The 72,089-nt window shown below is 36.4% G+C and overlaps 2 protein-coding genes across 7 annotated transcripts; one reads left to right on the top strand and one right to left on the bottom strand.

Moving 5' to 3' along the window:
• The first annotated feature begins 40,091 nt into the window (after window positions 1–40,091).
• On the top strand, window positions 40,092–44,263 carry LOC126695026 (beta-glucuronosyltransferase GlcAT14B-like). Of its 3 annotated transcripts, XM_050391629.1 has the most exons (6): window positions 40,092–40,278; window positions 40,467–40,486; window positions 41,074–41,818; window positions 41,943–42,018; window positions 42,155–42,270; window positions 43,311–44,263. In XM_050391629.1, exons 3-6 carry the CDS (start codon window positions 41,245–41,247, stop codon window positions 43,808–43,810), a joined length of 1,266 nt encoding a protein of 421 aa, XP_050247586.1. In that variant the 5' UTR covers window positions 40,092–40,278; window positions 40,467–40,486; window positions 41,074–41,244; the 3' UTR covers window positions 43,811–44,263. The 3 variants fall into 3 exon arrangements, with proteins under 3 accessions (XP_050247586.1, XP_050247584.1, XP_050247587.1); XM_050391627.1 differs by lacking the exon at window positions 40,467–40,486; XM_050391630.1 differs by lacking the exon at window positions 40,092–40,278 and having other exon boundaries at window positions 40,285–40,486.
• Window positions 44,264–47,546: 3,283 nt separating this feature from the next.
• Window positions 47,547–71,058, bottom strand: LOC126695024 (protein SPA1-RELATED 3-like). 4 transcript variants are annotated; one of them, XM_050391623.1, is made up of 8 exons: window positions 70,825–71,045; window positions 69,424–70,491; window positions 69,098–69,255; window positions 67,102–68,074; window positions 66,886–67,032; window positions 66,443–66,754; window positions 63,923–63,982; window positions 47,547–48,081 (listed from the first exon to the last, which is right to left on the bottom strand). In XM_050391623.1, the coding sequence occupies exons 2-8, from the start codon at window positions 70,330–70,332 to the stop codon at window positions 47,893–47,895; spliced, it is 2,748 nt and encodes a 915-aa protein (XP_050247580.1). In that variant the 5' UTR covers window positions 70,333–70,491; window positions 70,825–71,045; the 3' UTR covers window positions 47,547–47,892. The 4 variants fall into 4 exon arrangements, with proteins under 4 accessions (XP_050247580.1, XP_050247582.1, XP_050247581.1 ...); XM_050391625.1 differs by having other exon boundaries at window positions 70,831–71,045; XM_050391624.1 differs by lacking the exon at window positions 70,825–71,045 and adding an exon at window positions 70,665–70,818.
• Window positions 71,059–72,089: the final 1,031 nt, after the last annotated feature.

Genomic DNA, 72,089 nt, shown 5'->3' with positions numbered 1-72,089 from the left:
TTTTTTTTAGCACACAAGCCCAAGGATCCTGGGCCAAATACTTATGGTTTGGTGGACTGGGCTTGGTTCACCGCAGCTAAATAAGCTGTTTACAAACCAAGTGGTGCACAGAGCAAGGATCCTACAATATGTATACACTAGCAAGCAAGAATATATATATTGAACAACAAGAAAAACAGCAAAAGGAAAACAATGTAATAAGGAAAAGCACATAATGACTGTTAGGGATCCTCAAGTCAATATGAAATATTTAATTATTTTCTTAATTATGGATTACAATGTGCTCACTAAGACGTGTTACGAGGTCCAAATAAGCTCAAAAAATCACAGACTTAGATGGCTATTCAAGCCTCCAAGACTTGCAAAGTTTGAATCTCTTTGAATCCAAGTATGTTCTACAGTGGCTATGTTAGGATACCGAGGAGTATTTCTCTTTCTTTTACTACTTTCTCTAAGTTTTGATAGATCAGTTTTCTCAATGATTCTGTTATGGTTCATTACTGCCCAATTGCCCCTTCAATGCTAGCTACCTTCCCCTTTATAGTGTCATGGTAGGGTTCCGGGGTACCACTAATTTCTCTCTTTTGCTTCTCTAGGTACTAGAGCTTGTGTTGTGCCAGTCACTTAGAGGGTTGGCCATTTCCTTATTCCTCATAATTTTCTTCTTTTGGTGCTGTTTCCTTGAAAGTCCTTTGCTGACTTTCCATTCCAAGGTGCCCATAGGTAGCTGACCTCAGCTTTTTGGCTCCTTACATTTTCAGCTTTTTGGCTGTCCTTTTTCTTGTCATTTTTCCCAAGTGATCGGAATCCTTTCCTGCTGGGTTGAAGGTTTTTTCAGCCATTTCCTCTTATAGTTCTTCATTCTAGATTCCTTGAAGTACCACCCCCTTTGTTCACGAATGCTTACTTCATGCCTTCTAACTCCTTACTGTATCATTGGGTGCTTGAGAAGGACATGTTTGTCCTTTGTTCCTTGTGCTTTTTTGGTACTTCCTTTGAGCTATCTCAATCCTACCTCAACTGTGTTGCGTGTCCCAAGGATCCCTAGCCTTTGGCAGCTTCTAGGGATCCCGGCCCAGCTCTTTCTGCTGAGCTCGCCTCGATCCCCTGATCTTGGTAGGCTAAGCTTTTCCTTCCGTGGATTTTGGGCTTCAAATCTTTTGGGCTTACCATCCCTTTTTCTTTGTGGTGAATTCATCCCTTTTATGATTACTTGTCATAGGGTTAGCCCATTATGTTATTTCTTTGGGCCTTGGTGTCATGATTTTTCTGACCTCAACAGATTGGAACAAGACTTTGTTCTGGAATTTCTTTCCCTGTAATTCCATCCTTTAGAGTTTTAAAGTATATGTCGTAGTCCTTCTCTAGAGGTGGGTTTTCTGGGTTCACTGTAAAAGGCTCACTAAATGGAGTCACACATTTAATGTGCAGAAGATATAGAAGAAAGTGATGATATCCAAAATCTCCAATAAATGAAACTTGCAACACCTTATATTCACAAGTGAAATTTGATAAAGCTCAAGAGTAAATTTAATAATATGATCATCATCTTTTATCTTTTATATATATATATATATATATATATATATATATATATGTATGTATGTATGTATGTATGTATGTATGTGTGTGTGTATTCTTTTTTATTTAATATGAAGAAAAAAAAAGTTTCATTAAAGTGCAAACTAGATCAGATTCAAGTTGTTATGCAGCCAGCTTGATATTACAATCAAGGATGTCTTAAGTATTCTTGTTTTGGCAATAGGTATATATGTATGTATGTATGTATGTGTGTGTGTGTATTCTTTTTTATTTAATATGAAGAAAAAAAAATTCATTAAAGTGCAAACTAGATCAGATTCAAGTTGTTATGCAGCCAGCTTGATATTACAATCAAGGATGTCTTAAGTATTCTTGTTTTGGCAATAGGTATAGGGGTAGGTTCCTACCAATGTCGGACACAAGTAATTATTACCCCAATACTAGTGGGCATTTGTGTGACCTTGACCATTGTGCCCTTAAGATGTCCTTGAAACTTCATACTTTTGGTAGGAGGTTTTACGGTTGTCGTTGTTGGTCACCAGTAAGTACCACATCTAGTTATAGCAAAATTTACGTTTGTGTAATAAGTCACCAATTCGTTGTATCTCTATTTAAGTGCTTTATTTTAATGTATAGGATGATGACTGTGCATGTAAGTTCTTCAAATGGTTGGACACCAACACTTGTATGTGTGGCGCAACAACAACACTTATTGTTATAGGAAAATTCAGGCGATTGGAGTCTGAGGTGGAAGTTGCTAATGAAAAGTTGAAGCAAGCTTGTGCCATGGAAGAAGCAGCATTGAAACGGGAACAAGCTGCAGAACAAAGGGTTGAAAGAGCCAAGGTTGCACATAGGATTGTTGTAGAGAAAGCAGAGAAGTTTAAGAGAGCTCTAGTAATATCATGGGTGATATTTGGAGTATTGCTTATTTTGTCTACTAGGTTTGGGGATCTTGGATGAGACAAAGGTGTTTGCCATATGTAGACACCTCATTTTGTGCCCCTTACGACTTTGACCCCCGAACCCCAATAATGTTGAAATTCTAAGACCCAATGTTGGTTTAGAGCTCAAGCAGATTACAAATTGACTTGAGAAGTGTTAAAATGAAAAATATAACTCTTTAATGAGCAAAAAATCTATTTTTGGAAAATAAAGGCAAAGGAAACCCTCGGCCTGCGTATGCTAGCATGAGTTTCAATGTGGAGAGGCCACATTTTGTTATCTGCGTCCTGAGTTTCATGTGCCATCAAATACAAATATCCCAACACAATTGCATATGTTAATATATATAGTTTTATAAAGGGCCACTTGGATCCTTTATTGGTATATTGTGGAATAAAAGGGTGAGGTGTAAACAATCTCATCTTTAGCTACAACTACAAGCTAAGGAGGGGGGGGGGGGGGGTGTGATTATATAAAAGTACTTATATAATGGCAAATTATTGAAATAAAAGTGTTAGAAATCATATTCATCAGGCAGGGGCAAGGAGCTAATCATGTGATCACGAAGCTTTAATAATCTGCCAAACAGTATTATATTCTAAGAAAAGGAAAATTAATATTATAAATTATTGGATTGTACTTGGTGGTAATTTAAGTTTGTACAACGTCAAATGCTTATCAAAGGAAATATATAAAAGTCATTCATCTTTGGACAAACATATATTAGAACCACACTAACTTTGATTAATTACATGGAATCAGTGTTATCAATAATGTAAAACATCCATTTTTTCATTTTTGCATTAGCGCACAAACTACAGCACAACCACACAAATTCTGTTTAAAATTTTATGGAGCACACAAACTATAGCACAAGCACACAAATTTTGTTTAAAATTTTATGGAGCACACAAACTACAGCATAAGCACACAAATTTTTTTATAAAATTTTATGGAGCACACAAACTAACATATATCCAAACCCACAGCTTCACATCTCCTTCTCCAAATACCCAAAGCATGAGTATAAGCAGAGTAGCTAAATGCATTTGGACTCTATTTTAGATGGACTAGCAAGGGCAAGAGCTAGCAAAGTAGCTAATGCAGATAATGCTAATGGCATTTGCAGTGGTAGCTCTCTAATCGATAAAATAACCAAAAAAAAGTTTATAGATAATGAAGTGAACCCCTATGGTAGGAACCTATTTGATTTTTGAGAAAAGATAGGGAAAATAAAGGTTAAACCTTTACAGTAGAAGTTAAAAGGGTCCACTTTAGTCAATTAAAAGAGAAAAACAGAAAATTTTTGAGTTAATGTTTCATTTCTACAGAATCAAACAAAGGATATGTAAGGAAAGATATATAAGTTTTGAGATTTAAGTTTATTTTCCTTTGATTTTCACATGGAGCAAGTAAGTACTAGTAAAAACTAAAAGGGTCATCAACATCAATCCACAAGGAAAACCCATTTTAACATCCAAAGTAGAATACCAAAAAAAATTTATAAAACAGAAATTAAAATGAACAAATTTAACAGTGGACATGGAAAATGGAGAGGGAGAGAGAGATAGTTTGCACTTGGGAGAAGATGACGAAAATAAGGGCTTGTTAGGGAAAGCTAAAGGTGACAGAGCTCAATGTCACCGGTGAAGATTCTGACACTCAATATTTTGTTTTCAATCACAGAGTGTTCATCTCAAGTGGTTTTAGTGCTTCGGTTCAGATTCTCATATGCCGCTGGAAATGAAGAAGACGAAATGTGAGTGGAGGTGAAGAGAGGGAAATGGGAAAGAGGGAAATTGTTGCGGAAAATTTAGGGGAAGAAATGAACTAAAATGAGGAGAGCAACAGTAATATCAACGGGACTTAAGATGATTTGACAATGCACTACACATGGGTCCCACGAAGTCACTCTATTTACCAAACTACCACTAAAAATCAGTTTTGAACTTTTGGAAACACAAAAATTTTGTTCTCAGTTTCCATCACCCAAGCTCAAATTTTTGAGTTTTGAATGATGGAAACAACACTAAAAAACCAAACCAAACACTCTTTTTTTTGTGGGTCCCACGATATTTGGATTATGGGTGATGGAAACTGAGTTATATAACTCAGTTTCCATCACATCCAAACAGCCTCTTCCTCCCTATGATGATGAGCACCTAAAAGGTGGGTAGAAGGGTCCAAGACCAACTTAATAATGTCTTCATCTGAATTTATTAGACAAAGATCAAATCTCATGCCCCACTTACTTGCAAACCAAATGACTTTGGCAACGGGCATTTAAAGAATAAATGTGCACAATAATCAAACCCATAAAGAGCATAACTTGGATCAATAATGCCAATTTTTTTTAGGAGGTTCTCTGTAGTAGGTAAGGAATTGGAACTAATCCTCCAAAGCAACATTTTAATTCTTCTTGGAGCTTTGAGCTTCCGTAGCCTTTGCCAGCGTATAGAAGAACTAGAGGATGATTTTATATTAATGGAACACTTGGTTTAATAAGATGTACTCATACTTATTTACCTTCAGGATTGGGAAAATGATTAGGTACTCCTAAAGTACAAAATTATGACACTCCTTCCTATTACATGAATGATGGATCTCAAAAAATTAAATTAATGAAACTGATTATTATGTGTGTTAGCTTAAAATAGATTGACCCCGGTTAATTAATTCAATTACCCAAGTTGATTAATTAGGTCAAATTACATGCAAATCGTAGAGGCACCAACAAGTCACCAAATAACTAATATGCAATGGAAAATAAATTAACAAGGTGATTTGTTGACAAATAGGGAAAACCTCTCGCAAGGCAAAAGCCTCACCGACTGAATTTAAGGTCACCACTCACAAGAATCCACTAATCAATTATCAAGCGGTTACAAGTATGAGAAATCTTACAACTACCCTAGCCTATCCCAATATACCAACATACAGTTGAACCTTCGCTTCAATACTTAATTGAACTTGATATTGTAGTAGTCTTCTTTCCTTTGTTGCACAAATCTCCAATTTGTGACTAACTCCTTTACACAGATCCTAGTATGTGACTAACTCTAACAACTTAATTGATTGCTGTTGGCTGCAAAGTTTTTCACTTCATAAACAATGAAGATCAAGAAACACTTGGTTACAAAACCCTAAGGCATACAAAATGCAATAGCTTCACACAAAGAATATAAGTTCTAGGTCTTTGTTTTTGTATATGATGACTTTTAAAATAAGCCTTATATATGACTAAGGTTGTAAGAAAAGAAACCCTAATCATTCAAGTCATCATAGGAATTTTAGATCTGGAATTTCTGAAATTGTAAATCTCAATAGATCGAGCTTGTGCCAAGCTTCTCATTAATCTTTGATAGCAGCATCTGTCGAGCTTGTGTCGAGACTTAATGAAACAGCTTTTCTTCAATTGTTTCTTGGATCAACCTTCATGTCTTTAATAATACCACTTGATATGTTTGAACAACATACTTCTTGATATATTAAACCTAAGGGTGGCAAATGGGCGGGTTGGGTCATAAATGGGATGGGTGTGTAATTACCCATTTATCCATTTATGACCCATTTATATATAAATTAATTATCCATTACCCGCCCAACTCATTTAATTAGTAGCCCACCCATTTAACACATTTAATTTCAATATTGTTGTTGATTCTCAAAAAAAAAAATTCAATATTGCCACAAACGGCGCACGTGTTGAAGACTTTTCTAACTCATCATTTAAACTTTCCTTTCTCTCCTATCTTTCTTGGAATCCAAACAAAGCTGGTCTCGACGAAGAAAAGAGTCCCAAGACTCACATGCCTAGTTCTGGAGGAAGAAAATCCAGAGAAGATTATCGAAGATTAGCGATTTCCAAGACTTACAAACCACGCTCATTTTCATAGCGTCCTTAGCTCCAAGCTCTCTCAATATTTGCATCAATATATCCGCCGGTAACTGATCAAATGCCCCTAGCAATGACAACGACAACGGGGACGACGAGAAAATTCGGTTACAATCCGACGACAATGACTCGAACCAGTTGGAGACCGATCCCCATACTTTTCTGAGCAACATCCTCTGACGGTCCAGACCGTTCCTTCAAAACCCTCATTCGTCTCGGTGGTTGTACAGATGACGATAACTTGTTCGTCGGAAAAGAAACTGAAGCCATTGACGACGAAGAAATAGCGGCGAAGAGGACAGGTTTGCTAACGTGAGTGTAGGGAAGTGCAGCTGTTTAGATTTGGATTTGGATTTTTTGTTTTTGCTTTTTTAATATTTTGTTATTAGTTTGGATGAGTGATTTTCTGATTTTTAAGGTCATCGGCTGTGTTTTGTAGTGTATGTTTGGTTGCCGAGAATGTGATCGTGTGCTATTTTTGGTTTTGTGTTTGTTACGAGTCTGTTTGGATGATGAGAAAATGTAGGAAATGTCGAAGTGTAGGTGGTAAAGTGTGTTTGATTTTAGAAAGGTTTAGTGGGTTTTTGTGGTTTTATTTAAATTTAAAATTTAGATGGGTTTAGTGGTTATTAGTGGATTTATCCATTTAGATCCATCTAATTAAACAACCAAATGAGTCTTTATCTATTTAACCCAAATATTCAAATGGGTTGGGTTAAGACTTATCCAAATAAAGTGGGTAATGACGAGTTCATGAATATGGATAAAAATTGCCACCCCTAGTTCACATATAGTAAGATCATTATTCCTTAGCACACTAGATCTACCCAATTACAAGTAAAATGCGTTTTGTCAAAGAATTGGCCAATCACATAGAAAATATGACCCTAACAATATGAAATGAGAGGATACCACATGGGGCATCTTTCATTATCAAGAATCCTACATTCTTATGAATGTTATCATATTTATAATCAAAGCAAATGTAAACATGCTTACTTTTTCGAACCAACGCGATTGGTGGCCTAGTGGCTAGGGCCTTGGGCCAACAATACTCTATTATGTAGAGTGTCTTGGGTTTGAGTCACCCCTTCCTCCCCACTAACAACGTGTTAGTTCTCCTTATACTTAATCAAAATGAGGTCTTGCTCGAGAGAGGTTATGGGCTATTATCATTACGCCTAAAAGGTAATTCACATTGGTCTCACGCTCCCAAATTTTTTTTTTTAACCAAAAAAAAAGTTACTTTTTAGAGCATTCAAATTTCAAAGCATCATATATCTAAAAAAAAATTTGGATGCAGAGAGACATTAAATTTCCCAAATTAGACGTACAAAAAACTCAATTTTTTAAAAAAGTAAAAAAGTTAAAAGATGTCCTATGTGCATTGGTTTAGAAAATATTTTTAAAAATTTTTTAAGGAAAAATAAAAAAGCAATTGATTTTTTTACAGTTTTTTATATTTCCTATAAAAGTATTATCAAATTATTCCTAAAATGATTCATTAACAAATGCCCTAAAAGCACACGTTAATCGAACTTTTTTTAAATAACGAAGGAGAATATTAACGGATGTCCTAATAGTATTAGTTTATGAAGTATTTTAAAAAACTTTTTTATGGGAAAAAAGTACTATAATTGATTTTTTAAACTGTTTTTTATATTTATCATAAAAGTGATATTAAAACTTTCTTAATATTGTCCATTAACCAATGTCCTTAGAGTACCATTAACTAGACCCATAATGAAATGCATAAAAGTCAAACTACTATAAATGTTACTTTAATGCTACAACCACAAACTATTTTACAACATTTTTACAAAATGTTAATATGGTCAATCTTTTATTGGTTTTTATCTAGACCCACCATTAATATCACATTTTCATTTACCAATAATTATTCACCACAATAGCAATTTGTAAAAAAAATTTGTAAAATAGTTTATATCTCCAACATTATTCTTACAAAATTATACAATAATAAATATTAAATAATAATCAACTCCTGAAGTTACAATAGTGGTTGTGGACTTGTGGTGGTGATTATCCGGAATGGAATTGCTTAACGGGCTTTTTATATTTGTAGTTTTGCTTCTTTTCTTGTTAAAAGAATATTGCAGTTTAACCAATAAAATTTTCTTTGTCCACCCATTCCACTGTACAACTTCACTCTTTGGTGACGTGAACCAAGTGGTAGTTGAACAAGCAAAAGGCTAGGGAAGGCTAGGCTAGTCCCTGTAGGGCCTGGTCCCATTATTTGAGCCCAGACCCAATACATCCCGAATGGTCCCCAAATGTTTTCATTATTTATAAGGGATCTTTAACAGCAGATATTTTTGAATCTGTGTGGGCTTGGATGATCTCACAGAATGTTGGGCTAGATTTACTGTGGGGTGTGTTGAAGAAACTTATTACTGTTCATTCTCCAAAATCCATATTCTACAGTAAAAAATTGTGGGCCTGGAGTGAGCTGAGATAAAGCCCAATGTAATCGCAATTTTAAGAATTATGTTTTTTGTACTTAGTTTGACCCAAAACCAATAACATATGCGATGAGAGATATCTCCTGTTCTCACCAAATAATAGCCCAGGTTCGAATCGAAATTAAGAAGTTTATGAGCATTGGCATCTGGGCACTTGAAATTTTTTTTAGAAATAGCAATCTGGGTAATGCTTGCTTTTGGTGATTTGATGGTTTAAAATAGCAATTTGGGGGATTTTACACCCCCTAACTGCTAATGCTATTAAAAGGGCTAAAAAGTTATGCAAAGTACAAATATACTTTACTTAAGGTATTTGCACCAGACAATAAAAAATAGAAAAATGACTCAATTTTACACATTTATGTTCCAAAATCACCCACATTAGTTAATAAATTTGCAAAGTTACTTAGTAAACGTGTAAATTTACACTAATACTATTCATTTTACACTTATTTTTTAATTTATTTTTACATATCCCGAGAATGAAGAAAGATAGTGAATGATGATTGTTATGTGTGAAAAAGAAAAACAATTAAAAAAATTGATATTTTAATGAAATAAAGTTTAGAATAGATGATATGATGTGGGTATTTTTTGTTAAGTGATTATGTAAAATAGAAAATGTAGATTTTTATGCTAAAATAAACAAAAAATTTTGTATGAGTGGATTTGAATGCTCTAACTAAATAAATACGAATTTTTAGATGAGTTGTTACTGTAGTACCCAGAGATGATTTGCATGCTCTAACTAAATAAACTTTTCTTATTCTCAGAAATACTTTCCCCAAAATACTATTTTTAATAATAAAACAATTTTATGTTTCCAAAAAAAAAAAAAATCCCCTCAAAATTATACAAAGTTACAAAACCAATAGCAGGCACACACAAACCCACCCATGGGAGAGGACGGGAAGACGGAATAGTTGTTATTAGCTCATAAGCATTGGTAGCATTTTACTTAATTTTTCTCCATATTTTAAAATTAGAACATACTTTTTCTATGTTAGCTAACTACTTTATTTTTTCTTCTCAAAAAAAAAAAAAAACTACTTTATTTTTCATTTACTTTAGATTACTTATAAACCCTATTATATATTTATATATATAAATATATAATAGGGTTTATAAGTAATCTAAAGTAAATGAAAAATATATATTTATATATATATACATTTTTTTTTTCTTCATCAATTTTATATTATTCCTCTAACTTTTAAAAACACCCACTTTACTTTATTACAGTTATCAAGGCACAAAAACAATAATAATAATAAAAAATGTTTAGGGAATGATCAATACTCTCTAAAATAGTGAGCCATTGTAGTTAGAACCTATCTTGGAAGGGAAATAGGTAAGTTAAGAGTGCTTGTATTAGTGATTGTATAATAGAAAAAGTACCATGTTTTAGCCAACAAGCCTAAAATTTACTTACACCAGGTCATGCAAAGTTGTATAAAAAATACATAGTTGTTACAGTAACCAAGTAAATTTACACTGATAATATTCATTTTGCATTTCGTTCTTTATTCTTTCTTTACGTACAATGAAGATAAAGAAAAATAATGAATGATAGTTGTTATGTGTGAAGAAAGAGAAACAATTAAAAATTTTGATATTTTAATGAAAATGTAATGCAATATAAATAATCTGATGTGAGAAGTATGTAAAATAGAAAAAGTAGGTTTTTATGCTAAAAATATACATAAATTTTTGTACAAGTTTATGTGAATGCTCTAACGCAAGTATATTTTTAGGTGCTTTTTGGTTTTGGTTACCCATATACACCTCTTGCCCTATTTTAGGTAATCTGCTACCAATGCTAGGTCTCACCTAAGATTTTAGCAAGTAGGCAGTCGCTTAAGGTCCCCAATGAAAAAAGTTATCCAAATTTTCACCAATAGAGATATCCATGTACCAATGGAAGGTATTAATTAAGCCTCAAATATTCGCCAATAAATAAAAAGAAATTTTTTTATCAAAGAAAAACTGAAAAAAGAAAAATACTTTCATTGGATTTGGCAATCACTATTCATTTTTATCAGTTTTAGAGTGTAGAACTCATTAATTTTCTACACAAATACTAAAAGAACTCATTAATCTCCCGCTGGTAAATAAATTTATGTTCAAAATTTATGTTGAAATATTAAGTATGTAATTTTATTAAAAACTTTCAGTCATAATCTTTTAGAATTTGGTTGCTTCACTTAATAGATAATATTTAGGGTAAACTACATATTTGGTCCCTAACCTTTACACCATATTTCAATTTAGTCCATAACCTTTCAATATAGTGTCAATTTAGTCCCTGATATTATATCTTAGATGAAAATTACTAACATGACAAACGGCCAAAATAAAATTTAAGTTTATTTAAGCTAATTTTTTGTTTTGACCATTAGACACGTCATAAATTTTCATCCAAAAGATAACGGTAGGAACTAAATTAACATGATACTAAAAGGTTAGGAACCAAATTGACACAATTAAAAGGTTAAGGATCAAATTGAAATATAGTGTATAGAATAGAGATCAATTACGTAGTTTACCCTAATATTTATTTATTTTTAGTTGTATAATCATTAAGTAATACGATAAATTCATTTTAATTTAGTATTTTGCATAAAAAATAGATGTTAAATAAAATAAATTTTTTTATTAATATTCCAAATATTATAATAGATCTCATATTCGTTTTAAATTCCGTAACACCTTGAGTCCTCTGTACCTAACAGAAAGAAGGGCTTTGGATGCTGCCTAACAGAAATCCGTGTAGGGCCTACATTTCATCAAATCACTGTAATGGTTATAATTAATTAATTTCAAGTTCAACTACAAATATTAAAATTTTGGTACAATATGGACGCATGTCTTATAATAAAAGTATCTCAATATTTAATACAACCATAAAGACAAGGCAAGCGTATCTCCTATCAAAATAAAATATAGACACCATATCATGAATAAAGTAAATAATTTTGTTTAAATTAAATATGATAAAAAAAATTTAAAATACTAAATAATTTTTTGTGTAAAGGAATTTGAATATTTTATATATATATATATATATATATATATATATATATATTTTAGAGAGAGTTTCAACTTATACCATCTGCTTCTGATAATAGTTCTTTATCATCAGATCTCTTTATTTGGATTGAACCTCAAATTTCTTATACAATCATCAAAGGTTTTACCAATTAAGTTAAGTGAAACTTTCAAATATTAGATTTCTTATTTCATATTAAGAAACTTTATAATTGAATTAACTTAAATTCACATTAAATAAATAGAATAAAAAAACCAAAACCTTCCCATTAAAATCCGGCGGTAGATAAGCAGTTCAAGTTATAACATGAGACATTTTCAACAAAAAAAAAGAAATAACGTGAGACCCAATAAACGTGTTACTATTTGGGAGTCGGGAGTTGGGAGTTGCGAGTTGCGACTTTGCCACTTTGGGACCCTGGAATTGGGACTTGGGATTTTTTAATTTAAATTTAAATATATTTTGTTTTGGCCACTCAGACGGCTAGAAATTCATTCTTCATGCCGTAATTGATTGGGTAATTGATCACGTCACCATCTGAATAGAATTGTTTCTCCGCAGCCCTCCGAAGGGTAAGGTTTACAGCTCATTCTACACCCATTTTTATAATAATTATTTGATGCGGTTGATTATAAATTGTGAGAGAAAAAGGGTGGTGATTTATACGAAATTAGAAATTTTTTTAGGGAAGCCAAGTTATATATCATATCATATCATATTATATATAATAAAAGTTAGGTTTAGTTACGCCACGCGATTTTATCAAATTGCATAAATTTTATTAAATTTTTAGATTTTTAATAAGCCAAAAATAAATAGTATACTACTAAGACTCTAATTCATTTTTATCATTAAATAATTTATCTCCTTAAAAAAAATAAAGCAATAAAAATTTGCCTTTTGGCCACTGCTTAGAGAATTAGACACACACGCTAAAATTGGTGTGGTTGTTGCTAACATACTCAAAAGCTCAAGAAAGATCATCCAGCATGGCTCCAACCATATCATTTAATTGTCAGAGTTATTTGAAACCAATTAGAACTATTGTTACCATATATAAAATAAAATAAAACCTCACGTTACACCTATTATTTGGCTTTTTTTATTTTATATTTTATTTTAATAGGTTCAACGTAAGAGTTCTTTTTTTCTAATCTTTTACTTAAAACAAAAACAAAAATGAAGGAGTTCTTCTTTCTAGATATATATATATATATATATATATATATATATTTTGTTTACGTTAAAGTTAATACCCAACAAATAAAAAAATAAAAAATAAATAAAAACTTACAAGAAGTAATATGTTTTTTTTTTTTTAGAGATACACTTGCTTTATGATAACAATGAATTAGAGATAAGAATGAATTAAAGTTCTAATTTTTGAATTTGAGATATGAATGAATTAGAGTATTGATTAATCTAATATTAGTCTGCAGTTTTTTATTTCAATTTTTTTTTTTTTATAGAGACACACTTACTTTATGATAACAATGAATTAGAGATAAGAATGAATTGGAGTCCTAATTAATCTAATATTAATTTACCCACAATCTTACATGAAGTAGTTTTTATTGTACGCTTACTATATAATATTTTATTTGATTAATCTAATATTAATCTACAGTTTTTTTTTTTTATAGAGATACACTTACTTTATGATAACATTAAATTAGAGATAAGAATGAATTGGAGTCTTGATTAATCTAATATTAATTTACCCACAATCTTATATGAAGCAGTTTTTATTTTACACTTACTATATAATATTTTTTTGATTAATCTAATATTAATCTATACCTACAATCTTACATAAAGCAGACGTGATAGCCGATAATCCGTTCAATATAGTTAATAAAAGTGTAAAATAGTATGAAGTATTCTCAATCCTCTACCTCTTTCTCTATTCATCTTTATAATCAATGCATAATAATCCTATTGGTTCAAATAGTCAACCAAAAGAACTCCTACGTTTTTTTGTTAGCAAAAGATTAGAAAAAAGAACTCCTACGCTAAACCTATTAAAAAAACCAAATAAAAAACCAAATTAGAAAAGGTCTCCAAGTTATTGGAATACTTCTAGCCGTCTGAGTGGCCAAAACAAAATATATTTAAATTTAAATTAAAAAATCCCAAGTCCCAATTCCAGGGTCCCAAAGTGGCAAAGTCGCAACTCGCAACTCCCAACTCCCAACTCCCAACTCCCAAATAGTAACACGTTTATTGGGTCTCACGTTATTTTTTTTTTTTGTTGAAAATGTCTCATGTTATAACTTGAACTGCTTATCTACCGCCGGATTTTAATGGGAAGGTTTTGGTTTTTTATTCTATTTATTTAATGTGAATTTAAGTTAATTCAATTATAAAGTTTCTTAATATGAAATAAGAAATCTAATATTTGAAAGTTTCACTTAACTTAACTGGTAAAGTCTTTGATGATTGTATAAGAAATTTGAGATTCAATCCAAATAAAGAAATCTGATGATAAAAAACTATTATCAGAAGCAGATGGTACAAGTTGAAATTCTCTCTAAAAAAATATATTATATATATATAATATTCAAATTCCTTACACAAAAAATTATTTAGTATTTTAAAATTTTTTTATCATATTTAATTTAAACAAAATTATTTACTTTATTCATGATTTGGTGTCTATATTTTATTTTGATAGGAGATACGCTTGCCTTGTCTTTATGGTTGTATTAAATATTGAGATACTTTTATCATAAGACATGCGTCCCTATTGTACCAAAATTTTAATATTTGTAGTTGAACTTGAAATTAATTAATTATAACCATTACAGTGATTTGATGAAATGTAGGCCCTACACGGATTTCTGTTGGGCAGCATCCAAAGCCCTTCTTTCTGTTAGGTACAGAGGACTAAGGTGTTATGGAATTTAAAACGAATATTTTAAGTGAGATCTATTATAATATTTAGAATATTAATAAAAAAATTATTTTATTTAACATCTATTTTTTATGCAAAATACTAAATTAAAATGAATTTATTGTATTACTTAATGATTATACAACTAAAAATAAATAAATATTAGGGTAAACTACGTAATTGATCTCTATTTTATACAGTATATTTCAATTTGATTCTTAACCTTTCAATTGTGTCAATTTGGTTCCTAACCTTTTAGTATCATGTTAATTTAGTTCCTACCGTTATCTTTTGAATGAAAATTTATGACGTGTCTAATGATCAAAACAAAAAATTAGCTTACGTTAATGAGACAATAAACTTAAATTTTATTTTGGCCGTTTGTCATGTTAGTAATTTTCATCTAAGATATAATATCAGGGACTAAATTGACACTATATTGAAAGGTTATGGACTAAATTGAAATATAGTGTAAAGGTTAGGGACCAAATATGTAGTTTAATCTAATATTAATTTATCCACAATCTTACATGAAGCAGTTTTATTTTACGCTTACTATATAATATTTTTTTGATTAATCTAATATTAATCTATACCTACAATCTTACATGAAGCAGACGTGATAGTCGATAATCCGTTCGATGCACCTGATAGTTAATAAAAGTTTAAAATATTATATAGTAAGCGTAAAATAAAAACTACTTCATGTAAGATTGTGGGTAAATTAATATTAGATTAATCAGGACTCCAATTCATTCTTATCTCTAATCCATTGTTATCATAAAGTAAGTGTATCTCTATAAAAAAAAATTGAAATAAAAAACTGCAGATTAATATTAGATTAATCAATACTCTAATTCATTCATATCTCAAATTCAAAAATTAGAACTTTAATTCATTCTTATCTCTAATTCATTGTTATCATAAAGCAAGTGTATCTCTTAAAAAAAAAAAAAAAACATATTACTTCTTGTAAGTTTTTATTTATTTTTTTTTTTTTTATTTGTTGGGTATTAACTTTAACGTAAACAAAAAAAAAATTAAAAATATCTAATAACAATCTAGCTAATAACGATAACTATTTTCTTGGGATAAAGTATTTTAAAAAAAAAAAACTAATATGTAATTAACCTAAACTTCTTGATTAGGTAACTTCAAGGAGTTTAGAGTATTTTATTTTTACTTGGACTCCTTTTCTAGGTGGAGTATGTATATATATACACCGTTAGTTGGTGTAGTTTTTCATTCTCAACTTATTGTACAGTTTTTTTATTTAGGCTTCCATTTTTCTACCTACAATCATGTAGGTATGTATTTTTTACTCTAATTTTTTATTATAATCAATTAAATATGTTTTATGTATTTGTTGCCTTTTGTTTAAGCTAATTTCCTTATGTTTTTCTTTTTTGAGAGGGTAATTTCCTTATGTTTGATCTAATTCATATGTTAATGATTTGATCCAATTTAATTATTTTGTTGTCCAATATATATGTAAGTTGTCGTAGCAAATTCCAATCATAGACTATTAAATTTACATACAATTTTGCAATCTATATGGTACTTTTTTTTTTAACTCTGTTTATTTTATTTTATTTTATTTTTCAGGTTTGTCAAAAAAGATTTCAAGCATCCTAAGAAAGATTTGTAATCTAGATATAGAACTTTGCAATTTTTTTTTAATTAGTACAAAGGTTCTATTCCTCGAATAGTTCTATCTTTAAAAAGTGGCCAATTTTATCTTACTTTGTCTAAATATTTTAATCATTAATATTATTGTTAACAATACTGCAAATCCCTTATATTATAGATTCATTAGATATAAAATTCATATGCCAAAGTTTGATACATGTAACTATAAATGATATTATAGCACAATTGGTATGTTAGAAGATAATTGTTATACCAATTCAATTTATTCCTTTCGTTATAATAATTACTTATTTGGTTATAATAATTATATATGTACGGCACCGAGCTCCCAAAGCCCATACTGGCCTTGGGCCCAGACCCATCTAGGCCCCGGGCCCAAGCCCATACCGGCCTTGGGCGCAGGCCCAGCAGAAAGTTCCAGTTACCTTATGCCCTTCTTGAAACTGCCTTAGAGCCAAAAACAAGTTTTGGGTATTAAGTTCCCGGGGTTGACCGGTTAATATTTCCCGGTAGAGCGCATGAGTCAATACCCGGGAAGGTCATGATATGCACGGGAACGTGAGTTGCCGAACATAATCGGTGAAAATGGAGCCAAGTTCCAAGATCATAAATGCTGCACCGCCCTTTCACCTAAACAACCACTTTAACCAGATAATACTGGACCTTTAATAGCACTAACGGTGAATGTAATCATGATCTCCCCACTAACCTTGGCTATAAATAGAGGAAAGTTGGGAGAAGAAGGGGTTCAGAAAAAATTGAGAGAAAATAGTCAAGGAGAGAGTATTAACTGAGTGTCGCTTTGAGTCCCTCTGCCGAGAACGACCCATTGTAGGAAATCCTTAAACCCACTACAAATAAATTGTGAGCCCAAGTAATCTAAGGCCCAGGATTCTTGTACTTGGTTCTTACAATTGGCGCCCACCGTGGGGCTATCCTACGAAGCTGTGGTTCGAGTGAGACTCAAGCAAAGAAGATGTCTGAGGAGCGTTCAGGAGGGCACGTGCCGAGCAATTCCGCAGGATCCTCTCGGGGATCGACGTGGAGGGAGAGAAGGCAGAAGCGGCTGGAGGATAGGGAGCATCCAAGAGGAGAGGAAAGGTCCGGATTGGGAGAAGGATCGGCCCAGACACACCGGACGATTTCAAACGTTTCAGCACATCGGCAACATGATGATAGAGACCGGGAGCTGGAGCGGTTGCGCAGATTGGTAATGGACTTGGAGCTGGAAGCAAGGGGTCGGCGCCACGAAAGGAACCACAACCCCCAACCCAGGAGGAACCGTGGCGAGGAAGGTTCCAGCCGATCTGTTACACAACAACACCGAGACCGATCACGTTCTCAAGAGTCACGTCGTCACTCCCGGGAGACGCGTCATAGACAGGACCGTTCCCGGTCGCATGGATATGATAACCAAGGGTCAGAGTCGCCAGAGGAGCGGCGGCCCCACAACGCCGCGATGGACGCCATGAGCAGGGCCTTGCGGATGGCAGCCCGGTCTCCATTCTCTGATGAGATTGAACGGGCACCCATGCCGAGCAGATTCACGCGTCCACCATTCAATTCCTATGAGGAAAGGACAGACCTCGTGGAGCATGTCAGTCATTACATCCACATGATGTCGTTACATGCGCACAACGATGCATTGATGTGTAAAGTATTCCCCTCTAGTCTCGGCTCTACCGCACTGAGATGGTTCAATGGGTTGCGGAAAGGTTCTATACACAGCTTCGCCGAGCTGATTCAGGAGTTCGGCAGCAGGTTCGTAACATGCAGCCGAGTGCAACAACCGGTCGACGCGTTGCTTTCCATGAAAATGAGGGTCGGGGAAACCCTTCGGAGTTATGCCAGCCGATACTGGGAACTCTACAATGAGATTGGTGGGGGAAACGAGAAAATCGCAGCTAGCACCTTCAGGATGGGGCTCCCCGAGGATTCTGAACTGCGGGAGTCGCTGACGAGAAGACCCCCGGAGGATATGAGGCAACTGATGAGACGCATAGAGGAGTACAAACGCCTGGAGGATGACCGGCTGCAAAGCAGGGGGAAAGCCCCTTTTACGGGGAGATCTCGGCAAAGCATCTTGCCGCCAAAACCGAAAAGGGACTTCAGAATGCAGGAACCAGAGGTGCAGATCGAAGGGGTTAATGTGTTGTTTAAAGAGCCCGTGCACAAGATACTGGAACGGATAAGGAACGAGCCATTCTTCAGATGGCCGAACAAAATGGGGGGCGACCCATCTCGGAGGAACCAAAGCCTATACTGCACTTATCACAGAGACAAGGGGCACACCACCGAGCAGTGTAGGGTATTGAAAGATCATCTCGGGCAGCTAGTGAAGGCAGGGCACCTAAAAGAGTTTGTAGCAGATTCCACTGACCGGGAGACCGAGCAGGGCGCCCAACAGAAAAGGAATCCCCTTCCACCACCCCGGGGGGTAATCAACGTCATTCATGCCGCACCGAGAGGGGCCGCAGCGGCAAGGATGGTGATGACAGTGGCTTGCGCGGAGGGAGAATCATCCAAGAAGCAAAGGAGAGTTGGACGGCTAGACATCTCGTTCGGAGAAGATGATTTCGAAGGAACCATCCAACCTCACGACGACGCTTTGGTGGTGACAACCCGGATAGGCGGATTCCTGGTGAAGAGGGTGATGATTGATCAGGGTAGCGGAGCTGACGTCATGTACCCGGACCTCTTCCAGGGGCTCGGGTTAAAAACCCAGGATTTGGCGAAGTATAACACGCCATTGGTCTCGTTTGACGGGAGAATTGTGATCCCCGAGGGGCAAATCTCTCTCCCAGTGGACATGGAGGGCAAGGAAGTTGTAGTTACATTCATAGTAGTCCGATCATTCGCACCTTACACCGCAATCCTGGGGAGGCCGTGGATTCACGCCATGGGGGCTGTTCCGTCCACCCTTCACGTGAAAGTAAAATTTCCTACTGAGTATGGAGTTGTAGAGGTAAGGGGGAATCAGCAGGTGGCGAAGCAATGCCTCGTAGCCGCGGTCCAGTGGGAAAAGGAACAGCTCGGCCAAGCTGAGCACGCCGAGAAAGAGACTGCATAGCAATTACAGATACCCCAGGAAAATGGGGCGGACGTTGCCGAGGAGATGCTGAAGGTAAGAATTCTCCCAGATAGTGACAAATACTTCCAGATAGGCACAAGCATGAATGACCGGGAAAGGGTAGAAATGTTGTTGTTCCTGTTAAAGAACATAGATGTCTTCGCGTGGAACCCGTATGAAGTGCCCGGCGTAGACCCCGAGTTCATTGTTCACAAGCTCAATGTGGACCCATCGTTTCCCCCGAAAAAGCAAAAGCCGAGAAGAGCATCAAAGGAGCACGTCGATGCGGTAAACCTGGAGGTCCAGCGACTGAAGGAAGCCGGGGTCATAAAAGAAATATTCTTCCCGAGATGGCTAGCAAACACTGTCGTAGTAAAGAAGAAGAGCGGGAAATGGAGAGTTTGCGTGGACTTCACCGATCTAAACAGAGCGTGTCCCAAGGATCCGTTCCCGATGCCCAAGATTGATCAGCTAGTAGATGCCACGTACGGGCACCCGAGAATGAGTTTTCTGGACGCCTTCCAAGGCTACCACTAGATTGCCCTGGCGCCCGAGGACCGAGAGAAGACAGCATTTATATCCCCGAACGCAAACTATCACTACGAGGTCATGCCGTTTGGGTTGAAGAATGCCGGGGCCACCTACCAGCGTATGATGCCACGGATGTTCCGGGAAAAAATTGGGTGCACGGTTGAAGTTTATATCGACGACATGGTAGTAAAAAGCAGAAAAGAGTCGCTGCATACTGAAGACCTTCGGGGAGTATTCGAGATACTACGGCGACACAGGCTGCGCCTCAATGCCGAAAAGTGCACTTTCGGAGTGGGGGCTGGCAAGTTCCTGGGTTATCTGATCTCCATTCGGGGAATAGAGGCTAATCCCGACCAAATAGAGGCCGTCAATCGCCTCCAACCACCGAGCAATCCTAAGGAGGTGCAAGTGCTCACCGGGATGTTGGCCGCCCTGAACCGATTCATCTCCAAGTTTGCCGATCGCTGCCGGCCATTCTATCAACTTCTGAAGAAGTGGAAGGGGTTTCAGTGGGACGAGAGCTGCGATGAAGCTTTTCGAGAACTAAAGGAATATTTGGCAAAGGCGCCGAGGTTGACGGCCCCGGAGCCCGGGGAGGATCTGTTTATGTACCTTGCAGTCACCGATCATGCCGTAAGTGTTGTGTTACTAAGGGACCGGGGAGTGCAGATGCCGGTGTATTACGTGAGCAAGACCTTGGTCGATGCCGAGACAAGGTACCTGCCTCTTGAAAAGTTGGTTCTGGTCTTGGTACACGCCACGAGGAAGTTACCACACTACTTCCAGGCACACACAGTGTTCGTCCTCACCGAGTATCCATTGCAATCACTGTTGAAAAGATCCGATTTCACAGGACGGATTGCTAAATGGGGGACTCGGTTGGGATCGTTTGACATAAGATACCGACCTAGAAGCTCGGTGAAGGGGCAGGTCCTCGCTGATTTCATCGCGGAATTTACACCTAAGGGTGAAGGCCAGGTAATCTGTAGTACGGAGATTCGCCCGTGGAGGTTATTTGTGGACGGCGCATCAAATGCTATGGGGGCTGGGGCTGGTATTGTCATAGTCACCCCTGAAGGCATGCGACTGGAACACTCCTTCAGACTGGGGTTCAAAGCCTCGAACAACGAAGCCGAATATGAAGCCCTGCTGGCCGGACTGAGGGCAGTATTGCATCTGGGCGCCAAGGACGTGGAAATCTACTCGGACTCTCGGCTGGTTGTTTGTCAGATCACTGGGGACTTCGAGGCTCGGGATCCCCGAATGAAAGCTTATCTAAGAACGGCAAAGCAAATTATCGGTCAGTTTGGAACGGTGAAGATATCCCAGGTAGCCCGGTCACAAAACAGGCATGCTGACTCTCTTGCCACGTTAGCCTCATCTGCTACCGAGGACACCCCGAGGCTTATCACGATTGAACTTGTAAGGGAGCCAAGCATCTGTGTGAAGACTGCTCTCGACCAGGCCGGAGTAGAAGTCGCCCAGGTGGCGGTGGCCGGATCATGCTGGATGAACCCGATCATAGACTTTCTTTCCGAGGATAAAGTTCCTGAGGATGAGGCCGAGGCCAACAAGATTCGACGAATGGCTCCCAGGTACTGGTTATCTTCGGACCGAAAGTTGTACAGAAGGTCCTTCGCGGGCCCTTACCTCTTATGCCTGCATCCTGAAAGAGTGAAGGAGCTTCTAACCGAGCTACATGAAGGAGTATGCGGCGGTCATGCTGGGGGACGATCTTTAGCACACAGAGCAATGACGCAGGGGTTTTGGTGGCCACAGATGCAGAAGGACGCCGCCGAATACGTTCGGAGGTGCGAGCAATGTCAAAAGCACGCCCCAATGATCCATCAGCCGGCAGGACATCTAAATCCTGTCAGCAGCCCGTGGCCATTTGCACAATGGGGGCTTGACATCCTCGGGCCGTTTCCCCGAGCAACGGGGAACCGCCGTTTTGTACTGGTGGCTGTGGATTACTTCACAAAGTGGGTTGAAGCTGAAACCTTGGCCAATATCCGGGATACTGACGTGAAAAAGTTTGTGTGGAAAAACATAGTTACAAGGTTTGGGGTGCCGAATTCACTAGTGACAGACAACGGGCTACAATTCGACAGCAACGCTTTTCGGACTTTCTGCGGCAAGCTCGGCATCAAGAACAAGTATTCAACCCCGGCATACCCCCAAAGCAACGGCCAAGCTGAAGCAGTAAACAAGACTATTTTGAACGGGCTCAAGAGAAGGTTGGATGGAGCGAAAGGAAGATGGGCAGAAGAACTACCCAGTGTTTTATGGGCCTACCGCACGACCCCCAGGAGATCCACGGGGGAAACCCCATTTTCTCTGGCATACGGGGCAGAAGCAGTGATACCAACCGAGGTGAGCTTATGCAGTGCACGGGTTGCCGGGTTTGACCCCGTACAGAACGCCGACCTTATGATGGAGCATTTAGATTGGCTAGAAGAGTGCAGGGAGGCCGCGACCGTACGTCTTGCCGAGTATCAGCAGAAGCTGGCGCAAAGGTACAACCGAAATGTAAAGACCAGGGAATTCAGTGCCGGGGAATTAGTGTTAAGAAGGGTAGTGGGGCACATGTGGGACATGGCTGCAGGGAAGCTTGCTCAGAGTTGGGAGGGACCGTACAGAGTCACAGCCGTCGCAGGTGCAGGGGCCTACCACTTGGAGGATCTGGATGAAAGGCCGCTCCCCCGACCATGGAACGCCAACAATCTAAAGAAATTCTACGCGTAACCATCAATGTAAGCCAAAACTTGTATTCTGTTAAGATTATGAGCATGATGAACTTTTTTGTCTGTGCTGTTTTCTTTTTGACCCTGTAACCACACCAAGAGAATCGCCAATAAAGCCTAAGGACAGAAACCTGACCCTCGGCTCGATCAACATCGCCGAGCAGGTGAAAACCTTACGAATAAATCCTAAGGACAGAAACCTGACCCTCGGCTCGATCAACATCGCCGAGCAGGTGAAAACCTTACGAATAAAACCTAAGGACAGAAACCTGACCCTCGGCTCGATCAACATCGCCGAGCAGGTGAAAACCTTACGAATAAATCCTAAGGACAGAAACCTGACCCTCGGCTCGATCAACATCGCCGAGCAGGTGAAAACCTTACGAATAAAACCTAAGGACAGAAACCTGACCCTCGGCTCGATCAACATCGCCGAGCAGGTGAAAACCTTACGAATAAAACCTAAGGACAGAAACCTGACCCTCGGCTCGATCAACACCGCCGAGCAGGTGAAAACCTTACGAATAAAACCTAAGGACAGAAACCTGACCCTCGGCTCGATCAACACCGCCGAGCAGGTGAAAACCTTACGAATAAAACCTAAGGACAGAAACCTGACCCTCGGCTCGATCAACACCGCCGAGCAGGTGAAAACCTTACGAATAAAACCTAAGGACAGAAACCTGACCCTCGGCTCGATCAACATCGCCGAGCAGGTGAAAACCTTACGAATAAAACCTAAGGACAGAAACCTGACCCTCGGCTCGATCAACATCGCCGAGCAGGTGAAAACCTTACGAATAAAACCTAAGGACAGAAACCTGACCCTCGGCTCGATCAACATCGCCGAACAGGTGAAAACTTTACGAATAAATCCTAAGGACAGAAACTTGAAACTCGGCTCGATCAACATCGCCGAGCAGGTAAAAACCCTACGAAGAAATCCTAAGGACGGAAACCTGATCCTCGGCTCGATCAATATCGCCGAACAGGTGAGAACCTTACAATCAAATCTATAAGGACGAAAGCACAATCCTCGGTTAAACCAAACCCTGATAAAAACCTAACCTTTTTTAAAAACTAAGTCCAATAGCGCTCTCAAAATTCTCACAGCGCCGCACAACAGGTTTTCGGGGGTACCATTCTATTAAGCGGCCATAGCACTGGTATAATTCAAGCAAGACACAAAACAAAGATAATCTCATTCAACAAATTGGAACGGAAGCAGAAAACGGACTACTGATTAAACAGGTAAAAGAAATTGTTCAATCACCACATCCCGGTGACATGGGCAAATAAAACCGACAAACTAAAGCAATTGTTCAATCACCACATCCCGGTGACATAGGCAAATAAAACAAAATAAAGATAAACTAACAAGTAAAAATAAAATCAGCTGGGAGGTTGAATCGGTGTTGGCACTTCCTGCTGGACGGTTAGAGGAAAAGGCTGGCCCTCACCAAGAAGCTCCTGCACGGTAGGAATGCTCGTGGCCTCCATATCCTCGGGCTCGGCGTGAGAGTCGATTTGCTCAACCAACTCCCTCATACTGGCCGTCTCCTCCTCGTCAAAAGCAGCCGGGGCGTTCTGGACGGCAGGTACAGGGTTCGGAAATGGAATCTGGCCGGGGTCCCTCAGCGACGAGTCTTCAGGAACTCCCATTGCCTGAAGAGCAGCAAACCACCCGGTCTCGAAACCCATATGCCGAGCCCGAGCCACCACCGGCTCTGCGGAGTTCTCGGCATCGGCGAAGCCTACGTCGTACCACTCTTGCTCCGCGGCCGCCAAGCCTGCCCTGAGATCAGCTATCTCGTCGGCATGAGAAGTGTTGAGGCTGAGGGCTTCGGCCAGTTTGAATTCCGTCTCATTTTGCCTGGCCAGGAGGTCAGTACACCTCTGTTCGGCAGATGCTCGGAACTTCTCCGCGGCAGCAGCCTTCTTCTCGGCAGCCTCAGCAATCTTGGCCTTTTCCTTAGCCGTTTTTACTGCTGCCTCCCGCGCCCCCTTCTCGCGCTCATTTTCCTCATCAAGCTCCCGTGCCCGGCCAGCCACAATGTGAGCCAGTTGAGCGGCCTAGCAAGCGCGAAGGTTAGCAAAGTGACAAAAGGAAATCTACAGGTGACAAAAGGAAATCTACATGGAGCAAATAGGCAAAAGAATTACTGCAATGGCGTGCCACTCTAACCGGCGCCCCACGGACTCCTCGGACCCATCATCAAAGGCGTGCACGTCCTCGGGAAGTTGGAAAGCTCCGGCCAAGGTTTGGGCAATACGGCCGCCCTCGCCCTTATCCCACATCCGAACAGAGGCCGTCGATGGCAATGGCTTGCCGTCCAGAAGGAACTTTGGCTCCCACGCTGGAGCCACTTGGGAGGAGGACGCGCCCCCCGTGCCGGCTTCGGTCGGCGGCTCGCGGATGACAATCCCCCCTGTTGGTCGGGGAGGAGTCTTGGCAGCGGCGTCCCCCGGGGCCGTGGAATGTTGCTCGGTTACTTTCTGTTTCTTCCGGGCACGTCCGGACTGCGAGGGGGGAGGAGGTTGAGAAACTAGACCCCGACCCTGAGTAGGCGGGGGCTGGTTGGTCGGCCGGGCACCAGGCACGAACCTGTCAAGGGTCATTACTCTCTTTGCCACCATTCTTGCACCGGGCTGGATCGCTTCAGCTAGCAGGTTAGCCGCGTCTGTCACTTGCTGTTGATGCTCGGCGGGTGGATCCTCGGGATGGGGCTGCTCTTGGGCTTGGTCCCCTTGTTGTATAGCTTCGTGAGCTCTCTCTCTAAGGCGCCGGGATACCTGTTCCGCGGAATCGTCTCGAAGGGGAACTAGTTCGTCCGCGGCAGTGAACCGCCGACCAAATTCCCTCGCTTCCCCGGTTGTAAGCTTCGGCGGTAAGAAATTCACGTACCGGACGTCTATGTACGAGAGCAGGGGGCTGTCAACTATCAACGCCTGCTTGAAAGGTTGCCAAGTAGAGTAAACCGGTTCCACGCCGAGGATCAGGTGTGAGGCCCGGAGTTGCCCGTCCCAATGCACGTAGATCTCGAAACGAAGGACGAAGTTTAGGTCCCTGACGTGGACGGCTCTGAGGTCCTGAGCAAACACTTTGCCGTCTACAAAAGAACAGATAACGCGTTAGCTTTTAACAATAAAATATTTTCTTTTACTCAAACAACTATAAGAAGGGGAGGGTACGAACCCACTTCACGCCGTGTGAGGGGGCAAGGGATCTCCCCGGCAAACCAATTGCCGCGCACCCTGACAAACTCCCAGGCGGAGTTCCTGTTCGAATCGGGTAGGCACGATATCAGCCGTACCCGAGCATCCCTTGTCTTTAAGTAGTAATTTGTGGATTTGCTCCCACAGAGGCTGTACATTTGGTTAATATCATGGTGGTCTAGTTGTAAGTTAAAGGTATGGTTCAACTGGCCGACACAACTAACTACCCGGTAAAAATTGGGGGGAAGCTGGTCGGGGCACAGCCCATAGTAGGTGAGTGTGCTTATCAGGTGGGGATCTACCGGGAACCTAACCCCACCTTCTAAGATGGACATCAAAGGAAAGAAGGCTGTACCCTGCCCTCGGTGGAGTTCCATATCACTCTCATGGCAGTAAGCCACGTCCACGTCACTGGGGATACTAAATTTACTCCTAAAGGTGGCCAAAGCAGCCGGGGTATCTAGAAGGTAAGAATAACCCATCTATAAAGCCTAAAACTACAAGAATAAACTCAAAGAAACAAAGCTGAAGGAACAGGAAGGGGAAGAAAGACTTACTTTGGGTTCTAAGGAGGAAAAGAACGCTGAGCAAGCAAGCACACAGAAATGTGGTCGGCAGAGAGTAGGCACTAAAGATCAGAGGCGAAGGAAAAATGGAGTGACGTTTGGAGAAGAACTATTTATAGAGCCAGAAGAAATGGGGAAAGAAGAAACGCTTGATCAAGCAATAAATGGGCACAGCGAACGAGCGACCCAGCAAATGCCAAGCGTAACCGATTTGCGCGCCGCTTCGGTCCACGAACCGTCAGGCAATAATGACGACTGCGCCTGGCGCCGCGAAACGGCGCGTCTTTTGAGATGACTATTAATGAGAAGTGACAGCCAGAAGTCCCAGACTAAAAGATTCTCGAGGTCAAAACGCCCAGGCAGCTCCTTGATTCTCCTCGGCGACCGAGTATGAATCAAGGGGGGGCTATTGTACGGCACCGAGCTCCCAAAGCCCATACTGGCCTTGGGCCCAGACCCATCTAGGCCCCGGGCCCAAGCCCATACCGGCCTTGGGCGCAGGCCCAACAGAAAGTTCCAGTTACCTTATGCCCTTCTTGAAACTGCCTTAGAGCCAAAAACAAGTTTTGAGTATTAAGTTCCCGGGGTTGACCGGTTAATATTTCCCGGTAGAGCGCATGAGTCAATACCCGGGAAGGTCATGATATGCACGGGAACGTGAGTTGCCGAACATAATCGGTGAAAATGGAGCCAAGTTCCAAGATCATAAATGCTGCACCGCCCTTTCACCTAAACAACCACTTTAACCAGATAATACTGGACCTTCAATAGCACTAACGGTGAATGTAATTATGATCTCCCCACTAACCTTGGCTATAAATAGAGGAAAGTTGGGAGAAGAAGGGGTTCAGAAAAAATTGAGAGAAAATAGTCAAGGAGAGAGTATCAACTGAGTGTCGCTTTGAGTCCCTCTGCCGAGAACGACCCATTGTAGGAAATCCTTAAACCCACTACAAATAAATTGTGAGCCCAAGTAATCTAAGGCCCAGGATTCTTGTACTTGGTTCTTACAATATATATTCTACAAGTTTTAACATAAAATAGTGCAACACACGGGCCTTCAACTAGTATATATATATATATATGTGTGTGTGTGTGTGTGTGTGTGTACGTGTGCGCCCATTATATTTATTTTTTATAAGTATATTATATATATATATATATATATATATATATATATATATATTTTAGTTTTAACTTATGTCATCTACTCTTGATAATAGTTCTTTATTATTAAACCAATACATTAATTAGTTTTTGGTGTAAGTAAGGATTGAATCCTATATCTTTTATTTAACTATCAGAGACTTTACCAGTTGAATTAATTAGAACCCACAATTATATTTATTTATTGCTTATGCATGAAGAATATTTGTAATTTTGATTTAACATATGATATTTTTTTACTCAAAAACAAATTTACATCATATAAGCCTATCTTTGGAAAGGAAAAAAGAAGAAGAGAGAGAGTAAGTTTTGACATATCTAAAAATATACAAGTCAATTTAATAAAAATAGAACATAATTAAATTACATATGGTATACATTAGATACATTTTGTTTGAATGAGCTACGCATGATATAAGAGTAATTAGAATGAACAAAAATTGATTAGTTAGCTATATAAATGCATTGCATGTTTTTAGTAAAAAAAAAAAAAAACTAGGGGGCATTATTTAAATTTCATGTACAATTCACCCCCCCCCCCAAAAAAAATACAAGAGGGAGGGAGGAATTTTGAAAAGTCAAAAGCGGCCATGGCCCCTTCCCTCAGCTCTCTTCTGTATAGTTTTAGTTATCTAACTTTTTTAATAGTCATGTGATTTATTTAAGTAATACACATTGATAGTTTTATAATTAACTACGTAATTTGTTGGCAAAAATAGCTCAAAACATGTTTAGGGTGTGTTTGTATAAGCGGTTGGAAATGAGTGTTTTGAGTTCAAAATGCTCTACAAGAAATTGTGATTGTAAAACAGAGTTTTGAGTTTTAAAATCACTTTTTTAAGCTCTCAAAATGCCTAACCAAATAGACCCTTAGAGGCAAACGTTTTTCTAATAAATTTGATTTTCTTTTTCTTTTTTTTTAAAAAATTTAAGTATCTATTATACCATCACATCACATCATATATATATATATATATATATATATATATATATATATATATATTTATGGGCAAATTACACTCCCCTTTCTTGAGGTTTGAGTAAATGACACTCACCCCCAAACCTAAAAGGTAAAAACACTCATACCATGAGGTTTGAAGGAAAGAACACTCCCCCCCTTTCATTAATATTAGTAACAAAATATTCCAAATTTTAAAAAGATTCTCTTTACCAAATTTTAATTATAGTTAGTAAAAAGAGCATCCACATAAAAAATATATATATAATAAAAAAATGAGAAGAGTATATTATAAAAACATGTTGGTGAACCAGATTTTTTAGTATTTTTTAGTTGTAGCTTACCAATTGATATTATTTAAGTTTGATGGGAGGTAGCAAGGGACCAGTTGAAGTATATGTGTCACTATGGATCTTACATTAAATAAGTCCTGGACATCAATCTAGGTTTTGAAAGAAGCGGGAAGAGATGTGTGAGAAGGGATGCCAGTCGATATTTTGGGTTTAGTAAAACTTTTAAGGATAAGTGGTGGATAATTTTGGAAATTTTCCCTTATTTAAAGGGCAGGTTAGTACACAACATTTTTAACATCAGTTTACAAAGTTTGGTCAAATAAATGTCAAAAAGGGAAAGTGTTTTTTCTTTTTAAGTTTGGAGGTGAGTGTCACTCCCTCAAACCTCAAGGGAGGGAGCGTAATTTGCCCTATATTTAAAGCCAAAGCTAAGAGAAACTTCAATTAGATTTCTAAATTGGATTTCAATTAAGCTCTAATTTTGTGATATGTGTCAATTCAATTTCCTAATTTTGGTGAAAGTATTTACTATTCATTTCAAAAATTGAGAATTTTGTTAATTTTTATATTTAAGTTAACATCACATTCAAGGATAATTATTACTCCCTCCGTCCCACTTTGTTTGTCCTGTTTGAAAAGTCAAACATTTTAAGAGAACATCATTTATTATCTTGTCTATCTTATAAAAATGTATAAGTTTACAAAACTACCCTTAAACAAATTTATCAACTTTTTAAAAAAGAGTTATTCTTAATGAGGTTTAGGGGTATAATAGGAACATTAGTAAACTAATAACTTTTATTTTTAGAAATAGGACAATATTTTGGGACATCCCAAAATGGAATAGAGGACAAACAAAGTGGGACGGAGGGAGTAGTATTTTTAAATATAATAATTTTATAGCAATTTCTTAATTTTGGTGAAGGTATTTATTACTTATTGCAATAATCGAAGAGTTTGTTAATTTTATATTAAAAGAAACCCCACATTCAATTTGGTTTGTTTCTTAAAATATTCTTACAAGGTTTTGTTAAGGGTTAACAAAATATACAAATGACCATCAATAGGAATTAAAATATGAATATTATATTATGCATCTAATTATTGATAATCTATTACGTATCTAATTATATATTTTTAAATGTAGTCATACATATACATGGGGTTACAGACTAATGTGCGTGTATATATTTAAAGCCAAAACTCAGAGAAAATCTAATTAAATTTCAACTGGATTCTTAATTTTATACCACGTGTCCCCTTTAAATTTTTGTGCCAAGTAAGTTATTAGTTCAAAACTGAGAAAGTTTATATAAAAAACTATACAAATGCTTTGTAAAATCTGGAGAGTATATATCAAAAACTAAATAAATGCTACAATGGAGAAACTAGATTGTCACAAAAGCTAAACTCTTCGAATTCTCTCTCTTTAATGGAAATCTTGAAATTAAAAATTATGTATTAGAATAATGATGTATAAAATTGTGTGATCCTAAAAAAATTACATGACAAAATATTATGAGATCAACCAAAGTCAAACTGCTTTTTATATATATGGGTCATACTATTGGGTGTCCTTAGGGCAATGGTTAACAATCCATTTTAGGAAATGAAAGTTTTGACACCACTTTTATGAGAAATGGAGAAAGTTATCAAAATATTAATTTTTTTTTCCAATAAAAACTTTCTTTAAATAGATTATTAACTATTACCCTAAGGGCATCCGTTAGCATTTTCCTATGTGTATATATATATATATATATATATATTACTAGTTGCAAATCCATGCAATGCATGGAGAAATGAAGAACTTAAAATCATAAACCAAAAGCCTTGTAACCAAAGACAGACCTACCTTAGGGATGGGGGAGGGGGGGATGGCCCCCCAGGTTTTAAAAATTACACACACACACACAAAATTTAAGGTTTTGACTCTTAATATTTATTTTTGACCACCTTTCCCCAAAAGTTTTACAAACTGGCCCATGAAAACCTTTTAAAAAAAAAAAAAACTAACAATTTCCTTTGCCCAGTTACTCCAAGAACACCAAAAATAAAGTGATAAACCTTTAAATAAACTAAAACACCAGCAAACAATTAACAAATCTAGATAATAAGGAAAACCTTTAGACAAACCCAAATTACCAACAAACAGATTACAAATCCAGTATATAACAAAAAAAAATACCAATAATTCACTTACAAATCACAAATCCCTAGCCATATAAACCAAAAAGCTTGAAAACCCCCCAAAAAGTTTTTACCAAAATAATTCTCTAGTCAAGAGCTCTCTATTTCTCCCAATGCTCATCCCTTCCTCCTTGGCTCCATTGGTGGCTCCACCTCACACTTGAGTGGTAATCGGTTGAGGTATGGTTACTTGATCTCGCTCTTCTCTAATCTGATCTCTCTCTATGCGATTATTGTGGCTTTAGGATTTGTTTTGATGATGATGAGCTCTTCTGTTTTTTATCTATTTTTTTTTTAAGTTTTTGTGGGTCTCGTAAGTAAATTGCTGTTGTCACTACATCATATTCTTAATGGACATCCAACAGAGCAGATTGATCCTTTTTTATTAAAAATTAAAACGAAAAAAAGAGAGCAGATTAATTGCAAATAGCAGATGATATTCTTCACCTTCTAATAACTCCTTCAATTTTTTTTTTTTTTTGGAGGAAAAACTCCTTCAACTTCTATATGGTGCAAAACATAATTTTTTTATTCTCAATAATTCATATTCATAATGGTTGTTCGACAAAGCAGATTGACCTGCAAATAACGTTCATCTATTAATACAAATCAGTGGCATTTGTACCCTTAGCATTTAACTCACTCCTGAAAATTATCCTTCACTCATTGTTTTAACCCACAGCATCACAAACCACCCCATCTTCTTCTATATACCAATGTTATCAATTTCGTTCAGTTGGGACCCGAAATGACTAGAATTTTTCATTCTAGTTAATTAATTAACTAGTATGCATCACATTTTTATTCCATCTCGTTGCATTTCAATCCATTCCACTAAATTCTTTTAGGTATGGTGATTTCAGTAAGTATATAAACGAATCATTATTTTTCTTACTTTACTTACATATAATGTTTTATTATTATTATTTCATTAAGAATGTGTTTTTCTTATTTATTTTACTCACATATGATTTTTTTTTTTTTCCTTCATTAAGAATATTTTTCCCCCTCATTTACTAAATATGAAATGTTAAATTATTTAATGATGATATTAAAAATGAACATTATATGATTTGATATTGTATAATATTATATGATGAAGTCTTTGGTATATTTATTTTTCCTAAGAACGACATTAACTTAACTCTTCCCATACTCTAATCATATATATGTGTGAATCATCCGGGTAGAAACTATAGGGTAGCCAATAAACCCATCAAATTTCAATACAATGGCAACCACCCCAAAATGAAGTCCTAAAGCCTTTGCAAATTCAGTTTATTGCTCAAAATCCTTAACAGATCTGTAATATTTTGGACAAATCATGATAGATATGGGCCTATTGTCCAGCTTAGACAAGTCAGCAACAAAAAACCAGTATGATTATTGGCTATCATGTTCGTTTCATTAGAAAAATCAGTTATATTGGCTATTGAAATTGAGGAGGTACGATGGCTGGGTTTTCATTGGTGAGGCAATTGGGATTTTAGCCAAGGAGTTTGGATGGCTGAGCCACCGCGTATAGTAGAGTGGGTTTAAGCTTGTGGTTTAGTTGAGTGATTTTAGATGGAGTGAAGTTGCATGAGTCTGATCTGGGATTTCATGATGGTTCAATTAAGTTAAGGTGTTTCTGTGTTTTTAGCAAAGCAAGGTTGTGGAGAGAGAGAGAGAGAGAGAGAGAGAGAGAGAGAGAGAGAGAGAGGGAGAGAACCATACTTTTTCATCCTAACCTTTCACTGTAATTACACTTAACCCCTTAAACAATTGAAATACACAATTGATCCACCAATTTAACCATCTCTCCAAAATAGATGGTAGAAGGATAAATTGTCTTTCAATATTAAATTCCATCATAATTAACAACAAAACAAGTGGTAAGATGTTAAGTGTAATGTATTTTTAAAATTTGGGGAGGGGGTCAATCATATAAATTGAAAATGTTAATAAGTTTATACGGTGATAATTTAAAGTGAAAAAGTGTAATTTGTCATAATAAAAATTAAAACTAATGTGGATTATTATTATTATATGATATTGAGGTGACACTTAATGGACGCATCAGCATTGGATATAGATCCCTGCCTCCCCTCACACCCCAAACACTACGTAATATTAAGGGTACATTTCTTGATATCTAAAATTTTAAACTTCAGGAAATGAAATCAAAATTATGAAAAATGGGTTTTAAGTTGCTAAAATTTACTAGTGTGGTGTACGTCTTGAATTGCCAGTACTTTTATGATGTGGTGGAGAGAGACGGGGTTGGTGACGGACAATGATGGTAATGGTTGTTGTCTTCATGAATTTTTTTTTTTTTTTAATATTTAAAATGACTAGGATTTTGACTAGATTAAAGTCAAATTTTATTTTAAATAGATGGTGTTATATTATTATATAGTTGAAAGGAACACTAGGAATTGGTAAGATGATCTCCACGATGGACTAAAAAAATTTCTTCACTGAGAACGCGCAACAGACTAGACTAGACTAGTAGTAGTAACCACATCTCTGACTTGGTGATTGACCAAATTGTTATATTTTTACCAATTAAATTAATGTTAGAGGTTTCGAATGCAAATTATATAACCCCCGATTCACTTACGGTTTGATACACGTTGGATGGTGGTTACGTGTCCACCATCCAACGTGTCCAGTGGTTGCTCGACTGATATTTAAGGACTTTTTTTTTTTTTTGGTGAGAAAGAGATATTTAAGGACTTGGCTATGAGAATGTGAAAGAGAACATTTGATTACAGCTCATTATTGTAACGTGACCAAAATATTAAAGGTATTGGACCTAAACTTTATTCGATATTTAAAATGTGATTTTTTTTTTCTTTTGTATGAAATTTTAAGTTCCTTGAAAAAAAATTATAAAAACTGAGTATAAATAATTCCAATTAAAAGCTTTTTTATTTTCTATTAAAATATTTTTAAATTTAAAATTAAAAGTGATGTGATAGAATCAGAATATTTATCTTATGAGTCGTATTATGGGGAAAAAGTTTCATAACAATTTTATAACAATGTATAGATGACAAATTAACTAGTCCCTATTTGAGCCTAACACTGAAATAATTTTTTTTTTTTTTACCTACTATTACCAATTTGTCACTTAAGATTTGTTGTGAAATTGTTATGAAAATATCGCGTCTGCAGCTTTATGTAACTAATATTCTTTGATGAATAATTTGTTTTCATACAACTAAAAATATTCAAAGTTTTTAAGAAATATTTGTATTTCATACATACATACATACATATATATATATATATATATATAAACATTAATGCTTGCATTTTACTAGGGGTGGCAAAATTTGACACGATCGGCGAACACGACACGACTCGACATGAAATTAGCAGGTTACAAGTTAAGACTTAATGAATTTGTGTCATATTCGGGTTGACATGACTGACCCGTTTAATAAACGAGTCGGGTTAGTTTCCAACCCATGAAACCTGTCTAATCTGTTTAATTAAATGATATTTTACTAATATACCCTTCAAACCCTAAGTATATAAATTTATTAGTTGTTGTAGTTTATTTTTCTTAACATATTGTGATTGATTATTTGTGATATTGAGATATGTTTTAATTTTAAATGATTATTTGTGATGCATTTACTCGTTAGTTCTGAATTTTATATTAAATTTTTTTTTTTTGGTTTTTAATAATTTAGATCAATTTGGTTAATACTAAAATTTGTATATATTTTTTGCTTTAATAAAATCTGATAAATAAATCGATACGACTGACCTGTTTAATAAACAGGTAGTGTTAGGGTTGATTAATCTTGATCCGTTTGATAAAATTTGATAAATGGATTGACACAACTGATCCGTTTAATAAACAGGTTGTGCTAGAGTTGATGAATCTTGACATGTTTAATAAACGTGTCGGATTAATGTTGACTCATATAGTTGAATACTCATTTGTTGATACGACACGAACTAAACACGCAAACACGAATTACCATTCCCACATTTTACTACTTTTTTTTGGTTGAGAAGATTGCATTTTACTACAAGATTATCACAAAACGTGTACGGTAATTAGACCACGCATTACAATGACTATGAGTGCATAGAAGAGAAACACACGGTTCTGTCATGTGTGTCCATTGTGTAGCTTCTCTTTTCTTGTCCCGGTAATGAGTACATTTACACAAGATTATTGAAATTTTCCTGGATCATCGTGGACTTATATCCATTGTCCAAAAAGAAAAAAAAAAAAAAAGTTGAAAGCTGCCTAATTATTATTGAAAAATAAATAAAAACGTTAAAAGCGGCCTATTAGTCTCTTCTTATCCACTGCAAAAAAGAAAAAAAAGTGTATTTATATATTAGCAATATCATTAGGAGTGTCCAATTGTGGCTTGGACCCGACAAAACTGTCCGATTTGAAGGTATCCGAACTAAAGTTTGACTAATCCAACAAAGGTGGCAATCTATAGTAGGTTTTTGCCAAGAAAATCATGACAACCACGGGTTGAGTGGTGGTTCTTTGCAAGAAAATCCGACTCCAACCACTCAGGCCGATTACCACCGATAGACTTTGTCATTTTTTGCCAAGATCTTGACCAAATACGATGAAATCCATCAAATCTCCATCAGAAATTAGAGCTCCGCCATAATCGATGAAATCTCGACCAAATCCAATGGTTTCGACCGATTCAATTGTCAGAATAGTGAAGTTGTGGTGGTCCAAGTCCCGTATACCCCTGATTGGTGACGGGAGGCGTGATTCCAAACCTGAGTTGATTTAGTCAAGTGGTGGTTTGACCCCAAACTCGACCTTGACCGACCTATGGACACCCCTAAATACTATGAAGATTGATTTTCATATAAAAGTTACATTTTTATTTGTTATTACTAATATTTTGCCCATGAGATGCACAACTTAATTAAAAATTATATATAAATAAATGAAAATCATATTAATATTAGTGAACTACTTGAAACTTTTAGAAAGTTTATCTAAAATAAATTAACCATCTTAAAGAGTCACCTTTCAAAAAAATTATTAAAAGTTTAGATACTTGGCATAAGCATGGTGTGTAAATTTTATTATATTAAAACATAAAATTATGATATATAATCAGAATTTTATATTTTATTTTGAACTACTTAAAATTTTTTGTAATAGAATTTAGTTGAAGTAAAATTTTAAATTTCTAGAAACTTAGGTAACAGAGTTTTACTTAAGATAAACTACCGGAAGTTTTGGTAATATAATTTTAGTTGAAGTAGAATTTTAAATGTTTGAAATTTAGGTGATTAATTTTTACATAAAGGAAACTATTGGCAATAAACTTTAGTCTAAGGTAAATTATGTCAATAACTAATGAGAGTGTAGACATTTGTGAAAATAATTAGGGCAAATTACAACTTACCCACTTGAGATTTGACCGAAATTTATGTTGTCTACCTGTGGTTTGAAATTTGGCACTTTACTCATCTGAGATTAATTATGTTAAAGTTCCGTAACCCACTTATGAGTTTTTGTTAGAAAACAACTTTTAACATCAAAATATAACATAAAACAAATCAAAAAACTAGGGTTTGAAGATACCTTCTCTTGGCATGAAAAAAATAAATTGACAAGAAACTCAGGAGGGAATAACTCAGTCCTACGGCTTGATGGTTAAAAAAAAAAAAAAAAACTTCAGGAACATATTCAAAGAAACCCATGCCCAAATCAGACCAAAATTCAATTTGTAACTAATTTGAAATTTTCATGGAAACCCACACCCAAACATCTTACTTGCACTAATGAAGGTGGGTTCGCTGTAGTGAAGTTGAGTTTGCGATATGAAGTTCGTAATGATGTTGGATTGAATATTCCTGATTTTCTATTCTCAAATCAAATATGTCGGCAATTACCAAGTAGTCTGATGGCACTTCCTTAGGTACTCATTTCTAACTATTTAAAAATAACTAAAAATTAGATGCGTGTTGCAAGCAGCAAGAGCATTCACATGGAAAAAATTTTAGTCTGTTTATTTAATAACAATACTTAAGTTTTCCACTTAGTTTTTTTGAGAATAAAAGGCAGAATTTTATTCAATGAAAGAATAAATTTATACAAGAACAAGGCAGCATCAAGGAGAGCCAAAGAAAACTGCACAAGCTATAGAGCTTTCCCAACACCTACCAAAAACAGCAGCTATATGCAAGGTTACATCAAGGAAAGCCAAAGAAAAGCAAGACTATCTTACAAACTCAAGACAAGCTTCCATAATTAGCTTCCAAATATTCTATAGTATGGGCTGCAACAAACCTGGCTAGAAAAGAGGGGTTAGGACTTGGAGTACCGTAATGAGCCTCATTCCGCTTATTCCAAATCATTCAGCTAGTTGTGAAAAATATTGCAATCTCTGGGTCATTTTTCCTTTGCATAATTTGATCAGCCACATCCATAAATGAAAAATTTGTGCAATGAGACATGGTCCCCCTTAAGCATGTGGACTTCCAAACCATATCAGAATATGTATAGCTTAGCAGGATATGGTCTGTTGACTCCACCCCATCCTCACAACATTCACATCTAGCATCAAACAAAATTTTCTTCTAGCTAGATTTGCTTTTGTAGGTAGTATATCTCTACAAGCTCTCCAAATGAAAGTTTTGATTTTATTACATACCTTGGCCGCCCAAATCGCTTTCCAAATTTTATTGCATTGTGAGTAATTGGATGATTGGCCATGAGAAGATCTCAGTTGTTGAGTTTGTATCATCTTGTATGCACTTTTTACCAAATATTCACCCGTGTTTGTGTATGCCCAAGTTTGGATGTCTTGCACCGCTCTATTGCTCAAAGGGATGGATTTAATAACTTCAGCTTCATGTGGGAGGAATACATGATCAATCATGGATACACGCCATGATCTTGTAATTGAATCAATGAGGTTATCCACTGTGGCCATTGATGACATTGTGGAGCATGGGGTTACCACCTTGAATGATGTTGGAGTTGGAAGCCATCGGTCTTGCCAAATTACTCGCCATCTCAAACCACTGTCCAAGACAGATTAGGTTGCCACTATACTTTTCCATGCAAAACTCCTTGAATTTGGTGATGGAGCATCTAAGAAAGATATATTGGGAAAGTACTTTGATTTGTAAACTCGATAGAACAAGGAGTGTGTATTTTTCATAAGCCTCCATCCTTGTTTGGCTAACATGGCTAAGTTGAAGGAATGAGGCTTCTGAAACCCAATTCCTCCCATCGACTTGGGCATACAGAGTTTAGACCAACTCAACCAGTATACTTTCCTTTCTTGCATCTTTTGACCCCACCAAAATCTGCTCATCATCCCTTCAAGATCTTTAAGCAAACCTTTCGATAGCAAGAAACATCCCATGGCATATGTGGGGATAGCTTATACCACTGCTTTAATCAAAATTTCCTTTCCAGCTTGAGACATCATCTTTTCACTTAGTTAAGTTGTAGGAAGCAACAATGTTTTTATTTATTTTTTATTTTTTTTTTAATTTAGTTAATTATTCTATTTTCGCAAATTCATCTATTCTTCCAAAATCATTAGGCTTTGACGCTCACCAATTTTCTTGTAAACAATCAACAGTGAAATGTTTTTTTCCCCCTTTTTCTTATTCTAGCTTTTTGATTTGTTTTATGTTATATTTTGATGTTAAAAGTTGTTTTCTAATGGAAAAGCCATAGGTGGGTTACAGAACTTTAACAAAGCTAACCTCAGGTAAGTAAATTGCCAAATTTAAAACTACGGGTAGACAACTTAAATTTTGGTCAAACTACATGTGGGTAAATTATAATTTACCCAAATAACTATTTGGCGCAACTACAACTTCTAGAATCCAACTATAATTTATTATATGGTATATAATTTTTTATAAATACAATAGGGTTGAATTTATGGGATTCCACTCCAGCTCCACGATAACTACTTTTTATTATCAAACCAAAATACCAATTGGTTTTTGGTATGGTCATAATTTAAATCTTGGTCTAATATTTGAGGGTAAAAGATTTTAAGTTAAATTACAAATTACACCCTCTAACTTTGATCAAAATCCAATTTAGATCTCAAACTTTATTTTTGTTCAGTATAGTCTTTTAAGTTTCAAATTTATTCAATTAGACATCTCATTTACTTCTGTTAGGAGACTACTGTTAAGTTTCCTAATTTTGCTTTTCTTTGAGTTTTTTTGGCTAGTCATTTTAATTGCAACTTTGAGAATCATAACATATACAAAAATTTAATCGTATGAATTATAATTATATGTGAATAGATTGGACTACCATCCTTTATTTTAAGGCACAATTTCATATATATATATATATATATAAAAATTTTTTTTTATAGGTAAAGATAAGAAATGTAGTAAAAATCCAATATTTCTAATTTTTTTAAACCTTTTTTTAAACCTTTTTTTTATAAATAGTTATTAGCATTTTTTTTTTTTGAGAATCTAGTTATTAGCATTTAGACTTTAGTAAATATACTAATGGAGGAAAAATTCAACCTAAAACTGCATAAGTGAAGTCAAAATTCTATTAATATCACTATTGGACATATGTTAACCCCCCAACCCCACTTTGTGGTATCTCAATTATAGTCTTTGCCATCATTGATTGCTTACCCACATTCACAAAACTGATATTCCTCAAAAAAAAAAAAAAAAAAACACGCAAAACGTATAAACGGTTTTTTTGTGTGTGTGTTGTGTTTTGGTCAAAGAACCCCCAACGTAACAGAAACGCCTATGTTCATGTCAAGTGAGATCATATGTTTATTTTATTTTATAAATAAAAAAGTGATATGATATCATATGATATGTTAATGAGAGAATATGAGAGATCGCTTTAACTAATAAAACCACTTCTCTGATCTCTCTCACTGACACAATACACGTCCTCTTTTCCACAAAAGCACAAAAAAAATATTTTTTAAAATTCCATTTGTTCATTTTTTTTTTATAGAAAATATATATAAATAACTTTCTCTCTCTAAATCCTGTTTTCTGAAGTATTTTATTCTCTGTGTTTTTTTCTTAAACGTGCACAAACGCGCTGAAAGTCTCTCTGCATCATCAAAAAACAGGTTTTTCTTCCCTCACAACCTCTTTCTTTGTGTCTGTCTGTCTGTTTTTGTGTCTGTCTGTTTGTGTATATCTATGTATATGTCTGTCTTCTCATCTCATTTAAATCTGTTGGGTTATTGGTGGTTTTAGTTTATATTGGGTTGCCTAATATTTCACTGATTTTTGTGTTTTTTATTTTATTTTTCAGCTATGTACTCAGCTGTGTTGGTATGTGATATTTTAATCCATTGCATATATTTTGAGATTCTTTTGGTGGAATAATTTGAAGCCTTGATTTTCTGATCCGGGTTTTGTTTCATTAAAGTTTATTTTTGCTTCTTTTGGTTTTTTTTTTTTTCTTACAGATTTTTTTTCTTCTGATTTGACGCAATAAATTAATTTTCTATGTATATTTTAGGTTGAATATGAAGTTTATGATTAGGGTTTGTTCCCTAAAATAACAAGTTTCTTTTTTTAAATAAAAGCTCGTCATTATCAAGGGATTTAACTGGGAAAGAATTTTTATTAAATTTTTAGTTCATGGACAGCAAAGAATTTGGATAATTTTTTTTTTTTTTTTTTTTAATTTTTGTTCGATTTTCTTGATGTGCCTTACCTGTCTCTTGTAATATATTCTATTCTATTTTATATCTCTTTCTCTATCTCTATCTCTATTGCTTATGCCTTTAGCCTATGTATATTCATATTCTTGTTTGTCGGTTATTGGTTACGATTCTCGAGCTAGCTCCAATTTCTTCTTTTTGCCTGTAATTTATATAGCGGCCTTTGTTTAATGTTTGGCTTTGATTCAACAGCTAGTCTTTAAAGTCCAAATTTTTGGAATAGTTTTGAAGAGGGTCTTGATCCAAATATCAACACCTTGATTGAATAGCCACTCGCTATTCCGTTCTGATACATGTATCTGGTGAGTAAGGAGATTTGCAACATGAGAAATAGTTGATTGGAACCCATGATATGGTTTGGTAATGGGGTCCCTAAACATGGAGAAGAAGTGGATATTTCCCCTTGTCATAAGCTCTCTCATATGCATATTCCTTCTGGCCACTACCTTCAACATGGGTCTTGTTTTTTCACTACACACAATCAATTCAATCATTTCAATTTTTCCTTCTCGCATAGCTACAAATCAATCAAGCTCGGTTTTTGCTGAATCAAAGGTTACACAATCTCCACCCCCTCCTGCTGGCCCAACGATTCCTCGTTTCGCTTATTTGATTTCTGGGTCAAAAGGTGATTTGGATAAGCTTTGGAGAACTCTTCATGCTCTATATCATCCACGGAACCAATATGTTGTTCATTTGGATCTTGAGTCACAGGCAGAGGAGAGGTTGGAACTTGCCTCCCGAGTGGAAAAAGAGCCAATTTTTATTGAGGTTGGGAATGTTTACATGATTACCAAAGCTAATATGGTCACTTACAGAGGACCCACCATGGTTGCTCATACTCTTCATGCTTGTGCCATTCTTCTCAAGAGGAATAAGGATTGGGATTGGTTTATCAATCTTAGTGCCTCTGATTATCCTCTTGTGACACAAGATGGTTAGTATATATCATTCAACTTGTGACAGAGTTATGTTGTTATCAATGCTGTTTTTCTAATTGTTATTCTTTTGGGTGAGGGATGTGATATTTTGTATTAAATGGTTTAGTTAATTTAATGCAGATCTTCTTTACACGTTTTCGAATTTAGATCGAAACCTGAATTTCATTGAGCACACAAGCCAGCTAGGATGGAAAGAGTGAGCTCTCTCTCTCTCTCTCTCTCTCTTTCTCTCTCTCTCTCTCGCACACACAAAAACGCAAACAAACACGCAACACAATGTAATGTTCATAGGCATGATAACAAAGCACCCTATCTTTGATCGTGTTTTGCAGGGACAAACGTGCAATGCCTTTGATGGTAGATCCTGGACTATACAAGACAACCAAATCAGATATCTTCTGGGTCAATCCTCGGAGAACTTTGCCAACAGCTTTTAAATTATTTACAGGTTAAATTTCACCCATATTTCTTTAGCCGTGTGATATCCTCTATGATTCTCCACGATGTGTAATTCTTTACAAATATATATTTTGAAGATTTGCATTTTGTAGGACAGAAAACCATTGAAACTCTGTGTATCATAATTTCATTCAAATTTGCTTATTTATTGGATTTTTTTGCTTTTGGAAATTTATCAGTTCTAGAAGAGTTTGGAAAGTAGTTGTGTCCTACTGGCAACTAGAATTCTATTTTTTTGGCACTTTGGAGGACTTCATTTAGAAATACAAACTATGGTGAAAATGTATGTTCTACTTAGTTCATACTTCTTGGTTTTTACATTTAAAGCATCTCTTTTTTATAATTCCCTAGAAGTAGGAAATATAAATATTTTTAGGAGTAATGTCAGGGGTGTTCTCTGTATTAGTTGAATACAAACATTGCAGTGGCACTAATTGATAGTTTCTTCTATTTGTTTCAAATAATTCTAACCATCGGCTATAGATTGTCATTTGGTCTTTAGCAGTACACAACCATCTAGTTTTCATATTTAAGCTCGTGACAACTCTTATTTGGTTTCTTTAACAAACCAACTGTGTCAATTCCAATCATCCATATAGTCAGATTCATTATAACCCTTATGGTTTTGAATGCAACTATTGTTTTGCTCAAAACAAAATTTTGAAACTTCGGCAATAATTAATGGACCAAAAGCAGCATCTCTCACACTTAAAAGTCCAAAATATCTGCATTCGTTTATCAGCCACTCTGACCTTAAGGATTTTTTATTTATTGCTAAGTTACGCACACACCTAATGGATCTTGAACCCGCAACTTCACGCTCCACCTTTTTCTTACAAGGGAAGGAGTTGCCATTTGAGCTAGATTTCATTGGCAATAACATTCATCCTCTTCTCTGTTTTTCCCCAAAACAAGAAAAGTATGGAGAGAATTTGTGTCAAGTCGCATTGGCAATCTTTTTCCTTCTGGTGCCTAGTTTAGTGCCCAAACTTGTCGTCTAGCACTAAGTAACATGCTTTTTTGTTGCAGGTTCAGCATGGATGGTTCTGTCACGTTCATTCGTAGAGTATTGCATCTGGGGTTGGGATAATTTACCTAGGACCCTTCTCATGTACTACACAAACTTCGTGTCTTCCCCTGAGGGCTACTTTCAGACTGTCGTTTGCAATGTGCCTGATTTTGCTAAGACTGCAGTCAACCATGACTTGCACTACATTTCTTGGGACAACCCCCCCAGACAGCACCCTCACACCCTTACCCTTAATGACACAAGCAAGATGATTGCTAGCAGTGCTGCATTTGGTCGAAAATTCAAAACAGATGACCCAGTCCTGGACAGGATTGATAAGGATCTATTGAAGCGGAAGAATGGGAGCTTCACCCCAGGTGCTTGGTGCTCTGGCAACCCAAAATGTTCCAAGGTTGGGAACGTGAACAAGCTCAAACCAGGCAAGGGAGCTCAAAGGCTTCACCGCCTTGTAACTAGGTTAACATTGGCAGCTAAGTTGGGGAAAAATCAGTGTAAATAGATTTTGTGGAACTTTCTTGTGGATGGGAAAAGATTTTAAAGAAGAAAAGATAATAATAAGAAAGAAGATCTATATACAGGCACAACAGTTGAATGGAAATTTCTACTGAGGGGAAGATTTCTGAGGCTGTAAGTGCAGTTATGGACTCATTCTTGTTAAACTTGAAGGCATGTTAGTGTAGGTATGAGCATAGCCATTCATTGTTGTCATGGTCAGTCAAAGATGACACCCAGTCATCCTTCCTTTGGTAGGCTCTGATTACGTTGGACATGTATACTTCTTTACCACAAATTTTCTCAATATTTTTTCTCCAATTCTCTATAATCTTTTGGCTTCATGATATTTGAGATCTTCTTTTTGTTAGACTCCAGAATTTGTACCTGTAATTTTTCTGGTAATGGTCAGAATTAGAAACTCAATTAATTACTATAAAGAGAAACATTCTACCGTGTTTCCCTTGGCATTTTAAAGCTCAATTTCAATATATATATATATATATATATAATCGACTACTTTCTATTCCATTTGTATGCACTAGTGTAGAAATAATGTCAAGTACACATCTGTTGCATATGTTTGAATGTATGTATATTTTAACTTGTATTTAATGTTTGTTATAAAAATCAAATGAGAATTCAATGCAAAATTATCTGTGAAATCTTGAACAAAAAAATGTTTCCAATTACAATAATATAGCAGTACTGTTACATATGCTTCACGCTTCAGAGAGAGAGAGAGAGAGAGAGAGAGAGAGAGAAACTATGGAAAATGTAAATGGTAACATGAATTTGGTGGACTTAACGTGTGTGGGTGGAGTGCATGAAAAGATATGAACTCAACCTGCATCATATTATTCCAAGGGAAAATTATCTCCTAGTAGTAATATTTGTGCTATTTTTGTGCACGTCAGCCACAGCCTGTCTTATTTGGGTTCGGACTATTTATTTGGTCAGATATTGATCATAAGAAAGAGTAAATGGAGCCTGCGTCTTTGAGTGTGGATGTCATATGTAGCATAGAAACAATAGGAAACTGAAGCAATTCCTATGGAGCTGCTACACCTGAGCCAGCTTTACGTTTGACATTTTAGTTTAGCAATTTGGAAATCATTGATGCTGTAGAAATTAAACAATGGAATTCTGAGACCAGGGTCCTGGACCCTATAATAAGACAATGCATGTCCAGAATTCCATCATCTTCTACTAAATAGCTTTCTATATTTAGAAACATAATATGTGCCAAATGGAGAATTTGCCAAACCTGATTAATTAGATGTCTTTTAACTGAGGTTGTGTTGTTTCTCTTTAAGTATTTAAACTTTAGCTTTCGAATATGTCTCTAATATATATCTTAGTTTTCCCAAAACTCTTGTTCAACTGCAAAGAGTTCTATAAATTGCATGTCGCTTTGCTTTTGATCGAGATGTCCACACACTACAACTTTAAAATTGATATAATGCAAGTTTTGTGATTAAAAATTTTATAACGCTAATCAATTGTTGGTATGACCAGGTTTTTTTTTTAGAGTTTTAGCAAAAGAGTTTAAGGAAAACACCCTTGCGTGTGTGAGAGTTTGGTTCTCATTAGAGAAAGGAATTTATTTTGTTCACGTTAAAGGGGTTGCTTTATTAGTTAATTGAGCTTTTCTTTTAGGACTTTTATAGTACAAACGTAATTTCTTCATCAGTTTGATTCCTCAGCTTTAATATGACAAGAACCTATGCTTTTTGAGTGACCACTCTTTTATTGCATAATCTCTCACTGCTTCAAAGCCTTGCATCACGGAAACCTCACGTGCTTGAAAGAATTTGGAGGTTTGTGGGATTCTCCAAATTAGAAAAGACTATTTGGAGATAATTCTGATTTTTATAGCAATGACAATAGTAGAAAATCTGTTTCTAACAATTCACAATAGGGGTAAAATATAGTCAACACCTTGATTTGAGCTAATAATAGCTAGGTCCAAGACTTTTTAAAACTGACAAACTTGGTCCCTAAACCGTTACTCATTTTTCTACTATTTGTCATGATGATTAGGCACCAAATTGGTTAGTTTTAAACCTGGCTAGCATTAGCCTAAACCTAAGGGGTGTTGACTATATTTTACCCTTTCATAATAGATTCCTACATAGACATGGCTCAAGTGGAAACCGGAATTTAGATCCCCAACAAGCAAAGAATTGTACTTACGAACATTGGTATTGACCCTATTTCGGATGCAGAAACATGTAAAATTTGCTATTACAGAAGATATTCCAGTAGATGTAATAGTAGGATTCTGTTCTTGGGATTTTGCATGTCCCCATGGGAATTAATTGATTAATTGTTTGATAAGCCTCTCTAGTCTCTAGCTACTTGGTTTATTCTTCTCCCACAATGATCATCTTACTGTACTGTTCATATAACATCATTAGAAAAACAAATACTTTGAATTGTTCCAGAATTATCTACGATTTTTTTTTAATTGATCCGACCCTTAGTGGACTAAGAATGGGAGACTCAAAATAGTGGACTAAGAATGGGAGACTCAAAATAGAAGACTCCACTTCATGAGACGTGTTTCAAAATCGATTATGATGGCCCTTGAGATTAGTTTGTGTAATTATTTAGTCAATAAAATAGCAACTAAAAAGACAAAAAGGTGCTACTGATAACATGATTCCATTAAAGTAGGTAATAAACATGTATGCAACTTGTATCCCTTTCCCTTAAAAAAAGTGAGAGGTCTGGGATTCTAACTGAGAGGAGCGACCGTTAAGTATTATTTTAGTATGAAACAACGAAAGATGCTAGGTGAAAAACAGAGGAAAAGTACAGAACCCCTTAAAAATGTTATTAATACAGTACTAGTACTAGTGCACCCTTCTTTAGGAGAAGGATTTGGCATTGTGAAATCTACTCTAATGTGAGTGGCATGATATATACTGATGGTATAAAATAGAAAAAGGGCAGTTACACTCTCCTCTTTTATGTTTTGAAGAAGTTAATACTCTATCCTTTTGTTTATATTAGTAATGAAATATTATAAATTTCTATAAGAATCTTTTTACAAAAGTTTAACTAGAGTTAGTAAAAAAATATCAGATAAATTTAGAATAAAAATGAAAAAAAAAAAATTAAGCACCAAAAACACTTACATTGACAAATCTTTCCATAACCCGTTGAAAAAAAAAAAAAAAAATTCATACTTAATATTTTAAAATAAACTTCAATTAAGATTTTAAAACAATAAATTTTAATTATGAAATGGAGGATAATTTTTTTAAACCTGTCTTTTGCAATTGCAACACAACATTTTTAATATTAATTTAACAAAGTTTAGTCAATCGAATGTCAAGGAATGACATTCTCAAAAAAGAATGTCAAGTAAGGGAAAGTGTTTTTCCCTTTCAAAGTTGGGATAGAATATCATTTTCCCAAACCTCAAAGGTGGGGAGTATAATTACTCCAATAAAAATTACTTCTTTAGGAGAAGGATTTGGCATTGTAAAATCCACTCTATAATGTGAGTGGCGTGAGCGTGATATATATACCGATGACAAAAAATAAAATTTACTTCGTGCTTACAAGGCAAGAACAGTGCAGACCTTTTCTTTAGGTTAAAATATTGCAAGCCTTGCATAAAATGTAGCACTTAAGATTTTACTTTGTTTTATATTAACTTTAACAATGCAGTGTGGCAACACAGCAAAACTGCAAAGGGCAGCCCCATCAAGCAGAAAATTTAAAATTATGCATTTTGAAGATCGGTAATGTAAATTTATATCATATCATTATGAACTGTAAGCATTACAAAAATATACAAGAATTCTGATTTTTATCCCCTCCCTTTTCTTTGAATTTTTTATCTACAGCCATCTGAACAAGACCAAGACCATTCTCACTCTTCACGTAAACTGCATCCGCTACAATCTAATGCCAAAAATTTCTAATATTGCTCGCAATCATCGAGCTCCTATAACATTTAAAGGCCAGTCTTAGCTACACAAGCTTCTCTGGCTCAAGAATCTTTCACATCATCTTTCTGCCCCACAACTTTTATCCACTTTACTAGAATATTGAACGATTTGGAAAATAGCCAAATTAAACCATCTCCAAAATTTTGATATTTCCTGTGGAATTTGCAGCAACTAAGGTTGAGGACTGGCCACGCCAACAAACAGAAGAGATGAACTGTGCAGCATCATCCATTTCATGGCCAGAAAGTGGGTCTGTGTTGTGATACTTGAATGACAATGCTGGCATGGGGAAAGCTTTGTGGTAGATGAACACCTGAGCCATAAAGAATATGAACATAACTAGCTGTAAATTAGTAAAATTCAAGAGTAAACCGCATGGACAAGTATGTCTTTATTATTGTAACTAGTCGCAGACTCACACGATACGTGAGAATATATAATTATTTTCTAATTGTCATATAATGTATAATTGTTCTCTAAAATTTGTTGAAGATAATTTGTTCTGCCGGCCTAAAAATTAAATAATTTCTAAATTTATTTTTCATCTTTCTATTTCTATCAATATATCATTTTATTATTTTGGGTGTGTTTGATTAATATTACTCCTTTATGAGGTGGTCCATATTCTTTAAAATTATGTTATATTGTGCTATATATATATATATATATATTTTTTTTTTTCTGTACAACTAAACTTTTTAAGTTTCAAATAAATTATTCAAATTCCTTATTTTCTTAATAGAGATTATCATGATAATTTAAACTCATAACAAAATTACTTTTAATATTACTCAAATAATTGATAGACACATAATTAATAGTAAAGACTGTGTTTTGATATAACTTCAAATTTTCACTTTCAAAGTAACGAAGTATTAACTCAAAACAAAAATCAAACCAAAACTATAATAGGGAGAGAGATTAATTGTGATGGAGAACTAAAAAATACAACATCAAAATATATTAACCTAAAATACAGCTATAAAAAACACAATGATTCATCAACCTATAAAGTGGAGTTGAAAGAAAAAATAAAAAATTAAGAGAGAGAGAGAATAATCATTTTTTCACGAGAGAATGTGAAAGAGAATAACAAATTTATAGAAAAATAAGATGACACGAGAAATAGTAAAAATAAAAGATATAGCAATAAACATTAAATTATCTAAGTCATGCTATGTAATATATAACATTATATTCTTATATACTATCTTTATAATGCAATAGAATAACATCTATGAAATCAAAGGAAAAAAAAAATGACTTAAAAACACAAAACTAAATTGTATCTACCCAAAGTAGTGTTCTAAAGAACACAAAAATTAATCATCCTAAAGTAGAGATGTAAGATAAAAAAATCCACCAAAAAATGAAAAAAAATTGAGAGAGAGAGAGAGAATTGTGCAAGAAAACTATACATAGAATGGGAGAGAAAATTGCAAATTTATAGTAAATGAATGGGAATAAGAAGAGCCAAAAATAATGTAAGATAAAGGGGTAGAAGAAGAGCGATATTAAGATAGATAGTAGTGAAGAGATAGAAAGGTAAAAGAAAGGGGAAAAGTTAGAAGAAGTGTACAATAAGTTGGGAATTAATAAGCAAACAAAGAATTAAATAAGAGATAGTGAGTTGGAAATAGGTGGATGATGTGGGCTCAACAGAAACGTAATAATAATAAATGCTACGCTTTAACTTTTATATATATATATATATATATAGTCATATAGATATAGATATATATATATATATGAAAAAGAAAATTGGTTACTCTCCTTTTTTTCTTAGCAAAGAAAAGAGTTTTTTTTTAACCTAGCCCTATTGAAAAAAATCTTTTTTAAAAAATGACAGCCAAATTTCATACAAGTTTTTTATCATTTTGATTTTGATGTGGCCGGTGGAGGGGGAATAAAACCAGTATCAGCATCCAGAAAAATGATAGTTTGGTAGTAATTGGGAACAGAGAAGTGGAAATCTTGACAGAGATACTAAGAGTATTGATTTAGATGTCACAGTTTGGAACAACTTTAATCTTCAATAGAGTAAGAACCCAATACCAATGCAACAGAAGCAAACAAGGTAGCATATACCGACCTAGTTAGTAGTTAGTATACGTGATCATGATTGATGCCTAGGGGTATATAGATTAGGAGCTGCAAAGTGGAAAGGTGAGAAAATCCAACATATAATCGGTAGGGACAACCTTTTTCACAAATTGACAAGTAGTCAATTGTAGGTGATGAAAAAAAAAAAAAAAAAAAAAAAAAAAAAAGAGAGAGAGAGAGAGAGACAGGTCCATGTAAAAGTGATTGTTCACCACTCACAATCAACCACTTCATTAAGTTGTGGCAAAAGCTGTGTTCCTAGACTTATTGTTTCTTAAATAAAATGCCTCACTCTTCCCCTATTGTTTCAAACTTAATACAACTATTGAAGATAATTTGTTATTACTTCACAAACTTATCTATTCAAGATTTATTGTGAAATCCAATTTAAGTAAAGTCGTGTCTATTTATATGTGTCCTAGGGTTATTACAATTCTTGATTTGGATTGTTACTTAACAAATTATGGTCATTTTCTAATTAAGGGATAAAACTGTAATTTTAAAAATATTTCATGAATTTAAGAAATTATATTAATTTACTTGACTATAGGATTTTCTAGGAGATCGTAAGGGTCTTTTATTAGTTGTTAGTTCATTTTCTTATTAGGTTTTTAGTTTACAAATCAAAAACTAGGAGTTTAGTACAAGTATCAATCCATATATATATTTGTAGTCAATGCACTTGAGGAATATATAGAGTTGATTAGTAAAAATATTGAGTGTTTTCAATGTTTGGGCACTTTGGCCTCTTATTGTTCTTTTTCTCTCAACTCTTCTTTCTTTTCTTCTTCTCTTTCTTGTGATATTGTTCACAACTACTATTTATACAACAATGAACACAATAAATATCTCTTTTTATTTTTTTCTTACAATCCCATGTCAAGCGCTTCCTATTACCTCTCAAAACCTAAAAAGTAAAAACCTACGTGTTGTCTATCAAATTGTGATGCAGGAAGTGCAAAGAAAATTTTATTATAATTTTGGAAGCCAAATGTGTTTCTACTATTGGTCCATTGGATTTTATTTAAGTTCTTGTTAGTTAATTATCTTATAAGTATTCTATTTAATTTCATAGAGTCAATAAATGGGTTTCTTAGGTCAAATAGAATTTGGGTTTAGTTTTAGTAGTCAATATAAGTGTGCTATTGTATTGCTATGAAGACAAGTTTATAATGAATTAATTCAATGGGAATTGTTTCCAATGGTTTGGTGCTGATTTTAGTCAACCCTGGTATTGATTCCTATGTTTTGATCCCACTAGGCGTTTTATAGAGTTCCTATTGTTATTTTCTATTCACTTCTTGTTATTTTATATTAGCATGAGCCTATTCTTGTAATTGTGCAATATTGCTCTAAACCTTTCTTTTCTCTGTCTCTCTCCATTATCCTCTTCCTCTCTATTCCCTCTTAATCCTAATTCTTCATATTTCGTAATTCAACTTGGTATCAAAGCATCCCAATCCAACCCTAATAACCACTAAAAACATCTAGAAGTAGTTTTGAGATAACAAATGGTGTGGGTACGGACCTCCATCCGGAGACTATGTGTTTGGCAAAAATTAAAAAATCAGCTTATTTTACTATTCAGATTATTTTTGCTACTATTTATGGGTCTCACTTCACTTTTTGGTACTATTCATGAGTCCCACTATAATATTTCAGCTAACTTTACCTTTATCTACAGTACTTTCAGCAAACAATTTTCAGTTTCAGCAAAATAAACGGATCTCAAACAAACCCTACCTCTTCTCTCATGATAATTATTGTGATTTTGTGAAAATTTCTGGAGCCATTTAGAGTGACTTTTGCTATCTGTAATTTTGGAGATTTTTTTGCTGTTTTAATTGGGTTGTTGAAGTTTAACTTGTTTGGGGGATTGAGTTTTTGGAGTGGTTGGTTGCTATCTTGAATCTTTTGCTTAATATGACTAAAAGGAAAATTTTAAATATGTTCTAAGGGAAAAACATCATTTTTCAAGGATGATGATATGCCTAAATCTATTACTTCGAACAAATTGAATGGTACAAATTATCTTAGCTTGGGCACATGCTGTGAAAATCTTCCTACAGGAGAAACGAATGTTGAAATATTTGGTGGATAACCCCCCTATAAGAAAGATTCAGCTTATGAGGACTGGATGAGTGGGGTATTCGGTTCTTATGGGATGTTGTGGCATATTATGGAACCTCACATTGCTACTACAGTTGAATTTTGTGACTTGTATAGAAGATTTGGGACTTTATAGCAAGATCCTTTTTGCATCAAAGCAATGTTTCTTGTGTTAATGAGAAAATTTTCACTACTAAGCAATTTGGAAAATGGTTGTCCAAGTCCTATAATACCCTAAAAAAATTAATGGCATCCGTTATTGCAGTATCAATCTTTTATTATTGATTTGGAACAACAAAAGCATCGTTGGGAAAACTTCGTGATTGCTTCTTTGCCATCTGATTAAGACTCTGACTTACGTGCATTCAAAGATGAAATCCTTGCTAGTGAGACCTTACCTACCCCTACTAATGTCTACCTCAACTATTGTGCTCATCCTGGGGACAAAACTTCACTATCACTTCTTGGAGTCTTTTGCTTTAGTCTCCAGTAGTGGTGGTCATTGTAATTCTTCTGGTGGTTTTTATGGGGGTTGTGGAGGCCTTGATTTTCTTGGTGGTCATTGTATTGGTGGACATGGTGACAAGAAGTGTGATCATTGAGGCAATACCAATCATATTGAGCCTTATCATTAGGTGAAATATGGCAAGCCAGATTACGTGAATCAGGTCATTAATGGTGCTACAAAGCCACAACCTACTTCTACTCCATCTAGGCACATCACTTCAAATTTTGGTTCTTATAATGCACTCACTACTTAGCTTAGTCAGCACTTCCCTCTTCTTATGTTGCTACATTAGTTGATCAAAAGTAATGTTGCATTTGTGGCTCATTCCTCTCCGTCCTATTTCATTGATTCCGATGCTAACATATATCTAGTATACTATTTCTCTTCTTTGATGTACTTGCTATTAAACATCATATTTTTTTAACTAATGGTTTTTCTCTTTGATGTACTTGCTATTAAACATCATTTTTTTTTTTACTAATGGTTCTTCTCGGCCTGTCCTTGAGAAAGGTTTTGTTCTTCACCCCCACTAAGTCACTATCTCTACCATCTAGCTGGAAAGCACAGGTGCGCCGATTGGGTCGGCGCACCCGAGTCCAGTACACACGGACACGTCGTGCTGCCATGGACGCAGTTGCATGCATGTCTATGACTGATTTTTTTTTTTTTGGATTTGGTCCGAAACAGGTCTCAAATTGGTCCGATATGGGGCTGAGATAAGTGTTTAAAAAAAAAAAGTAAAAATTTTTGTCAAAACACACCATTTTGACATCCTAATTTAAAGAAAAAACCCTAAACTCATCTCAAACTCTCCTTGACTTTCTCATTCCCATCTCCTCTCTCTCTCTCTCTAACCCATGGCTCTCCCTCAGACTCCCTCCATCTCTCCTTTGCCTCACTGACCCAAGCTCACTCTCCCAGCTCTTCATAAAACCTCAAACCTTGGTCTCAAATTGGTACATGTTTACCATTATATGAAAAAATATGCTAAGTAATATATAGAAAATAAAAATAAAAATATTTTTAATAATTTATAAATAAACGTATATTGCCGCACCCGCACCCTACTTTTTCAAAAATTGCTGAGTTGCCACATCGCACCGCACCCGCACCCATGCTTCCTAGCCATCTAGTCTTTTTGTCTCTTGTTCTCCCTTTGATTTGTTTTATGTTAGTCAATTGATTGAAGCCTTACATGTTCTATCACCTTTGATACCACTTTGTGTGCTTTTCAGGACCTTTAGATTAATAAGATGATTGGTCTAGGACATGAGAAAGGCAAACTCTATTATATGAATCTTGATGATTCAGCCACCCCCATTTTTTAACTTGTGCTACCGTGTCTCCTCTTCAATGGCATTTTTGTTTGGGTCACTCCTCCTTGGCCAAGCTCAAGTCTAACATTCCTGCATTATTATGTGCCCAGTCCAGAATGTGAAGCTTGTCAGTTAAGGAAGCATCATCGTAATTCATTTTCGAGTAGTAGTCATAATCATCAGCCCAACCGGAACCGACCCGTCACGGCCGGACCGACACCTCCGACGGGTTGGTGATGGGTCCCAATCATCAGAACCCGACCCCGGCGGGTCGAGTGGCGGGTTTTGTCCTCAAAAACCCGATCTACCCGACCCGGCCGACAACCTCTAAAAGAAGGCCAAAATCCAGCGACGTTTGGGCTTCTCAGCTCCGATCCAACCACGTTTGGCCTTCCATTACTCAAATCCGCTCAAATCCTTACTCAGATATGCTTAAATCCAGTGAATCTAGCTCAGATCTACTCAAACTCGGCCAAACTCCAGTAAGCTCAACTTTAACCCGGCCAAATCTCGGCCAAATTTCCATAGATACGATGGAATTTCGGCCAAATCTTGTTAGATCCGGCCAGATCTAACGAGATCTGGCCAGATTTCGGCTAAAATTCGGCGAAATCACAAAACCTGAAACCGACCAATTATTACCCGAAACCCGATACGACCCGACCCGCTTGATCTGAAACTTCCCACGGATCGGTTGCGGGTCGAAATTTTTTCCACCCGAGAAGGTCGGGTCAAGTCCGGGTTGGGCACAAACCCGACCCGGCCCGACCCGTGGACACCCCTATTCCCGCATTTTTGCTTTGAATAGTTTTCTTTATTTTTCTTATCTTTGTGGATGTTTATTCTCTAATGATGTGGTTGTTCTTTTATGAAAGATACATCTGAATTTCCTCGTATTTTTTCCACATTCTATTATGAAATATATATTCCATTTACTATACACATTAAGATTCTTTAATTTGATAATGCATCAAAGTATATGCAGTCTGTTATGCATTCCTTTTGTGCCGATCATGGTATTATTCACCAAACTATTTTTTCTCACACCTCTCAACAAATGGTGTGGCTAGGCGAAACATCATCATTTACTAGATGTTACTCGTGCCTTGTTATTCCATATGCAATTGCCAAAATCATTTTTAGGGTGATGATTTTTTACTACTTGCTATCTTGATCAAGATAATCTACCTCCTCGAGCTTGTAAGTGTATTTTCCTTAGAGACTCATACTCAGAAGGGTTATCATTGTAATAGTTTTGAGTTTCATCGAAATTTTGTGAGTGCTAATGTCACCTTTTTCAACTCCACCTCATTCACCTTATCAGTGTTTGTCTTCTAATCTCATCTCCAGTCATATGTCTTCTACACTTCCAATACCTTTATCTTCTTCTCCTCTTGCAAAACCTTTGGCTTCCTAACCCAACCCTCCCTAAGAGGTTTATTGGCAATCTCAAGATAGGTGCATTGTCTTATAGCCCCTATGCTACATCTTTTGTTTGAGGAGGCTCCATCCACTTTTCTTCTAGAGTATGATGATTTACCTATTGATAAGCAGCTCACATGAGAGTAGTAATAGGATTGTGGTTTTAGTGATTTGTCAGTTATTATGGGTGGTGTTCGTAGCTTTTTTATTGAATCCAAACTTTTTCAGCTGGTGGTAGAGGAAGGGGGACGGTATTTTTCTTTAAGGATTTTTTAGCGGAGTAGATACTTCATGAAGTCAGTCTTCATGGGCAAGATTGTGGCACAATGGTGATGAAGAGTATAGAACAGATTGCCATTGGGGTCAGTCCAAAGTATTTTTTTGCGTTCAGGGAAGGTGATTTAGCCTACACCCTCCAACGGAGCTCCAATTCTTTTGGCTTGTTCCTATTGCTGACTGAATCGAAAGTTGGCGGGTCTAGGAGGTCCATTATTATTCCAATAGGCAGGGCAAAGAATGGATGGAGGGTTTTTGGTTTAGAGTTAAGGAAGATATTGGAACTTGAAAACTATGTGAATGGTGGGACTGGGCAATTGAAACTTGTGGCTCAACTTCATAAGGATAGCTCAGGGGTTCAACCTTTTAAATCTTTTGCTGACACAGTGCGTGGGCATCAGGTGTAGGAAAGGGGCAGAAATTAGCCTTACCAATTAAGCGCCCATGATAAAGGGAAATGGTTGTTAAGGGATAATAAGGGGGAGAAGCAAAACCTGTTGAGCGAAACGGCGGTGAGCTTACCAGGTCCGGCGACTCTAGGAGGTACAGAAGTGGGTTCTTGGCGCAGTACAAAGGACTTTAATTTTGGAAAGATATATCCGGTAGGAAATAAAAGATCTCCGTTGAATTTCAAATCAAATTGGACTGAACATGTATATGGAAAGAAACGTGAACTGAGGAAGTTAGATTGGATTGGAAAAAGCTTGACTGTAGAAGTGAATGGGGAAGGAAAAAGGAGTGTGGCATGGAATAAAGGTGGTCTGAGGAGTTCTATTTGGGTTTCAAGGGATCACATGGTGGCTTTTTCTAGTGTTTCACAGGTTCACAAACCTGTGGTGGGCTTAGAACAAGTTGGTTCTCAAGTAGGCCTTCCATTGATTCCTTTCCAGAGCCCATCGGCCCATCTAGGATGGAAGATTGTGTAAGCCCATCTGTGGGTGACCAGAGACTCTTAAATCAGGAAGCCCATGCATCGGTGATGTCCAAAGCACCTCACGCAGCCTCGGATGCTCAGGATGTCACCGGCGCTGATGGTTTTCTCATTGAGGAGTCACCGGCGACACCGGTGATGGCCGGCACAGCGAGACAACATGTTTCGAAGTTGGCGACGAGCCCAATGGGTCAATCTGTGGTGAACATTCGTTCGACGAAGGAAGCGGTGGTGAACCGTGGTCCTTTTTTTGATGGGCCTCACGCCGGGGACTCATCGGCGACACTAGATCGAGCCAATCTATCTCTACTCCACACCACAAGGACAGATACATTGTCTGCTCCTTCAACCAAGCTTATGGGTAGCCTTACGGAGACACTGGCAGAGGTAGAGTGTCTTTTTTCTTATGGGTTTAGCGCCAATGAGCCTCAGATCACACTGGGTAAGGAAGAAACTGAGGGTGATAGGGCTTTGAAAGGTCTTGTGTTATCCAATCTCGTTCTGAGTCCATCGAGAGTTGGGATGGAGGAATTGGTTGTTCCGGGTGGTGTAGAAGGTGGTCGGGTTGAGGGTGACTGTGCTTTTCAGGGGATAGACTCACCCCATCAGACTAACCAACCGATGCTAGCATTGACTAAGGTCGATGAGGCCTGGGTGATGTGGATTGCTCTTCCCCCTTGATGACTATTAATCCTCTGGGATTGGTTGTGTTGGCTGAATTGAATAGTAACACAGAGGTGATGAGGTTGGATAACAAATTGAATGTTTCTAATTGGGTGAAACGTAGACTCCCCGGTTTCAGTAAGATGATGGGGCTTTCTTTGGGTCAACATGAGAAGGTGTATTATGCTACTACAAAGACTTAAGATGGAGACTGAGGCAGCCAATCTGGTGCACAGGAATGCTGCTCACCGCAAAGCTATCTCCAAGGTTAAAGGGAAGAGGGAGCTGAGGAATTTGATTTCTTCGGTTAATTATGAAGGGAGATAGTTCTCTTCTTTGACTGCATTACTGAGGCTATGGTAGGGAGTTTACAGTGTCAATGAAGTTAAGAATGGTGTCATGGAATGTTCGAGGTTTGAATGATGCGCAGAAACGTTTGGTAGTGGATAGATAGCTGATTTACAGCTTGTGGAGTTGCCCCTACGTAGACTGAGTAACTTTGGATGCGGATCAGTCAGCTGGTGGGGTTTTGATGATGTGGGATAGGAGGGCTTTAGAAAAGTTGGAGGTACTGGTGGGTCAATTTTCCGTTTCAGTTCGGTGGCAGGGTCTGGGGGATGGTTTTATTTGGGCATGTTCTGGGGTTTATGGACCGAATGATAATAACTTGAGGGCGCAGATGTGGGATGAGCTGGTAGGAATTCAACAACTTTGGGAAGTTCCATGGTGTTACATAAGGGATTTCAATATTGTTTGTTTCCCAAGTGAACGGTTGGGGGGATCACAACTTACCTCGGTTATGGAGAATTTTTCTGAGTTCATTGAGGAGCTTAGCTTGTTAGATTTGCCATTGGAAGGAGGGAGTTATACATGGTCGAGTAGTTCGGATCAGCCCTTGATATCTAGGATAGACAGGGTTCTGGTTTCTTATGACTGGGAGGATCACTATCCGGATGTTATCCAACGGGTTTTACCTCGTCCTATTTTAGACCACTTCCCCATATTAGTGGAGGCAGGAGGGATTTTAAGGGGGAAAAGTCCTTTTAGGTTTGAGAACATGTGGCTAAAGATAGATGGGTTCAAAGATAGGGTTCATTCTTGGTGGAATCGATATTCCTTCTCAGGTACTCCCAATTTTGTACTTGCCAAGAAGCTGAAGGCATTGAAGGAAGATATTATTCAGTGGAACCGGAGTGAGTTTGGAAATGTAGAGCGTCAGAAAAAAGAACTTTTGGAGGCTTTGAAATAATTGGATGTTAAGGAAGGGAAGCAAGGCCTTTCTGAAGTGGAGTTAGGTGAGAGGGCTGTGTTGAGATCTCAAATTCAGAACCTTCTCTCATTGGAAGAAGTCTCGTGGAGACAGAAATCGAGGATGCTTTGCATTAAGGAAGGAGATAACAATACCAAATTCTTCCACAAGGTGGCCAATTCTCAGAGAAGGTATAATCATATTAGCATGTTGGAGGTGATGGGGTTATCTATGAGGACGAACCTGAGATGGTAGACCAAGTTGTACAATTTTATAAAAACTTGTACAAGGAGTCGGAGGAGTGGAGGCCTTTTGTGGAAGGTTTGGAGTTTGATCAGATAAAGGGGTTGGAGAGGGGCTGGCTTGAACGGAGATTTGAACAAGAGGAGATTCTTCGAGTTGTCAAAGAGTTGGAAGGAGATAAAGCCCCAGGTCCTGATGGTTTCTCTTTGGCTTTCTTTCTCCATTGTTGGGGAGTTGTGAAAAGAGATGTCTTAGCTGTGTTTGAAGAGTTTTATTTACACAGTAAATTTGAAAAATCTCTTAATGCTACTTTCATAGCCTTAGTCCCTAAGAAAAATGACGCATCCAATATTCAAGATTTTGGACCTATTAGTTTGGTGGGGAGTGTTTACAAGATTTTGGCCAAGGTGTTGGCAAACCGCCTGAAAGAGGTTTTGAATCAGCTGATATCTAAGTCTCAGAACAGTTTTGTGGGTGGTAGACAGATTCTTGATTCAGTTCTTATTGCTAATGAGTGTGTTGATAGTAGGGTGAAGAGTAGGATTTGGGTTACTTGTGAATTAGATATTGAGAAAGCCTATGATCATGTGAACTGGGAGGCTTTACTTGATTTGCTGAAGAGAATGGGATTTGGGGTGAGGTGGTGTAGGTGGATCCGCACATGCATATCTACTGTCCAATTCTCGGTTTTGTTTAATGGGTCTCCAGCTGATTTTTTCGGGAGTTCGAGAGGATTGAGACAAGGGGACCCGCTATCTCCCATGTTTTTAGTTATGATGGAGGTCTTCAATAAGATGATGAAAAGAGCTGAAGGGGCTGGTTTACTTCGAGGCATTAGGGCTGATGGTAGATGGGGGGTGGAGGGGTATGTGTCTCGTATCTTTTGTTTGCGGATGATACGATTCTGTTTTGCGATGCAAATGAGGAGCAGATTCTACATGTTAGGATGCTTCTTCTTTGTTTTGAGGCAGTGACAGGTTTGAAGGTTAATGCGTTGAAGAGTAAGATGGTTCCCATTGGAGAGGTTCCTAATGTCCATGTCTTGGCAGAGAGATTGAGGAGACAAGGCTTTGGAGAAGGGTTGTAGCTCTCAAGTTTGGGGAAGAATGGGGGGTATGGACTTCCAAGCTAGGTAGAAGGGTTCATGGGTGTGGCTTGTGGAGAAGCATCCGTATGGGGTCGGAGGATTTTAGTAAAAATATTCGCTTTGTGGTAGGGGTGGGAGATAGAGTTAAACTCTGGACAGATCAATGGTGTGGGGATTCTCCACTTCAATTGACCTTTCTGAGTGTGTATGGGATTGAATCCAACAAAGAGGCATTAGTGGCCTCTTCTCTTGAACGGTTGGGGATAGAGGATCGGAGAAGCTAGAATGTTCATTTTATTCGGAGACCAAATGATTGGAAAATGGGTGGTGTGGATGAATTTCTTTGTACTTTGGGTTCAAATCTACCTCCCATTGAGAATGGAGATTGTATGCGATGGAAGTTGACAAAGAATGGGGTTTTTGATATCCGTTCGTTTTACAATAAGTTGAGAAGCCCCTTGCCCATTATTTTTCCGTGGAAAGGTGTTTGGAAGGTTAAGGCTCCTCGACGTGTTTCCTTCTTTGTGTGGACTGTTGTATGGAATAGGATCCTTACAGGTGACAATTTGAGAGGTAGAAGGATGGCTTTTGTTGACTGGTGTATCATGTGCCATTGTAATGGGGAGACGGTGGATTATCTGTTACTTCACTGTGGTAAGGCTTATCGGCTGTGGAGTTTGGTATTTAGATCTTTTGGGTCTTGCCAAGATCGGTTGCAAATACTCTATTTGGTTGGTGGAATTGGCCTGGAAAGCATGTGTCTAGCATTTGGAACTTAGCTCCATTATGCTTGATGTGGTGTCTTTGGAGGGAGCGAAATAGGAGGACTTTTGAAGACATGGAAAGTTCGGATGACCAGTTATTGGCCTCTTTCAGTGGCTCTCTGTTTGACTAGTCTAGGGCTTGGGGACTCACCTCTAGTGATTCCCTCCCTTTGTTCCTTAGCTCTCTCCTGTGTAATTAGTATACCTTATGTTTTTCTGCATAAGGTAGTTTCTTGAATATATATCTTTATTACTTATCAAAAAAAAAAAAAAAGATTTACCTATTGCTTTATGGTGAGGTAAACATACTTGTACTCAACACCCAATTGCTAGTTTTTTTTCCCTACAACCATGTTTCACCTTGTCTACATTCATTTGCTTGTACCATGCCATCTATTTCTATTCCCTCATCTTATAAGTAGACCTTGTCTTCATCTAGATATAAACATATTATGGATAAGGAAATGAGTGCTCTTTACAAGAATCAAACCTGGGAGCATATTGCTCTCCCCTTGGAAACAAACAGTAGGTTGTCGTTGGGTATACAGTATCAAGTACCTCCATAATGGTTCTGTTGATTACCATTAGGGGTTGTTGGTTGCCAAAAGGTACGCATTGACATATGGTGTTGACTATCTAGAGACATTCTCTCCTGTGGCACGTCTCAATTCAAATAAGATCCCACTCTCTATTGTAGTTAGTCACTTTTGGGCCTAAGTTGCACGGACACCGAAATTTTGGCCAAGTACCCATGTCCGACATAGGTACTGGTAAGACACTCTCAAAATCCATACCCAAGGAGTACCCTTTCTTTCTTTTCTTTGTTTTTTTATTTTTTTTATTTTTCAAACTGGGTATGGCCCAAACACAGTCGTGACACTCCGGTATGTCCCAGACACGGGGAATCTATAAAAAAAAATAAAAAAATAAAAAAAGAAGAATTTTGACATCTGGTCAACCATTCACTGTTGATCTTGTTTTGAGCATAACAATCAACTAAAAGCCCTAAAAGTCTGACCTGTGCCTCTCAGTTCTTCTGAGTTCTCTAAGACCAACGCCTCTCTCCTCCTCTTAGTGTTTCTGATCTGATCTGTGCTCTGAGAGCTTTGCCATATATCAGCAACAACCAAACCACCTCCGGCGACCCAGAAGCTTCCTCTCTTCCTCTGCCGTTTCTCTCTCCTTCAAGTTTCGGGTTCTCTCTCTTTTGGTCTTTCAACGCTTTCTTTCTCAGTTTTTTTTTTTTTTTTTTTTTTTTTTTTTTTTTTTTTTTTTTTTTTCGGTTTTACTTGTCTACCTCATGCGTGTTCTTTTATATGGGTTTAGTATTTATTTTCTTTGTTTGGTTTTATACTTTTATCTACCTTATGCATGTTCTTTTATGGGAAATGTTAACCATTGTCCTAAGGACATTGATTTATGAGCTATTTTTAAAAACATTTTATTGGGAGAATGATAAAACAATAAATATTGTTGACAATTTTTTATATTTTCCATGAAAATGGTGTCAAAACTTTCCTATTATGGTTTATTAACAATTTCCCTAAGGATCTGTTAACATGACCCTTTATATGGGCTTCCTGTTATTATTATTATTATTATTATTATTTGGTGTTTGGTTTTATCTGCTTATGCGTTTTCTGTTATCGGTTTAGCAACGGAACTCAGGAACTATTTGATTTGTTGTTTAGCATTTGTTATTTCATATTTTAGGGGTGTTATTGTACTTCTTTGTTGTTCTTACTTAATTTAAATCCTAAAATAAACATAAATTATGTCTAAAAATATTTTTAAATATCTAAATATAAATATTAATTAATTGCTATACCTCCAACATGTCTTACCCTTATTTTTCAAGAATTGTTGTACCCTCGTACCCGTACCCGTATCGGTGTCCGTGCAACTTAGTTTTGGACTTTGTATTAGCTTGATATCAAGAATGTTTTCCTTAATGGAGAACTTCAAGAGGAAGTATACAAGGATCAACCCCTTGGATATGTTTAGTGAACACCCTGTTCAATGATTATGAAAGGTGTGGTATGGTTTGAAGCAAGCTCCTCGTGCCTTTTTTCATCGATTTAGTGTCGTTTTATTTGGGTATGGTTTCCAACATTCTACTTTTGAACATTCTATCTTTGTTCGTCACTCTTCTGCTAGCACTATTATTTTGATTGTTTATGTGGATGATATAGGACTCCGCTAGTATTGCTGATTTGATGAGAACCCAACATAATTAGAATTGGGTTTAGTTTGAGTATTATATATAAGCTAGTTATTCCACTTCTATGGAGACAAGTTTATGATGAATTAAATTGTAATTGGAACCTTTTCCAATGGCTTGGTGCCACCCTAATTCTGAGCCCTAACCCTTTCTTCTACCACTCTAAATGCTAGATTCACAAATCCTAACTTTAACCCTTCACTTTAACACGTGGACAAATTTCCTAATTTGTCCTACGTCAGAAATAAATGGCTTTTCCGGTTTCAAGTGCCTTAACTTACAAATCTCTTATGCAAATTTTAAAAAAAATACAGAATTGGGAATTTCATAAAAGAATAAACATTATCAAAAACCATAAGAATTGCCCATCATGATGTATGGAGAGATGGGATGCTTATTGGGTGCTAAATCCTAACAACTTAAAAGCTAATTCCTAAGTTTTCTTGCTTGGCTGAGTATAGAGGGTGCTAAATCCTAACAACTTAAAAGCTAATTCCTAAGTTTTCTTGCTTGGCTGAGTATAGAGATATGACACGCACATCATGCGAGCTTATATGGATTAAGCATTTCCTTGAGGAATTAAAATTTGTTGTGAAGGTGCCTATGACATTGCATTGTGATAATCAAGCAGTAATTCACATTGCCTCCAATCTTATGTTCCATGAGTGAACCAAGCATATAGAAGTAGATAGTCATATTACTCGGCAGAAAGTAGAAGATGGTGTACTTGCTACTCCATATGATTCTACAAGAGTCCAAATTGCTGATATGATTACCAAAGCTTTATGTAATGACTCGTTTGGGTTTATTATGTAACAAGCTAGGATTGTATGATATATACTCTCCACCTCGAGGGGGAGTGTTATGGGTATAAGCAAGGAGCAAAATAGTAATATCACTGTACTCCTTTATATATAAATAATATTTTATGTGTTAGGGTTAAGTTATCAAACCCTAAACACTTTTACTCTAATAACACATGATACCCTGATTTTCCTATGTTTTACATTTGGGTTATGCTTCCAACATCTACAATGGATGCTTTTTATTTCATTTAACAAGCATCTAACAGACCAATACTTGAGTTTTCTAGGAATCACTTGAGCAGTGATGCCAACTTCTTGTGTGATTTAATTGGACCATAACAAGTAGAGACAACTTCCCAGACAAGAAAGATAAGGAAACGACTCACCCTTGTCACAACATTAATGTGAGAAACCTAACAAAAACATAGATATCCCAAGATGATATGTAAAAAGTACCTCATTTGTCTCTGAACCAGTAGCAATGTAACCATCAGACACTGACAAACCCACAAAGTTCTGCAACAAGGAATCAAGTATCAAGTAACATCAGCAATAAACTTATATCAACCCTGGCATATTTCTACACATGATAGTATCACAATCTTGCATAATACATGCATACATATATGGAAATGATAACCCAGGATATTTGTCACAGAAATAAACAACTATTATCACATGATAAGAAGTTCCTGTTACTAGAACTGCCATGGTGCCTATCCTAATGTCATTTCTATGGGATCCAAGGTGACATATGAGAATAAGACTTCAGTGGCTGACCGAGGTCCTTCAAACATGTGCACGTTCTCCAAAAGATAATGCAGCTCTATAAATGTTTAGCCAATCATGGCTTGCCATATTAGCAAGACTCAACAGGTCCACATTACACTATATGACTAGGTCCAAGGGTTCACATCCCATCTAGAGCCCAGATTGATGCCTTGACAGATTTTTTATAACCGTGGGTCAAAAGCAAGGCACAGGAAGCTAGAGAAAGCCAGCATTGGCAAGGGGAATCATAATTACCACAAAGGAGATGGGATTTGTTCCAGATTCCCCATACTTTTTGAAAGGGATGAGATTTATACTCTAGAGAAAATAGCTACAGTTGGAATATATTGTTTTGGCTAATCATCTGATTGTGTCATCATGTGCACCCTGATGTTTTGCTTTCTTCTTGAACTTTCTCTAAATCAAGTAAAGCGGTATCTTCATTCTCAACAATAGGCAATATATCTAACTCATCAACTGGCAGAATCAATTCTACTACACATGGTTCAGATATTTCACCTTGTTGTATAGGCTTTTTAGCGGCTGCACAGATGTTGAAGCAACATTTATTGGCACTTGTACCTCTATTTTAGCACAAAATGACAATGGCTCAATAATATTGGCTCTCATGTGTGAAGCTTTATCTTTGAGGGTTATTGGTCTTTCTTTGAAAGGACTTATTTACTGACTCCAGTCTGGGTGTTTATTTGGTCAAGCTCTGCAGACATGTCTTGAACAGCTCTCACTAGCACAAGTGGGCAATGACATGATGAATGACAACCAAGAACAGGGATTGCAGCAAGCAGGAGGTCTGTTTGAAAAACTCGCCACCTGGTTCAACATTGGCTTTTTCCAGCAGTTGAGCAGCTTTGATCTCCAGCCAACTTCTGGGGATGTGTGACTCATAAAGACAAGGAAGATGCCAGCGAAACAAGAACATTGTGAAATCAGAACAGCCAGTGAGTGCAAAGCTCACAACTGAAGTTAGGAGCTGTGGTAACTGATGGCAGCACAGAGGAACTAGGGTGGTGGGTTCACCGACATAAGGAGGTTGTCTCAGCTATTTGATGGGTTTCAGATAAGGCTTGATGGCTCGGTTGAATCACGCAGTGGCTGGGTAATTAATTTGTGGCTGAAGGGGTTGGTTTGTGTTGTCATATATAGAGAACCTAGGAGTCAACATAAAGGCTTGCTTAAAGTTAGTGCTAAGTGAGACAAAACCTCTACAAATCAACACCTAGGGTTGGCTGGAGTCAACACTAAATCACTGGGACAATTTCAAGCGGAATTTTATTCATCAAAATAATCCACTTCCTAGGAGAACATTATTGTGCTTCTATAGTCAACTAAACACTAACTATATAGGAAACCTAATTCTAAACAACTATTGAATTACAAAAATACCCTTGACTTTCAATAAAAATACTAACAAACCTAATTAACTACTAAGACCAAAAATACAAATTACTTGAAAAATTAACAAAAACAATAAAGCCTTAGTCCCAAAATTTTGGGATTGGCTATAGACCCTTAATAGATTAGCTAGGGTCAGCCACATGTATTCTTTTCCTCCATACTATTCTATATGAAGTCATACTCCGCATTACTTTTTTAATTGACATGTCCTTTTTTATTATTTCAAATAATGTTATTTTTGGTCTTCCTTTACCTTTTTCCGTTCCCTCAACAATTGACTTGAAAAATTAAATAACACTTAATTAAAATAAATGTCTTTGAGCCTTCCACATCATTTCTTTTTGCAAATAATACATCTATTCAGTAATGAACATACTCTTTTTTTTACACTCCTGTTCACATATGTTTGATAAAAAAGATGGAAGTTTTGAATCACAAGTCTTAGTGGTCAATGTTGGTGGGGAACCTTGAGGATTTCAGGAATTCCAGCGATAAGGTTGGTCAATAAAAATAAAATTTTAATTTGATTTCACCATTGTTGGTGTTATAGAACCCATAACTGATTAGAACACATGTTTTTATTTAATCTAAAGTGTTTTGAGTCCTTTTTTTCTTCTTCTATTATTCTCTAACTTGCTTGGACCAACTAACCATTTTGTAATAAAAAGAACAAGATACATCAGTATACCATTTAAAATGAAACCAACCTTTACAAAATAGCATTGGAGAAAACAATATTTCAACATATATATAAATGTGGATGCCCAACATAACAAAGAGTTAGCGTACCTTTACATTCATGTGTCCTGTGAATGATTGAACCGGAGTATCATTAACCCGAGATGTGCACATTGACAAATCCCAAAGCTTCAGAGTGTTATCCGTGGATGCAGAAACAATACTCGTGGCATCCACAAATTTGATGTAACTCACAGTTTTATTGTGTCCAATAAATGTGTACAAAGGAGTTTTCAAGTTACGGAGATCATAGTAATAAATTTTATGATCTGCTGAACCAAATGCAAGGGAGCGACTAGAATCCAAAGGAAACTGAACGCAGCAGACATTCGCCTTTGTTTTGATGGTACCAATACTTACTCCCTGCATTAGCAACCCATATAAGAAAAAAACTTATCATACATCCAGAAGTAAATGTACACAGCATGCAATGATATGACTGCAGTACGTTTAGTTTCAAAGCTGACATCCACCAAGTGCAAAAATAGAATTGCCTGATTGATACTCCATAGCTTAACAGAACAGTCATCGCTCCCGCTGGCCAACATTGTTGGATCTGCTGATGAGTAGTCAATGGACCATACACGCCTCTCATGCTCTCTCATTTCCATTAGTGCTTGACTTCTTGTAACATCCCATACCTGAAACATGATAAGCAACTGAGCCAATAGAAAACTTACAAATGGAAAGAAAAGTAAGGTTTTACCAACCTGCACAACACCTTCAAAGTTACTTGAAGCAATCTGGCTTTTGATGTAACTGTTCCAACATATACTGCTTAGCTTCGACCTACTAGCCATTTCAACTACAGGATAATGGATATCACGGTCTTCATTTATGATTGTGTCACATTCAAAAACTTTAATTTTCTTGTTTACACCAGCTGTAGCAAAAAACTCTCCATCACGATCAAAACTGAGAGAGCATACTAGATTGGAAGAATTTAACAGATCCCCTTGCTTCAAGTCTGCTTTGACTTTTAACTTACTGAAAGATAGATACTTGCACAAACCTTCAAGGAATGGATTTATCCAACCTGTTTGTCTACCTTCACTGTACTGCTCTTTTGGTGCCAAATTATTAACAGAACTCCTTTCAGTTAAGACAATAGACCCCTTACCATCACTACTTATTGTTGAATGTCTAATCGGTGGTTTCCCTGACGGCTTGACAGGCCTGCATCTTGTCAAAAAGTAAGCAGCCTCCAGCTTCTTAAAGTTCTTCATTAACCGAGAACTTTTGGAAAGAAGGCTGCCAATATTTTCATTGAGTGTATCTGACTTTTGACCGTCATCTAGATTATCATCATATTCCTCGATGTTCTGAATCTGCATTCCTGGTCTAAATCGTTTTCTAGACCCCAAGCTAGTAGAATCACCACTATCAACAAAGTTCATTGGTGGGGGACTTGACATTAAAAGATCATCCTTCCCCATTTCTGGGCATGAGCCACCCTTCTTCTTAAGAAGTGCTTGCTGCTTCATAACTTCTTCAATATCAGCACACAAAAAAGAAATGGTATGTTGCAACTTATCAGCAGCTTCCTGTTTTCTTTGTTGTATAAGCAACAGGAATTCTAATAACAACTCCTGCTCCTCTATTCTTTCTCTAAGCTCAATTGCTGCTTCCCGTTCTTCCAAATCATCCCTTGGTTCATTAAGGAACTCACTCTGTAACAACTCGCTGTTACCCATGGCATAAAAAGTAAGAGTGTGAAACTTTGATCTCATAAATTTCAATTACTCAAAAAAAATTCCTTATATGTCAGCATCATTGTTCTTAACCATTAAGGATTCCATGACAATAATTCAATGGAAGAGGATACTTAGAAAGATATGATGGGATTTCTTAATTGCGACTGGAAAAATAAATGAAAACTACATCAACTTTTTCAAGGAAAGAAACCAATAAAGTGATTATAATAAACCATAGATTAGGGGCTGCCTCTGTCTTTTTGTTCCTTTTTCTTCCTTTGTTCACTACTGTGAACTCTTTGTGTTTCTCTTGCTATTCTTTTATTAATAATATTCTCTTCTTACTTATCAAAAAAAAAAAAAAAAAGAGAGTTAAATATACACAAAATTGGTCACTCCAAGAAACTAACGCAACTGAATGCATGTGAAATTAATTACATTTTTTCAGATTATGTATGCAAAGATTTCAATTTGCTTGATTCTGCCTTCAACTGCAAGGCAGGCGATGGATACTTGATATTGTATAAAGGAGAGAGAATTATTTAATTTATAATCATTATTTCCTCAAAATGGTCAAATATTGATCCAAATGCAATCCAACATGATCCATCTAAAACAATGTGTCAAGCAAACTGTCCTATAACTTCTAGTGATATTTATTTTAGAATTATCCCAAACATATAACTTATTCCCCCACAATCAAAAGCATAAATTGATTTTTACTCATACAACTCCACAAAATCAACAGATCAAAGGAAAAAAATAAAAATAAAAATCCAACTCCAGCCACATTTCTTCAGAGATTAATACATCAGTTTCCTTCATTTGTTATGTAAATATATTCTATAAATCATTAATGTTTTTCTTGTTTTGTCCTCAGTATCTTGTCCTATTTAAGAATTCTTCATATGATCATATATATCTTTCAAGTCAAAAGTGAAGGTATTGGGTACATAAGAACAAGAGATGGAAATGTAAAACAGTAAAAGGGATCTTGAAGTGAAGAAATTACCCCATTTTTGGCCGACCACTAGCATCAGGATGTAGTAACCATAAGCAAAATGAAGCTTCTTTTGGCCACTTCAGCAACAGTTGAGGAGGAAGAACTCGATGTCTAAGACTTGACATAGTTCTGCTTTTTTCTTCTCTTGAGCTAAATGGGCAGAATAACTGGTTGCAAGTATAATTATCTCTTCAGTGTGCAGAAAATATAGAAACATAAAAGAGCTCTATAAACTCTTACTTTTTAATAACAGTATGAAATAAATGAATCAAAAACTTAGAATCCTATTTTAATTTGAACATTTAATAGAGAATTTGAGAATCTTTTCTATGAACCTCAAAGAGAAGAACCCCCAAACGATAAATGTCTGAAGCACAGGAACTTGGAGAACCTGCAACCTCCTCAGGACTAGTGTACCAATTGGTCTCCATGAGCAATATCTGTTTCATTGGAAATGGTTGCTTCTTCTCTTCTACTTCTTCAACTTCCCTCCGATCTTTTTCTTTATTTTCTTCAGTCTCTTCTATTAATGCTAAACGTGCTGCATAGACTGAGCCTGACTGCATGCAAGTAGTCTCTGACAAAGCATTAGTTGGTGTCATTGCTGATCGAAAATCTTCACTACCTAAGCCGCTTCTTTCTTGATGCTCATCATGGGGCAAGGAAGAGGATGAATTCTTAACCTCCACACTTCGGCTATTCAACCCTTCTTCCAAAGAATCAGAACCAGAATCCGAACAAGATGCAGACTCAATGAAAGAGACATGATTGAAAGAGGACATAACAAAGCAGGAAGGTCGGACATTATGAACAACAATCCCTTGTAAATGTGCTACATTAACTATCTCCACTATTTGCCTAAATATGTGTAAGCATTCAAAGACATCAACTGTTCTTTCTGGTTTGTCCAACCACTGCCTCAAACTAACATCACCCCATTCTATGGCTCGGACAAAAGGGTCAACAGCTACCTCATCCTCACAAACTCCAGACAAACCACCCTGGTTTTTAAGATGATGATCAGTGTGAGCCAACACAACCCTACCTCTCTCTTTCCTAAACACAGAATCATTCGATGTATCACCAGACAAGCCAATTCTATTGGCACTAAGAACCCTACGATTCCTATCTGAGACACTAGAACTATTAAATCCCCTAGAACTATCAGACTCTTGCCAAGCAGACTCAGATGAACCCTCCATAACTATCCAGCAAGAGCTGCATGAAGACCAGAACATGCACATCCAAAAAATGGAGGATTTATCCCACTACTATGACACTCTCTCAGTTCCACCATTACCATTTCGAATCAAAAACTCATTTTTGTTAGCCCAAGCATATAAAAACACATACCTTCTCATCAAGATCAACACTTTAGCTTGACAAACATATTGGCAAATATCCTGCGGGGCAAAAAAAGTAGAAAAATTCAGTATACAAAATTTTCAGCAAAGGACAACAACACATGCACCATTACCACCAACATAATTACTAAGCAATAATTGAAGAAAAGTCCTAAAAAAAAAAAAAAAACAAAAATAATTCACAACGCCACTCATTCAAAACACATACTCACATCCACATATGCACCATTTCAAAATAACAAACTACACAAGCACCACTACCAGCAAATACCCATCAAAGAAAACTCAAAAAGAAATCTTTTTGAGCAAATAGAGAAAAACCCAACACCCATCAAGAGAGATAAAGAGAGAGAGAGAGAGAGGTTCCAGTACCACTACCACAATGAGAAAGTTCTCCAACTGTTTCTGCTAGGCCAACCTGAGAAACAGAACCACACAACAAAACTTTATTTGCAATCCTTTAAGACCACACAAAAAAAAAGTTTGCACAACCTCATAAAGAAAACAAACAGAAAAAAATTCCCCAACATTTTTACTTCACAAAGAAACAAAAAAAAATCTCCCCACAAAAAACATAGACCGTTTGTGAATATAAATAGAAAAAAACGGTTCCCCTTTAATTTCAAGGCCTTATTCTTTGTATCTTTATTGGGTCTATAAAATATATTAGTCTATTATTACTTTATTGCCTTTTTTGGTCTATGGGAATATGTGAGGCCAATCTTTAGGAACACTTCTTCATTATCTTCCCGCTTTATTCCAAACTACATACGTGGCTAAACCATGGCCTGGAGCTAGTTTAGGAACAGTGGCAATCATGTAAATCTCACCAACTGTGGTGGACCATAGTATAGCATTTTTTTATAAGAAAAAAATGACATTGGCTTTTGTAAAATAACCATAAAAAATTGGTAACATAATGGTTGATTAAGTTGAACTTGCTTTCCCAAAGCGGAAATATCGTTAGGTTAGAATACAGAAACCCAGATTAAACAACTTGTTTAAACTTAAAAGTAAACATTAATCTAGTCCAATCAAGATGTGGGATCCAATATTAAAGACAAATGAATATTGAAAGATTCACAGGGTTACGTTGGTAACTTGGTATGATAATTTCGTAATAAAATAATCTGCTTAATGTATGTATCATTGTCATGAAAAAAGTGTGACCAAAGAACATAGCTTATATAATATAATTAATTATTACTTTAATGATTTTTATATTATAATTAATTAAGGTTTTCTAACTTTTATTAACAAAAATTAATTAAGCTTCTCAAACACCAACTAAAATATACATGAACCCCCAATCTTATTAGGTTCCTCTAAAACCCTAAAATTGTATATCCAAATAAAAAATTTAAGCTTGTTTTTACTTTTTATTAAGAAGTGTCAAAAACCCCAATCTTCTTGGTCAAAGAAGATAATGATTTATATTTAGACAAGAGCATTAGTATTGGGGTGTAAAACTCCCTAAATTGCGATCTTAGCAACCGACACATTAAAAAAGAGCTATACGCAGGTGTGTAAATCTAAAAGTTTTTAGCAATTGTGAACATATTATGTACTTATATTTAGATAATATTGCTCATGAGTTGTAAACTTAAAATATAATATTTTATTCCTTTTTCTCTCTC

Source organism: Quercus robur, chromosome 8, assembly GCF_932294415.1.
Source record: "Quercus robur chromosome 8, dhQueRobu3.1, whole genome shotgun sequence".
In the NCBI taxonomy this organism is placed as follows: Eukaryota; Viridiplantae; Streptophyta; class Magnoliopsida; order Fagales; family Fagaceae; genus Quercus; species Quercus robur.
This window is presented reverse-complemented; position numbering and strand designations above follow the sequence as displayed.

What these genes read in the sequence shown, in the direction of transcription:
- LOC126695024 (XM_050391623.1), bottom strand. Translation starts at nt 70,332, where the DNA reads ATGTGCATGTTCTGGTCTTCATGCAGCTCTTGCTGGATAGTTATGGAG. An exon ending in CAGGACACATGAATGTAAAG is followed by an intron (nt 63,983 to 66,442) that starts GTACGCTAACTC and finishes TCCTTGTTGCAG; the next exon opens with AACTTTGTGGGTTTGTCAGT. An exon ending in CTGGTTCAGAGACAAATGAG is followed by an intron (nt 48,082 to 63,922) that starts GTACTTTTTACA and finishes TTTATGGCTCAG; the next exon opens with GTGTTCATCTACCACAAAGC.
- LOC126695026 (XM_050391627.1), top strand. Translation starts at nt 41,245, where the DNA reads ATGGGGTCCCTAAACATGGAGAAGAAGTGGATATTTCCCCTTGTCATA. An exon ending in TCCTCTTGTGACACAAGATG is followed by an intron (nt 41,819 to 41,942) that starts GTTAGTATATAT and finishes AATTTAATGCAG; the next exon opens with ATCTTCTTTACACGTTTTCG. An exon ending in AGCTTTTAAATTATTTACAG is followed by an intron (nt 42,271 to 43,310) that starts GTTAAATTTCAC and finishes TTTTTGTTGCAG; the next exon opens with GTTCAGCATGGATGGTTCTG.